We start from the raw sequence: 58,487 nt of genomic DNA, 5'->3' as shown, positions 1-58,487 counted from the left end.
ACTAAAAAACTTCTTTAGCTTTTCACTCTCTTCAATATAAATCTTGAAACAATCTGTAGCCATAGTCTTACAGGAGGGCATTTGAAACCTAGGCTGTGCCACAGTCATCACATGGCGAAACCCTTCACGCTCCACAAAATTAAACGGTAGCTCATCGATAATGATCATTTGGGCAATAGTTTCTCTAATCAAATCTTGATCAAATTTCCATGACAACAATGAAGATTGTGTAGAGGTGGCAGCATCACTTGAGAGGTCACATGATTCTTGTTGAAAGAATAACGTCTTCTGTCTCTTGTCCACCACATTCAGATGATACTTTTTACACCTACTTAAGTGGTTATGTAGACAACTTGTACCACTTTTACTTGAACAAGCAAGAACATTCCCACAATAGTTACATGTTGCCGTCAAATCATCCTTATTCTCACACTCATTTTTGGTGAAATGATCCCACATTTCAGATGTATTCTTCTTACTAATAGTAGAGTTCACACGTTTGGGAGCTAAAGGTATGGGTGGTCTTGGTGTAGGTGCTTGAGTGTCATTTGAAGTGTCAAAAGTGGGTGTGTTGTTTTTACTAGTCAAAGATATCTATAATGGCATAAAAAAGGAATATGCATTAACTAACATTTCAACATGTACACAAAATTACCAATGTAATAAAACTCACTAACCTTCCTTAAATCAGTAGTACTTGGGACTTCCTCACTTGAATTTCTGAAACAATTAATTATACACAAAATTCAATCAAAATAATGAACAAAATAAAATACCATTACACTAAAAAAGAAGTAATTAAATTACCCAGGAGAGGACAACTTCTCGTATGCCTCTTTCAGTCCTTCAATAGGATTGCACTGTTTCATTTTGAAAACTAGAATTCACAACAAAAAAAAAAAAAAAAACACATAAATAATCATCACTAACCAGTAGGCAGCAACCACAAACAATCAAACACCCAAAAGGCCTTTATGTTACACAACCAAAGAAAACAATACAAATCAAAAGAAGTCAGAATTTCTTCAACTTAATACATGTGTTTAACACTAAATTGTTATTAGTGTGGCATTGAAATGAAATATAATGCAGAGGAGCTTCCAAACATGAAATGAAAGAAAGTATGGAGAATTTAATCAAACTAGCTAAATACTAGGCTTAGTGAAAGATACCCATAATTAAAGAAAACACATAACAGAGTATGTTTAAGTATAAAGGCAATCTGCTAATGTAACAGATTACCCTAAACCTTAAGCAGTTAAAGAGAGTGATGTTGATATCAGGAAAAAACTAAGGGCAACATGAATTTGGGTATTTTCATAACTCATTTAGAACTTTACCCTATACTTAAAAGACCTTGAAGGACCTCACCAGTCACCAATGTTTCTGATGTTTACTTAAGGGTTTAAGACTAAAAATTAATGTCACTCGCTCCCAGTCACATCCATATTCCAGTCTACAACCAACCAAGACATTCAACATTCACTTGCCTTTCGAAGGAAAACTCTCAATTGATCAATTTTATCATTGAAGAAAAACAGCCAAAGACATTATCCCCTATGGGAAGCTCACACCTAAATAACATACCAATTAAAAACTTACAATATTAAAAAAACTTACAAAGCAAAGAGATGAGGTCACGCACTAGAAACAGATGGCGATGTGGAGACTGGAGCGACGATGGCAACTATAGCTAAGGTCACGTAGTAGGCACGCGGGAGGGACCTGGGAAACCCAAACGTGGCCGGTGGCCTGAGTCTAACATAAACCAGGGACCCGTCAGCAACCTGAGGCTGGTTGAGGCGTGAGAACTGAGAGAGTGAGAGTGAGAGTTAGTGAGACGGAGACTGCAGCAACTAGGTAAACAAAGGAGATCAGCGACTGATAGCAAAAAGTTTAAGAAATTTGTACCTAAGACTGGCTGTGGCTGAGGCGTGAGAACTGAGAGAGTGAGAGTGAGAGTGAGAGTTACTGAGACGGCGACTGCAGCGAGCCAGCGACTTGGTGAAGAAAGAAGAATGGTGACTGTCGACTGTTGAGCAAAAGATCGGTGACTGGTGACTGGTGAGCAAAAGAAAGAAGAATGGTGACTACAACTGCCTGGTGTTTGGTGGGCAAAGATCGGTGGCGTGACCGCGTGAGAATTGAGAACTGAGAGAGACAGAGAGTGAGAGTGAGAGATTGGGAGTTACTGAGTTAGCTTATTGACTGGTGAGCAAAGATTGGCGGCGACGCGACGTGAGAAATTTGTGTGGCTAAGGCGTGACCACGTGAGAACTTAGAACTGAGAGAGACATAGAGTGAGAGTGAGAGACCGAGTGACTGAGAGTTACTGAGTTAGCCAGTTAGGGATTGCAAATTTGCAATTGCAAAAATCCCAAAAAAGTCAAGAACCAAAAATGCAAAACATATAATTTTTTTAAAAATTCGGTTCAAAAAACCGGTTCTGGTTAATCAGAATTAATTTGACCAAAAACCAAAACCGAACTGGATATTCAGTTTTTTTAAATAATCAAACCGAAACCGAAAAAAATTGGACTTTCGGTCCGGTTCGATTTTCGGGTTTTTTTTTTTTCCATCCCTATCGGGGAAGAGAATGGTGGTGGTGTAAGGTTGCAAAGATGCCGAAATCGGAAACGGAATATAAAATTGAGTAGTAAAGTGGTATTTTAAAAGTCCGTGGGTGAGAAAGTGTCATGAAGACATTATTTGGGTAGAAAAAAGTTGTTTACTCTTTATATGTAGTACCAAAATAGTATGGTAACTTATTTCCATAATTTTTATTCTCATGGCTTATGCTAAGACTATTAACATTATGATAATTTTAAAATTCATTAAAAAAATATAAATTAATCTTTAAAATAAAGAAATAATATTTGTAATTTATCATTCTTAATATTCTTATTAACCAATAGCCATATGGTTGTTCAGTGATTTTAGTCTACGGGACAATCGCTTAATTAACCAAATAACCTTTTGAGGGGTGAATTGGATAAATTATCACATATTTTCCATTTTTTTCTCTTTTTACCCCCTCTTTTTCTTTGCTGTCACTTTAAAGGGAATATATTTCACAAAGGACCCTTAAAGTCTGCTTAGGAGTTTCATGGTAGCGGTTATGAGGATAAACCATCGCAGCGATTTTGAGAGTAAACCACAATAGCGGTTTTGAGCAGGGGTTTTTAAAACACCCAACTTGTGCTTGAGAGTTTATTTTCCAACGGTTCTGACAGTTTTTTAAAATGATAAATTTACATATATGCCCATAAAAATACTCTAATTCAATCGGTATTTGGCAGTTTTGTTTTTTCAATTACAAAGTAAGAGTTTTTAATTTGTTTTCTACTTATTAGTATTTTATAACTTCAAATGTGATAAAGTCTTCTTATCCTTATTCGCTATTCTTTGCAGCATCTGGAATGATTGAAAAATTTTAACTCCACTTCTCCAAGAAAGCATCTAGAAATGAGATTTTAATAATTTTTTTGTATGATTGCTTAAAATTATTTTATATTTAATATGATTGGTAACACGCATAATATGATTAAATTTTTTTTTTTGGATATAATTGGGATAGTTTTATAGTGGATAAGATATTTATAGAATAAAATTTTAAAACCAATCAAAACACCCAGATTTGGGAGGTTTATAAACCTCTCAAAAATACACTATACTAGTTTTTGGGGGTTTTTAAGCAAGTCAAAACCAGTGTATAAAAAACCTGGCAAGTAATAATTTTAAAGCATATCAAAATCGGTCTAATTAAAAAACCCCCAAAACCATGGAAAAAAAACTCTCAAGCAAACCCTTAGCTTTCGTATCTCTTGGATGGTGACTTCCCGCTTTGTAACAAAGTGTACCCTTAAACCTCAAATATAGTATCACAGACCACCCTTACCCTAACTCTGTTATCTTGGCGTTAGTCTGAAAGGGTCAAAAGAGTCAATCCGCTTAGAAAAGAACAACAAAACCTAATCAAGATCCGTAAACCATTTTGGTACTTCAAAAAATATCTTTTTCATCTTCTTCCTGTCTTTTCCTTTGAAGAACACCAAATTTGCGCCTGTCCCACGCTCAAAATCTAATTAAAATCACAATCAAAATCATCATCCTCGCCGCCCACCATCTCCTTCGTCACGGCCATCAAAACTTTAAAGCAAATGATTTTTTATATTATTTAATTAAAAATCATAAAAAACGACCTACTTAATTAATCAAAAATTGATGAAAACGAAATTCATTCAATTTCGCAACCGTCTCTATCATCATCAACTCCACCAAAATTATCTCATTGCAAAACAACATGAAAGCAAAACATTTTCACATAAGTCCAGAATCAAATAAACCTACAATCAAAGAAATAAAATCTCATTCCAAAACCTCATCCCCTCTGTCTACTAAAATCAATCCCAAACCCAAGATAGAAAAAACACACAAAAAAGAAAGAATTTGGAGAAACAGGAGGTGCGGAAAAAACCGCGGATCTGCAAGGTGTGGAGCGTATTCACCGATGCTTTTTGTTGTGGCTGTGAAAGTGAGGGGTTAGTTTGCAGACCTAGTATCTGGACTATGGTCGGCCAATGGCCATGGTTGTCGGCTTCGGGCTATTGGCCATGAGTTATTCCTTTTTAAAAAAAGAAAAAATATTTTATTCTTTTATATTGTTCTTTTTATTTTGGTGAATAGAAAACATTTGTGCGAGAGAAGGCTTGATGCTTTTTCTAAAGATATGTTAGGCAAAAGGACGAAAATACTCTTTCACCGTTAACTTTAACGTTGAAAATAGAAAATTGGGTGAAACGTCGATAGTTTCTCAAACCAGGGGTGGGAAAATTTTTTCACCAAACATAGGGTGGAAAAGATATTTCGGTCCAAGTTTAAAATTTTCTTTCCAATAAAATTTTTGCAAATTAAACTTAGATCTGTATATGGCAAGTTTTTAAAGAATAAAAAATTATTAGGATGGTAAGAATAAAAATAAATATAAAAAAATCAATATCCTGGGTGATCAATCAATGATATGANTCGGCATAAATTCAAGTATCACGGCCTTAAAATCAATACTACTACAATTGCTCAAGATTTTTATGAGATTCCAATGACGAATGTTGCGAAACACTTCACATTCGATGTCAAAGCTTCTAAGTACACACTCTACTTGTAAATTAAAAACATGTATCGCAACATTAGTCCCATCTAAAAGTGTCCCTTTAAATACTGAGCCAAAACTACCTGTACCAAGCAAGTGGCACTCGCTAAAATCATCAGTTGCTTGTTGAATTTCTTGATATGATGTTCTTCTCCATTTTGCTAAAGGTAACAAATCAACTTCATCAATCGGAGAATTTTTTCTTCTGTACCGACACCTTATGAAGACAATGATGACAATCACTATCGATAAAATTGATAGGATCAAAGGTAAAACATATTTCAATACAAGTGTAGCGGTTGTCTTAGATTGTTTGATGGTGCCACCCTCGCACAGAGGTACGCCTAGCTTTGGTAATCCACATTAGGCATGATTTAACAAAAATGATGGAGCTGAAAAGTTTCTAAAAGATCTTTTTGTGGGAATTTCTCCTTCTCACTTATTACCCATTAAAGTTTTTGAGATACGAGAGCAACTCCAATGACTTAGGAATTTCACCCGAGAGACTGTTGTTTGAGAGATCCAGAGATACCAAGCTTATCAAAGTGCCAAATGTGGTAGGGATAGGCCCTTCAAATTTATTGTTAGCTGAAGATAGAGTTTTCTAGAGTTTCAATGTGGCCGAGAGTTATAGGAATACCACCTGATAATTGATTCTTTGATAAATCTAGAACTCTGACATTTAGATTTTGTAGGTCTGAAGAGAGGGAACCACTTAGAGAATTTGATGACAACTTCCAAGATGTCTCTAAGAATCCACAAGGACGACGGTATATCAGAAGTCAATCTGTTGGAGTCCAAGTAAAGATATCTTAGAGAAATTAATCTCACCAAGCATGGTTGTATGCACTCAAAGAGATTATTGGCGCTTAAGTATATCCATAGAAATTCTCTGCGTCACAAAGCTCATATGGAATGGATCCCTGCAAATTGTTATTTCTGAGGCTTAGATCTTGGAGGTTGGGTAATCTTCCCACAGTTGTTAGAATAGATCCATTCAAGTCATTCATCGAAAGGTCTAAAAACAGCAAGCTATGTAAGTTACCAATTTCTACAGGAATGTTGTAACCAAGTATTCAGAAGGGTCCACTGCGCTATCTGTTACAAGGACACCATACAATGGATTAGAATCTAAGTAAAAAAGTTCTAGTTCTCTGCAATTTGTCAAAGAAAAGAGAAATCTCCATTCTGCATTAGGAGATTATGTGGTCAAGTTGTTACAGTCAAGGTTAAGCCATTAGAGGAATCTCAAGTTGCCAAATGTATTTGGGATATGGCTAGAAAATGAATTTGAGGACAAATCTAGCGAAGTGAGTTTGGAAGTATTGGACATGGAGTTGGGGATTGTTCCAACAAGTTTATTTCCACCCATGGAAAGAGTATCAAGGTTCGGGAAGCCAACGGCCAAAGCTTGACGGTAGACAGCCCGAAATGTTGTTCAGGGCTAGATAATTATTGCTATGGTTGAAATATTGAAGATTGATGTGGAATTAACTAGTTAAGCCATTGGAACCTAGGACCAAGAATCGTAGACATTGCAAATTCCCAATCTCTTCTGGACTTTACCTGCCAAAATGCAATATTAATGCATAAGCCTTTAGCTTTTGGGATACCTTAAATGGGGCATTTGACAGAGGTTATATGAGATTACTGGGGTTATATCATCTCATATTACTTGTTACCACGTTGATTGTCAAGTAATATAAGATTCCAGTAATCTTAAATATCATTGTAGTTACTATTGGTAATATGGAGGTAATCTGACAACTTCCATTTTCTTAAGTATTATACCATTACCAAGGTAATTTATTTTTGTTGCAATTTATCCCTTATTAATAAAATTTTAGGACAATAATACCCTTATTTTTAATTTATTTACATGATTCTAGCTTTTACTATTTCACCATAATTAATTAACTTTTTGGACAAATTACCGTTAAATTCTAAACAAATTGCAAACCCACCCAAGCCACCACACCCACATGCCACTGCCTGCCTCCAACCAAACCACAGCCGACCGCCTCTAGAAGGCATCGGAAGTCGCCTGGAATCGCCGTGAGTAGCCAAGAGACATCGAGAGGCTCGAATATGGCCTTTTCTGACCATATTGATGTCGAAAAGGCCATATCTGGATGAGATATGGCCGTTAATGGCCAGATATTCTGGTCTCCATCTCACACGCCACCGTTCTTCACCTTCCTCTGCATCCATCTCCTTTGATCTCATCTTCTCCATCAACGAAGAGCCCAAGGGCACTCGATCTAAACGGTGCATTTTCTAGCTTCTTTGGGCGACTTCCAACGGCAGACGGCGATGGCAGGTAATGGCTTGGGGTGGTGGGGGTGATTTTGTTATAAATAAAGTTTTATATAAGCGAGGTGTTTTAGCTATATCTGAAATGTTGAAGGTTTAAAGAATTATTCAAACTTAATAATAAAAATAATATTATATAACATTTAAAAAGAGGACAATTTAATAATTTAAATAACAAACCTACCAAATTATCCTCCCAACTAAACTATTAATAAACATACCACCATTTATTCCAACTAACAAACACATTTTCCTAAAGATTCCCAGAATCTCAAAGTAATCTAATTTTCTAGTAATCCAAAATTTCCTGAACCAAACGCACCCAAACGAGTTTATGAGATTCAGTTATAAAATAAAATAAATTTTTAGTTAAGAAAAAAAACATAAATGGAAGCCAAGATTGTACCTGTCAGGGTTTTTCGTCAGATCTAAAATTTCTAGAAAAGTACAGTGTTGATAGCAAGTTTTGAAAACCGGACCGGAAGCCGACTCGGCCAAACGGCCGGTTTCTGGTTCGAACGGTCTGACCGGTCAGACGATTGGTCCGACCGGTGACGCCAGCATGATATCATGCTGATATCAGTATACTGAAATAAGCAAAACGCAAAAATGGCAAAAAAAATTCAGATTCTCCACCTAATTAAAGTTTAAAAACCATCAAAAACAGATGAAAAACAGAAAAAGTGATAGACTGGAGAGTGGAGGAGATCGCGAATGTTACTGCAAACCAAGATGAAAAAGTGATAGACTAGAGAGTGGAGGAGATCGCGAATGTTACTGCAAAACGAGATGAAAAACTGATAGACTGGAGAGTGGAGGAGATCGCGAATGGCAGACTGGCAAGTGCAATCAAGATGAAAAACTGAAGAAGGGGCAAGACCGCAAGAGTGCAAGACGACTCTGTATCTGATCTGTAGCTCAAAACTCAAAAGCAAAATAGCAAATTGAAAAATGAAAATTAAATTGTTAAAGTCTGACACTTTGACTTTGTGAGTTTGTGGTGCGGCTGTGAGCAACTGAGCATGAGCAACTGTAGTTTTAATTTTTTAAATTTTTTTTCCTCATTTCATGTGTTAAACCGGATGGGCGGTGAGGACCGGAAATGTGTAAATACCGGTTGGACCATCGGTTTGCTACAGTGAAACGGTCCAACCGCGGTGTTGAAATGGTTTGATCGTAAATCCCAGTTATTTGCTTTATTTAAACCGGAAATGCAAACGGTGGCGGTGGGACTGTCCGGTCCGGTCCGGGTTTCAGAACCTTGGTTGATAGTCTTTGGAATAGTGCCGCTGATCATATTACCAGAAATACCAAGGAACTGAAGTGCTGGAAGATGATTGCAGATACCGGGGAGACTACCGAATAGGCCACTGTTGTGAAGATAAATGAACTCCAAAGAATAAATATTGAAGAGAGCTGACGGAAGAAGCCCAGCTGTAAATTCAAGATCCAAAGTAAAAAAATAAACCTCACACAAACATATTTTAATTAATACTTTTAAAAAATTTCAAGTCTTACCAGCTACTAAATGGTTACCGATTATATGAGTGTTAACTTATTGAACATAATGATTTGCCGGCATTATGCAGACTTAACAATGTAAAGTTAATTCTTTTTTTTTTTTTATCTTACTTAAAATTCATAACGTATAGTAATTTTTTTTTTTTTTACCACAATATTTAAGTTAAGGTTACCACAATTTTTTTTTTTTTAATAACAAATATAACTATAATAAAGTAATGGCTGAAATATTAAATTTGAGAGAAGAATATTACCAGTTAAACTATTGGAACCAAGACCTAGAAACTGTAGACTTTGCAAGTTGTCAATCTCCTGTGGAATTTCACCTGCCAGAGGACAAACGTTGGTGCTTCAAACTGAGGGCTTTTGGCCAAGTGTACAGTTACAAGGCATTAAATATGAAAATTGTCATTGTATAACTTCATTTCTATCAAACCTTTCTAAGGTACCAAACTGATTGGATTTCACAGACCGATTGCTTTTATAATATTATTATCATTGTATTGAAGAAAGTATAAATAAATGCTTGCATGTTTATTTTTTAAGTTTTAAATTTTTTTAAAGTATAACATACTAATTGAAGAAAATTTATAATACTATATAGTGTTAATGGACACTCATGCACACCAGCTATATGCTTCAAAATTACCAAAGTGGGAATAGTATACCTGCTAGGTTGTTGTGATTAAGTTACAAACGGATAAGCTTAGTCAAATTTCCAACAGGTGTTGTATGTGTTCTGTGAATTTATATATGACAATGACAATGTATGAAGCTTGCTGCAATCATCTAAACTCGTCGGAAGCTGGCCAGAAAGTCCATGAAGGATAAAGTAAGCGATTCAAGGTTTGGAAGATGATTGCAAATAACATCGGGTAGACTGCCAAACAAGCTATTGTTGGTTAAACTAAGACTGTGTAATGAGGAATGTTGCCCATGCTACTCCAAGGTATGGTGCCTGAAAGGTGGTTTCTTGCCATGTGAAAAATTTTCAAATTGGTGAGCTTCCCAATCTCTGACGATACGTTTCCTGATATTATTGCCTCATAGACTCAAGAATCTAGTGTTGTTAAATTGGAGTGAGAATGCGAGATGGTACTGGTGAAACTGTTATTATAAAGATACAAAAATTGGATTTTAGATAAGCTACCAATCCATTTTGAAACAACTCCACTTATTTTATGTCGCCGACAGAAAAGCCTCTCATCGAGGTAATTGTCCCAGTTCATTTGGTAGATGGCCATAGAAATTATTGTCACCAAGGTCAAGATTCACTAGGAATGAGAGATTGCTAGGTGTGGAGGAATGATGCCTCCAAGATCCATTGATGAAAGATTCAAGATTGTGAATCCTCCATGGCGAGCATCACAAGAAATTCCAAACATTGGCAGATGGATTAGAAATAGACCAATTATACACAAGACACGGCGAAGATCGGAAGTGATATATGCTTTGAATTGAAGGACAGCAGATTGATCGGTTGTTAAGTTTTTGGCAGGCATAACTAAGCTAGACATGAAATGGTGAACAAACACTGCAACATAATTAGATGCAGTTGATGTTCTCTATTGAAAAGTGAAATGGTGGGTCGTATTAAGTGAGTGAGATATGTGATGGATTGATGAGAATTTATAGTGATGACAAGAAGCTGCATAATTAATTAATAATTGCAAGGAAGACCATAAAGATTCTACTGCATGGTTCGTTTGACTACACTACTCCCATATTTGAATTACAAGAACTGCAGTAACATTAGGCGCTTATCTTTAATCTGGAAAATACTTCAAAATATCTTTTATTTTGTTGTCTCGAAGAATTATCTTAAATTTATCAATTATGATTATTATTGTAATTTTGTATTATAAATCTAGATTCCAAATGAAAAATTATATTGTAATATGAGGGGGAAAAAAAAAAAAATGAGGGAAACCCTATATTGTATCTAATTTAGATTTTTAATAATAAAATGGGAGCCGCACATTGCTGCTTTCCCTCTCTCTTTACGATGTTTGTCAGACTCAAATTTAAAGAATTCACAAACGAACGAGTTTTTAATGGAAAGAAAACAAAAATAAGATCGACTTGGGGCTGGCCGGACATGACACGAGTAAAAAAGAGTTTCTTTTGACATTTCTTTTATTATATAATAAGTTGAAAGTTGAAACTCAGTCAATCTTTTCAAAGTCTTCTCTCTTTATTATTACAGCAACAACAAGACTCGAGTCTTGGCTCTCCTCTTTCACAAACCTATTTATACTTTTATTAACTCAGCCCAATTACAAACGCACACACAAAAAAGAATTGTATCTACTCAATTAATTTAAAACTCTGGTCGATAAAAAGGGGAGATAATGCTAACTTGACTCGTGGATGACCCTTCCACTTTTTAATTACTTCCAAATTAAAGAAAATTATAACAGGATAAAGAGAAAATTGACACCCTTAGTGCACAACTTCTTAATTTAATTAAATGCTTTATCTTGCTGCTTTTTTAAAGCTAAAAACATCTAATGTGAAAAGCTTAAAACAAAAACAAAAAAAAAAACTAGGTTTGTTTACTTGTCAACGAATAACAGATAAAATATATTTCTCTTAATTTTATTTATTCATTGCTTAATTTCCAATACGAGATTCTGTCAAAAATCATTGTTTCAACCACCCCTGCACTCTTATTCAAGCATATAGTTATGTAATAATACAGGAAGATAAACGAAATAAATTAAACAAATGACTTTTTCCATTGCACATATTAGAAATGAAACTAGCGCAAAATCCATTATTCAAGGACAAAATTAATCGAGAAAAACTAGGTCTTAAAAATACACTTAATCCGAACATGTACCCAAAGCTTGAAGCCTTGGAACATATCAATTATTTGATAACGCTGGAGATCTAGTATTCACTTAATTTGTACCCACCCCTTTTTTAAAGTGAGACCAAAATCTTTTTTGGTTTCAGATTAATTTGGGGGTGAGACTCATGAAGATAGTGGCTGTGTTAGGTGAGGGATGGAGACAGGCATTATCAGACATTGAGCAAAGCTAATTGTTAGAACCAGTCAATAAACACAAACTAAACACCAGATCAATTAAACAAACATCCACACAAATCATCAACATAAGAACACAAGATTTACCGTGGTTCGATTATCCTGATTGGATAATCTACATCCACGTTGAGCTCCAGAAATGGAGAGCTCACAGCACTACCAACTATAACAAGATCCACACAGTACAGAATCAAATCAAATACACCCTCTCTGATCTCACTCAAAAATCAACCAGTAACTAAACCTAAGAACACTCAACTGGAATCCTCAAGTCACAAGAGTAAAAAACCACCCTCACATTGACTAATACTTTTTAATCAATCTACCCAAGTTACAATGATTCTCAAAGATGCAAAAAACCTAATCAAGAACAGAGAAATACGAATACAAGAGAAAACCTAACAACTGATCTGCACAAATGACTGTTCATCTGTCTTTTATACCGTTGACCCTCTTTGACAAGCCTCAGCTATTGGATCTGGACAGTTTGGATGGTCAAGATGTTCAACTTATTCTGTCCCAAAACTCTGCGTTTCACTTAAGTAACAAAACGGTGTCGTTTTCAGTCTTCACTTCAACACTAATCAATTTTGGTGGTTCATGAATCATGATTAATTGTTATAGATGTTTCGTTTATTCTGTATATAATATATGCATGGTATATAGAGTAAGCGCGTTCGGTATGTTTTGTTTTCACGTCTTTGCTTGAACACTTTGGTGACATTCTCATTTGCACCCTAATAAATTTCTTGATGTCCGTCTACCTTTTACATTGAGATTGAGTTAAGGTTCGTGTCATCGATGATACAGATAACCATAAAATTTAGCAAGGATTCCACAGCATGTCCATTATAATTTATGGGCTTAGCACTATATCTCAAATATATGCATTTGATTTTTTATTAGACATTTACATAAGAAAGTTCTACAACTATCAAAATATCATATGAATTCATTGGTATTATATATAAATCCGAATAGTAGAAAATAATTTACTTGTAACAATCAAATTATTCACACATTTACCCATAAAAAAACAAACAAACAAACAAACAAACTAGAAGATGAAGACATGAAGTCATGAAGTTTCAAAGTGCAACTCCCAATAAGCAGCTTTCAAAAGTATTATAATGGCCGCCCACCCTCTCTGTCTCTGCATCAAGAGAAAACAGCTAGAGCTTGATCCCACTAACTGTTCACACTGCTAATTATGTAATAATGGTAGATTTTACAATAAGGGATTCTTGTTCTTGTTTCAAAAAATCAAGAGATAAAGTCTTTAACATTTTATCATGTTTCGTATCATATATATTAAAGAGGGGTTGAAGCAGAACCAATAACAAGGATCATTCAAGTACTTTTCTAGTCATGAACTACAATTACTTCTTGGATGTAGCAATTGTTTCAACAATTCCCGCACTCTTATTCGAGCATATAGTTATGTAATATAATAAACGAAATAAAATGAATGAATGATAAAATTTTACCGGACACATATGGCCACTTTTGACACTTTTCCATTCGACATTAGAAAATGAAGCTGGTTCAGAAACGATTATATTCAATGTTTGACTAGAAAATCATTAACTAGAACTATCTTAAGTAAGAAATTAAGAGCATAAATAACATACATAAGGATCAAAATTGATTAGGTACCCTAACATCTTTTAGAAACTGCAACTTGATATTCTTGAATTTTGCTAAGGCATCTTTCATATTTATCCTCTATTCGGGTAACTCCATGCAACAATGCAGAGCCAAATCCATGATGCTTAACATGCAATTCACTTTGGCAACAAAACCATTTTGTTCTCTTAACAAATTGACATCCATAATTTCAGTCACTGCATCAGGCAATGACTCCTCCATCAAATGCTTTAAACTCATTTCTCCAGCAAACATCTCATCTGTTGGCTTCTTCCTTGTGAAAGTTTCCATCAACAAAACACCAAAGCTGTAGACATCACTTCTTGTGGAAACAATCCCCATTGATCCATACTCTGCAAAATTTATATTTGATTTCATTATAAAAATAAATGACAAATAAATACTATTCTAATTTATTATAGGCAGTATATGGCGTCTTAAAACTAATTGTGAGTATATCAAGTATAAATTGGAGATTTAGAGTTGAAACATCACCTGGTGCCATATACCCAATAGTGGCCAGTGTAATGGTTGGTGTCTTCGCATCTCCATCATTCAAGAGTTTTGCAATACGAAAATCACTCACATGTACAACCATATCTTCATCCAGTAGGATATTGTTGGGTTTCAAATCACAGTGGATGATAGGTGTTGAATAATCATGATGGAGATACTCAAGAGCGGATGCAACAACTATCACTATATTCAACCTTCGCAGCATATCTAGAAAATAGTTGTGAGAATACAACCAGTTCTCTAGACTACCATTGGACATGAATTCAAGTATCAAGGCCTTAAAATCAATATTGCAACAACTGCTCAAGATTTTTGTGAGACTTCGATGACAAATGGTGCGCAATATTTCACATTCAAAATCAAAGCTCCTAGATATTCTCTTTACTTGCAAATTGAAAAACTTTATTGTAACGTTAGTCCCATCTAAAAGTGTCCCTTGAAAGACTAAACCAAAACTACCTGTACCAAGCAAGTTACACTAGCTTAATCCATCGGTTGCTTGTTGAATTTCTAGCTATGTTGTTCTCCTCCATGTTGTTAAAGGTAACAAATCAACTTCATCAATTGGAGAATTTTTTCTTCTGTACCAACACCTTATGAAGACAATGATGACAATCACTATCTGTTATAATAACACACTCACAAACCACAGATTTTAACCAAATCAAACACAATCACACAAGATCAAGAACACCACAATTTTACCGTGGTTCACCTTTCCAAGATTGGGAAGGCTACGTCCACGTTGAGCTCCGGAAAGATCGAAGCTCACTGCACTATCAGAAAAGTATTTTACAGATTACAGACGCAAGATCGAAAGATCCAATCAAACCCGAAATCACCCTATCTGGTAACTAATAGCCCTGGAACCTATACACTTGTAATCCCAGCCAACAGAGAGACACAACCCCTCTAACAGAATGACCAATCACTCACTCAATCAGTTACACAGACCCAAGATTTCACAATAAGGATGAACCCTAGCAGAGCACAAAACCTAAAACAGTTTAATCGAATTTTTCAGACGCATAACAAAAGAGAGAAAGTTCACTTATATACCGTTGACCACTATGGACTAATCACACCCGTTGGATCTTCTCAAAACTGATGGTCCAGATTCATGCTTGAAACGACAGCGTGTTGGTTAAGTGATGCGGTACCGTTTTGGTCTTCACATTTACAGTATCAATAAAATTGACAAGATCGGAGGCAAAATATATTTCAATTTAAGTGTAGAGGTTGTCTTAGATCGTTTGATGGTGCCACCCTTGCATAGAGGTAGCTTTGGTGATCCACATAATGCATGATTTAATGAAAATGATTGTGTTGAAAAGTTTTTGAAAGGTCCTTTGGTGGGAATTTCTCCTTCTAACCTATCAAGAGACACATTAAAATTTTTTAAATATAAGAACGATTCCAATGATTTGGGAATTTCACTTGAGAGACTATTGTTTGAGAGATCCAAGGATTTCGAGCTTATCAAAGTGCCAAATGAGCTGGGAATAGAGCCTTCAAATCTGTTACTTGCTAAAGATAGAGTTTCTAGAGTTTCAAGGTCCCCAGGGGTGACTGGAATATTACCGGATAATTGATTTCATGATAAATCTAGAACTCTGACATTTAAATTTTGTATATCTGAAAAGAGAGAACCATTTAGAGAATTTGATGACAAATTTACTTTCAGGATGTCCTTAAGACTCCATAAGGACGATGGTATATTTGAAGCCAATCTGTTGGAGTCTGAGAAAAGATATATGTTAGAGAAATCATACTCACCAAGCACGCTGGTATATGTCCGGATAGATTATTACCGTTCAAGTCTAATTATTCGGCTTCTCTAAGCGACAAAGCTCAGATGAATGGATCCCTGCAAATTATTATTACTGAGGTCCAGACCGTGGAGGCTGGACAATTTTCTCTCAGTAGACGGAATAGATCCGTTCAAGTCATTGCTCGAAAGTTCTAAATCCAGCAAACTATACAAGTTACCAATTTCTACAGGAATGCTGCCCTTGAGCTTGCAATTATTTGCATGAAAATCTTGAAGTGATGCAGATAGATTGTCGATTGAAAGTGGAAGGACTCCGTACAATGGATTAGAATTTAATTCAAGAAATCTTATAAGTTTTCTGCAATTTGTCAAAGAAGAGAGAAAGTTCCACTCAGTGTTGGTGATTCAGTAGTCAAGTTATTACCGCGAAGGTTAAGCCATTCAAGGAGTCTCAAGTTCCCAAATGTATTGGGAATAAGGCCGGAAAATGAGTCGAAGGACAGTTCTATCATAATGAGTTTGGAAGCATTGGAGATGGATTTGGGGATTGTTCCGCTAAGTTTATTTCCTCCCATGATAAGATACTCGAGGTTCGGAAGCCAGCAGCCAAAGCTTGATAGTAGATGGCCCCAAAGGTGATTCAAAGCTAGAAAAACGGTCTCTATGGTTGAAATATTGAAGATTGAGGCTGAAATTACACCAGTGAAGCTATTGTCACTAAATATAATTCATTTAGATTCTGCAAATTGCCGATCTCATCTGGAATTTCACCTGCCGGAGTTCAAAAATTTGATGCATAAAGCTTTGAACGTTAGACTTGCTTAAAGGAGAATTTATGAGATGCAATAACAAATCAAAATCAAGATTGTTTTATCAACAGTACTAATAACCAAATCAGATCATCTGAAGACAAGATCATATTACTACACATGTTTCATTTTTAAAAGTACTAATTCTTCTTTCCTCTTTAGATATATAGTAACTTTTCCAACTCTGTTAACTCTATATGAGCTAAGCTCATCCATTCCGGTTCATCATTCACATTTCAATAATGACAGATACGTCAAACAAAAGTGTGCATCTAGTATGTACTATCATTAAATAAGTTATAATTAATTTGAAGTGTTTAGATGGTATACGTACCTGTCAATTGATTTTCTTGCAGATCTAAAATATTGAGAGCAGTACAGTTGTTGATATTCTTTGGAATAGTGCCGCTGATCACATTACGAGAAAAATCAAGCTGCTGAAGTGCTGGAAGATGATTGCAGATATCCGCAGAAAGACTATCAAATAAGTTATTCTTGAAAAGATAAATGATCTCCAAAGCTGAAATATTTAAGACGCTAGACGGAAGGGGACCTGTAAATGATTCAAGATTATCCCAACCTCTCAATCTTCGTCAAGCTTAAAAGAAAGCTTAGTTCACTAATTTACATCTATTTGATAGCCAATGAGGCGCCTATATGATATGTTTTGAGCATTTCTTATTCAAATTCATCTGTGTAACTTCCTTGGTAGATATTCTTCACTTAGGCCATTCAAATTTGTGATGATGCGGCTTCTTATTGCCACAGTGGAAGTCAACTTTGGTTTTAAGAGTCAAACAAATGGTGCGACAGCGTTTTGGGCAAACTCTTATGCATATCGTGATTTGGCTATCACACTTATGCTCAACTTCTTTCTCCTTTACTCAACAGATTCATGACTCAAAGAATCTTCTAGATTGTTATTCATTTACGGTTATGGAGAAAACGAAGACAGGTGGAGGTTGATCAAGGAAGGGTGCATATGTATTTAACATCAATTGATGAAGAGAAATGCAGATTCATATTGGAGGAAACCTAGGGTTTTCGGATTGGGTGTGTTCTTTCCCTTTGTAAAGTTTTCTTCTCTGCTTTGTTCATATTTTGTACTTTTTGGCTATTAATAGAATACCCTACTATGAGCCTTGGAGAGTGGATGTAGGTGCAAAGTGAACCATTATAATTGTTTGTCTTGTGTTTTGTGATTTCCTTTATTTGCTCAAGTCTATAATGATTCTAAATTGATAGTAAATTGTTCAATTAGAGTTAGTCAGTAAACCCTAGAGTACGAACAAATTGGTATCAGAGCCTGGTTAAAGGGTCTGTTAGGGTTTCCTGGTTTACTCGTGTTTCAATTTAGTTAGGGCTTCTTATCTGTTTACTTTTCTATTGTAGTGTTTTTCGAATCTGGGAGAAAAACAGTCAACTAAGTTTGAGCTTGTAAATTTTACAGGTGAAAACGATTTTGGATTATGGAAAATGAAGATGAAAGTAGTGCTGATTAAGGAGGGTTTGGCTTTAGCTCTAAGGGGGAAGCTGAGTTACCTAACACCTTGACTACTGCAGAAAGCAAGATATGTTAAACAAGGCCAAAAGCTCACTGATCCTCGGCTTGGGTGATAAAGTACTTGAGAAGTGAAGAAAGAAAAGAGTGCTACTGAGATATGGAGCAGGTTAGATCTCTACAGTCAAAAACTATTCCTAATAGATTATTTCAAAACAGAGTCTATTTTGGTTTAATATGGATGAAACAAAATCACTAAAGGATAATAAGGATGACTTCCTTAAGATATACAAGATTTAGAAAGCATCTCAGTTGAAAATGTGATAAGGATCAACCTGTGATCCTGTAAACTCTTTACCCAAAGTTATTTAAATTTTGTAGAAACCTTGAAATATGGTAGACAAGACTCTGAAGTTAGAAGAAGTTGTAAAGGCTATCTTAGCTAAGGATAGTGAAAATAGGAATAAGAAAAACATGTGAGTGATGGTGAGGGTCTTGTAGTCAGAATTAAAAAAAGGTGGGCAAAAAGACATAGGTCAAAATCTAAACTGGAAAAGGAAGTATTTTTCTCGCCAAAGAGCATCACCTTAGGAGAGATTGCCTTAAGAGGAAGAATAAGAAGAAATATGAGATGGAGGGTGATGGAGATAGTGCAGGGGTAGTATCAGAGGATTATAAAGTTCAGAGGTCTTAATATTTCAAAAGCAAGTTAGGGATGAATGGATTTTAGACACTAGTTGCACCTATCATATGACACCTAAAGGGAGTGGTTTAGCTCCTTTCAATCTTAGATGTGGGAAAGTGATGATGGGGAACAATGTTGTTTGTCATATAGGGAAAGGCTATATTGCTGAATCTCCATAATGGATTAACCAAAACCTTACTGATGGTAGATATATCCTGACCTCAAGAAAATCTTATCTCTCTTGGGACATTAGACTCTATAGGTCTAAGTTATAAGGCTACAATGGGAGTCTGTGGTTTTGAAAGGGTCTTTGATAGTTATGAAGGCTAAAAAGAAAAAAGGTCTATATGTTGAAATGTAGAAATGATAGTGGAGTGGCTGCTGTGGGTCAACTGAGGGGCAAGATAAAACCACCTTGTGACACCCAAGACTTGCCATGTCAATGAGGAGGTTAGGAGAACTTAGTAAGCAAAACCTACTATGTGGGGATAAAACAAGAAACCTAACATTTGTGAGCAGCTTTGGGAAAATGGCAAGAGTGAAATTTGGGACTAGACAACACTACAAACTCACCACTTGAATATGTGCATTCTGATGTATGGGGCCATCTAGGCATTATTCCTTGGAGGATGTAGGTACTTTATTAGCTTTGTAGAGACTACTCTAGGTATGTTTGGATCTTCCTCAAAACCAAGGATGAAGCATTTCTAGATTTAAGGAATGGAAAACCATGGTTGAAAATCAAAATGGAAAGAAACTAAAGAAATAAGGACTGACAATGGTTTAGAATTTTCAATGAGGAATTCAATAATATTACAGAGTTCATGGGTAGTTAGACTAAGACAGTTAGACACAATCAACAACAGAAAGTTCTGTGAAAGGATGAATAGACACATTTAGAAAAATTAGAAGCATTCTGCATGTTCTAAGTTGTCAGTAAGTTATAGGCAGAAGCAACCAATACAGTAGTCTATTTGATAAAAGAACACCTTCTTAGCTATAGGTTTTAATGTTCACTTGAAAAAATGGCTAGTCATCCTGTAAACCGGAAAATCTTAGAGTTTTTGGGTGTCTAGCTTTGTTCATGTTAAGGAGGACAATTAAACCTAGAGCCATTAAATGCGTCTTCTTAGGTATCCAGATGGAGTTAAAGGTTATAAGTTTAGATTAGAATTAATAAGTGTATTGTAAGTAGAGATGTTGCCTTTAGAGAAGATATTCTACCTGGTCTGGAAGGTGAATCGATGTATCAAAGGGCTGTTATTCAGATTGGACCATCTAGAACTAGAAGTGAGGACTTAATCTTAGTCCAGGTCTGAACAAGGTGAGTTGATGACTTAAATACTTCTGAGAATGAACCAAGTGTTGGTCATGAAGTAGATCAAGAGGCACCTGTTGGAGAGTATCAAACTTGAAGCTTATCAGTTGTCAAGAGATAGAACGAAAACAATCAAACTCCCAATGACTAAGTTATGAGACTAGGTGTTTATGCACTTCATGGGGAGGGAAGAAATGAATGATGAGCCTAAAACCTTCCAAAAAGCAGTTTCAAGACTTGAAAAATTAGAATGGAAGAAAGCAATGGAGAAGACTCGATTCTCGTATGAGAATAACACCTGGATTTTGGTTGATAAACCAAAAGATAGAGAGTGGTTAAATTTAGAATGGAAAGAGACAATTGAGGAAGAACAGATTCTCTGATGAAGAATAACACCTGGATTTTGGTTGTAAACCAAAAGATAGTAGGTGGTAAATGCAAATGAATTTTCAAAAGAAAACCAGGATAGCCTCTCAAGAAGCGCTAGGTACAAGGTAGGTTAGTGCAAAAGGATTTACACAAGTAGAGGATTGATATAATGAAATCTTTTCTCCAATGGTCAAGCATACATCCATCAGGGTACTGCTCTCACTTGTAGTTCAATTCAACCTGGAATTAGAACAACTGATGTGAAGACAACCTTTTGCATGGGGATTTAGAAGAAAGCATCTTAATGGAACAACCTGAAGGTTAAAACAGTGTACTGGTAAAGTTTGTCTGTTAAAAAAATCATTATATGGTTTAAACAGTAACCACAACAATGGTATAAGAAATTGATTCTTTATGATTGAAATTGGATTTGATAGATGTAATTTGACAGTTGTTTCTATTTTAAAAGAATCTCTGATCTGACTCAAATTTTTTTATTATTGTATGTGGATGAATGCTTGTGGCTTGCCATGATAAAAGTGAGTTGTTTCGATGAAGAAGCTACTGAACACCAATTTGAAATGAAAGAGTTGGGGAAGCTTAGAAAATTCCTGGTATATCAATTATCAGAAATAGAGATCTGGAAGCCTGAAGTAGTTCAACAAGACTATGCTGACAAAATCTTGCATAAGTTCAACATGCAAGATGCAACGACTGTCCCAACTCCTCTGGAGCTCACCTAAAGCTTTCACATGAGCAAAGCCCACAAATGAAGAAAAAAGTTTAAGATGGCAGATGTTCCTTATGCAAGTGCACTGGGGAGTCTAATGTACTTGATGGTGAGTTCAAGACCAAACTTGGCTTTTTCGGTAAGTCTTGTAAGCAGGTTTATGAGCAATCCAGGAAGGTCTCACTGGATGGCTCTAAAGTGGATTATGAGATATTTGAAGGGAACCAGATCAATAGGCATCGTATTTAAGAAAAACCAAAGTTATAACAGTTGTGTTGAAGGTTTTGCAAATGCAGACTATGTAGGAGATATGGATTTGAGGAAGTCAACCTCAGGTTTTGTATTCACTCTGTAGGGAAATGTTGTTAGTTGGAAATCCAAGCTATAACATATGGTTACTCTATCTTCAACAGAATCAGAGTATGTGACACTGACAGAGACAGCAAAGAAAGCTACTTGGTTGAAAGGTCTTGCAAATGAGCTGGGAATTGAACAACAAATAGTGATGATCACTAGTGATAGTCAAAGTGCAATCGATCTCTGCAAAATCCAAGTGTTCCACGAAAGAACCAAACACATAAATGTTCGCCTTCATTTCATTAGGGCAATGATCGAAAAAAGGGAAATCAAGATTGAAAAAGTTAATGGTTCGCATAACCCTGCTGATATGTTCACTAAACTAGTTCCAGTTGAAAAACATAGGCTCTGTATGAGCCTTCTTCAAGTTCAAGAGTGAACATATACATTCCAAGGCCATATAAGGTGTCAAATCAAGAAGCCAAGGTGGAGAATTGTGATGATGTGGCTTCTTATGTACCACGGTGGAAGTCAACTTTGGTTTTAAGAGTCAAAACAAATGGTGCGACAGCGTTTTGGGCAAACTCTTATGCATATCATGATTTGGCTATCACACTTCACATGCTCAACTTCTCTTCTCTTTCTTTACCTCAACAAATTCATGACTCCAAAGAATCTTCCAGATTGTTATTCATCTTACGGCTATGGACAAATCAAAGATAAGTGGAGGCTGATCAAGGAAGGGTGCATGTGTATTTAACATTGATTGATGGAGGAGAAATGCAGATCTCATATTAGAGAAAACCTAGGGTTTTCAGATTGGGTGTGTTCTTTCCCTTCTGTAAAGTTTTCTTCTCTGCTTTATTCATTATTCTGTACTTTTTGGCTTTCAATGAGAATACCTTACTGTGAGCCTTGGCGAGTAGATGTAGGTTGCAAAGTCGAACCACTATAATTGTTGTGTCTTGTGTTCTTTGCTGATTTCCTTTATTTGCTCATAGTTCTATTAATTGATTCCTAAATTGATAGTTAAATTGTTTAATTAGAGTTAGTCAGTAAACCCTAGAGTACGAACAAAATTTATGTTTCCAAATACACACACATTAAGGACATAGCACTTTGTTTAGTAAATGTCACCCAAAAGGGGTCTAGTTACTAGGATTCAAGTCTTATTTATAAACTAAATCTCTAACTCAGTAACTAATTATCAGATATGTGACCATTTAAATCCCAGTTTCTATATTTAATTTTTAACTAGATTGCAGTGACATTGTTTGTTAGACTAAAAAAAATACAATCCTCCCAACAGCACATAATTTAATAAGCTAGTTTCTAGAGATCTATGCATGGTCAAAGATGAAAATAATACACCTGTTAGGTTGTTCTTCTCAATAGCCACATTCATGAGCTTGCTCAAATTTCCAACGCTTTCCGGTATGCTTCCTGTGAATTTATTCCATGCCAATGTCACGGTTTGAAGCTCTTTGCAGTCTCCTAATTAAACATTCGGGGATCTGGCAAACTAAATCATTTGAGGATAAATAAAGGGACCCAAGTTTTGAAACACCTCCATTACACATATCATTACGCAAACTGCCGAATAGGTTATTGAATCTTAAATCAATAATTTGTAGAGAAGAAATGTTAAAGGTGTTTGAAGGTATTGAACCCGAGAGCCAATTGTGCTGAATATTGATTATTTTCATATTCGGAAGGTTTTTGTTATGCTTGAAAAGTTAGAGCTGACATGGAATCTCGTCAGCTTAAGGGCCAATCAGGGCTCAGGAAAGTTTTGTGTCGTCCAGACGCGGCCACGTCGTGCCTGACGCATGGGGTATGGTTCATGTCAGCGCAGTAGGTGAGTGTCAGGCTTGCAAGTGGTTAGAGATCGCCCACGTGTCCAAACCCTAACCAGGTTGAGGATATCTCTCGGGCAAGTAACCAATGGGAAGCAAAGAAGGATTTGCACGACACCTACCCAGTTGCAGATTTGCAATCATTACCTTGAACTCTCACACTATAAATAGAGGTCTTCCCTCTCATTTGCAGGATTGACTAATCTTACTCTAAAATAGCTTACACTCATTCTCTCTCTCTCTCTTTGTATTCTCTCTAAATTATAACTCAGCTCGCTACTCGCAACATGATTTTACCCTTTTATTAATACAATAACAATGGACGTATGATTCGCTTTTGAGCATCCAAACCACTTTAAATATCACTTTTCATGTATTATTTTATTTCATATTCCCATATCACGTATGATTTTCTAAGTCTGCTTAGCACTTTACACGTGCGAGTAGTTGATGTCAAAATCAAACATCAACAGTTTTCAATCTCAAATGGAAGAATATCAGAGAGGCTATTGAATGATGAAGAAATAGTTTGTATTGAGGAAAGATTCCCAATCTCAGAAGGAATACTCTTTTCAATGTTCTTGTAGCTTGACCTCAAAATCTCCAGCTTTGATAAGTTGAAGAGAGACGGGGGGATGGCGCCAGTGAAACTGTTATTGTAAAATGTAAAGACCCAAGAAGTGGAATTGGGATAAGATACCTATCCAGGATGGAAAGTCCCCACTCAAGTTATTTTTTCCGAAATTAAAGACTCTCAGTCGGTGTAATTGCCTCAATTCATTTGGCAGAAGGCCATGGAAATTGTTGTGACTAAGATCAAGATAGCCCAGGGAGGAGACATTGCCAAGATGTGGAGGAATAGTGCCTCCAAGATCCATAGATGAAAGATTCAAGGCTCTGACTCTTCCATGGCGAGCAACACAGGAAATCCCAACCTAGTGGCAGACTGGATTAGAAATGGACCAGCTAAAAGCTAAGAGAGGGCGAGGATCGGAAGTGATATGGGATTTGAATTGGAGAAGAGCAGATTGATCCGTTATTAAGTTTTTCGCAGTCATGGCAAAAGTAGCCATGAAACACTAAACAAACAATAATGAAAGGAAACTAAAGCACTTATTCTCCATTGTTAATTAAATGTAGATGCACAAGAACTTAAAAGAGATAGAACTGGTGAACTGAACCTCTCATGCTCTTGTTATATATACTCATTTCTGACGTTTCCTGCCGGGAGCTTCCCTGGACCACATTTAAATTTTTAATTGGAGGTCTCACCCTGTAGACCGGGGCATTGGGTCGTAATAATATGAAAAGAGGATTGTTTTTTTGTCGGGCGCTTCACGGGACTCCATGTAATTTGAGGTCTCACCCTGTAGACTGGGGCATTGAGTAGGAATAAAAAGAGGAAAACTTAGACAGTCCTTGATAGCCCAGATGCAATCATCTTCAATAATATTATTTTGTATATGTAATTAACAGCGGACCATAATTTCTTTCCTCCCCACCATTTTATCGCTACCTTCCACTAAATTCAAGGCAGGAAAAATAAAAACAATAAAGATGAGTTGTCCTTAAATATTTCTTATTTTGATAAATTATTTATTTATCAATAAACCAAGAACCAAACGTCCCAGTTTTATTAAACTCAAAGCATTTGAAAGTTACTTTCTGAAACGTACGAATATAATGAACAGTTCTTCTATCACCCGAAACGTTTCTTAAGAAGAAGTTGTTGACTTGACTTGGAAATTGGAAATTGGAATTCGTTTCGCATCCACATTTTGACTCGGCTGTCAACTCATTCAAAAAGAGTTCGAAGGCTGGGCTGAGTGAAACAAGAAACCAGATAACTTTAGGCCCAAACAGTGGAGAGTAGGAAGACAATTACCTTTCCTCAAATTGATTATCTTATTATGCATATTAAACTTTGATTATAGAAAACTAAAAAATTAAATTTAAAATCACATAGAAAAGCCTAACGTGGTCATTTAATACGATATTAAAATGTCATAGACTTTATAGATAGATCTATATTTCAAATAAAATGTTAATAATTTTGCACATGATCTTGGGTTAAGGCCAGTTTACTTTTGTTGACATCTCGAGATTCATACATCATATTAAATTATGCATTTTACTTTGTAGCCATAAAATTATATTTATCATTAGTTTGATTCTTTAATTTCAGAGTAAACGCTTTTACTCACCCAAGGTTTGCCTTAATGACACTTTTCCACCCAAATTCCGTCAATACTTAAAATATATTTCACTTTCTCAACCGGCGCTCGGCGAGTTACCAGAAGTCAAGGTAAAAGAGATTTTGTAGAGAGGAGGCCGGTGGATCAAATGGTTTTGACCGATTGAATATTCATCGCCGAAATCAACTAAGAATAGTTAATAGAAAACCCTAGTTTTACGGTAACTAACAATCAGTGAGAAATCAGATGCCAAAGTGAGGGGGTTTTGTAGAGAGAAGACCAGAGATTCAAATAGTGGTGACTGAGATAATTTTTTATGTCAAAGTTGACCAAAATCGGTTTTGGATAGTAACGGAATATTAACTTTGGGTGAAAAAGTGGTCTTTTAAAACTTTTTAGGTGGGAAATGTCATTAAGCCAAACCTTGGGTCGTTTATCCAACCCATAATTCAAGTGAAACTCACACTATCAAAATATCTCCCATCAGTTCATAAAATTGTCAAAACAAGAAAATGAAATTTCAAAGTGATGCTCCAAAAACGCAGCTTTCCAAAATCCTAAGTACTGTAATGGTCGCCCACCCTCTTTGTCTCTTCTCAACTCTCACTCTCTCCCCATTTCAACTCTCAACTCAAATGCATTTCTCTTAACTTCTTCTTCTTCTTCTTCTTCTTTTAATCCACATGGCTTCCATCTCTCTTCTCTCAACTTTCCCATTTTACCCCTCCCTCTCCACCTCTTCCTCCACTTCTAACCTCTCTTTTCTCCATTTAAGGCTCTTAAAACCCACCTACTGTCTCTCCCTCAAACAATCCAACACCCCAGAAACCGACACCCATTTGTCCCAACATGACGCTTTTCGTGTCGCTTTTGCTGCAGGTGGTACCGGTGGCCACATATCCCCTGCTGTTGCCATAGCTGATGAGCTCAAAATCATCAACCCCGCCTCTCAATTCCTCTTCGTTGGATCGCCCAACAGCATGGAAGCAACTGCGATTCCTTCATTTGGCTTCGATTTCGTCTCGGTTCCCACTTTGGTTTGCTTGTTTCGTCCCTTAGTTTCTCTTAGAAACCTCTTTCTTCCTTACTATATAATCAAGTCTATACTTCTATGTAATTCCATACTTGAAGATTTTGATCCTCATATTGTAGTTGGCACTGGCGGTTACGTGTCGTTTCCTATTTGTTTAGCTGCGGTTTTTAAAGGGATTAAAGTTGTAATTCAAGAACAAAACTCAGTGCCTGGTATTGCCAACTGGGTTCTTTCTTTTTTAGCTGATAAAGTGTTTGTGGCATTTAATTCTACGGTTGAGTGTTTTCCAAGAAAGAGTAACTGTGTTGTGTGTGGAAACCCTGTGAGGTTGTCTGTGAGGGCTTTTGTTTCAAAGGAGGTGGCAAAATTGAAGTTTTTTCCGAAGTCGGGGAAGGGGGAGGGGAAAGTTTTGTTGATTTTGGGTGGGTCTTTGGGGGCCAATGCGATAAACATTGCAATGTTGAATTTTTACTATAAAATGTTGGTGGAGGACAAGTTGTTCATCATTTGGCAGACTGGGGTTGAGTCCTTCAATGAGATGGAAAGCCTGGTTAAGAATCATCCTCATTTGCTTTTGACACCGTAAGTTGTTATTGTTATCATTATTAGTTTTTTATTTGACAGATTCTATTCTCTCTTTTAACCCTTATTATGTTATATGGTGCTAGTTCATAATATTTGTGTGATTGATTTGTACATTAGTTCTAGTCGGAGACCTAAATCATGAAGTTGTTTTCCTTATGATGACAATGTGTGTTGTCTTCCGATTAAGGTTATTACTTTGTGGAGATGGCTGCAATGATGAAGTCAAGAGGTTCATTGGGAAAGATGCATTACTTGGTTTGCTTTTATTTGGGAACAGAACAATGCTAAGTATAATTTGGCTAGAAAAATAAAGACTTTTAATAGAAACTAGTGGTTGGGTGGAAAGTATAATTTCTTGACATCGGCGCACAGTTAACTGAAATCTTCCTAAGTATTATGCTGATGAGAGTTATATTTTAGGAAGAAAAGGATAATAATACTTAACCTGAGGAAATTCGACAGTAGAAAGAAGTGGTGTAGGCCTATGTGGAGAGTACAAGAAGAGAAGTGAATGAGATTTTAGTCATTCTAGGTGATGAGTTTGCTAAAGGGTTAAACTTCAAATAGATTACAGGTTTGGAACTCTGCAAGCGTTATTGTTCTTGTAATTAGTTAACTGGACTGAAAAACATCACTTCCAACTAGAAGTATCAATACTTTAACCTGAGCCATTGGTCGCATGGCCTGCTCATTAATCATGTGTAGACATAATTGTTCATGTTGACACATGGAAGCTCAAAGTCGGTCTTCTTAGGCATTAGAGTTTAAAATATCAAGATGCTTGGCAGCCAAAGTTGGGGGTAAAAGGAGGGGAGGAACATTTTAATGATGTACTCTTTGACCAATCCCATACCCTTGTTTCGCCTGTTTGTGACCTGTAAGTTTCTTTAGGTAGCCAGTTTCTCTGCATGAGTTCCCATATGCTATTGGCCACCTGCACAGGGTCTCCTTTCTATGACTTGGATTCAAAAGGTGTTGGATCTTAATGGAGTTGCAATGGACATAATAAATATGATAAAACTTTTCAGTCTGGTAGAGTAATCAGTTAAGGTCCCTCAAGAATTTCAGAAGTACTAAAAACACCTTAAATTAACATCTGGGAGTTTTGGCTAATTTCCTTTAATATTGATTACGCCTAGGCATATTTTGCATTATGTAAAATTTCACCTCATGTTCCAAATTACTGTTAATTCTTGGTCATCATTTTGAAGTTTGACTTTAAAATTTGAAACTATTGTTGCCTAATTTCTTTGTGTTTCGTAGTTGATGAATGAAAGTCATATAGCCATATAGAACACATAGTGGTGGCACAGTATTCTTCATTTATATTCTCTCATAATTTTCATGACTACGAAATGATTATAGGTTCTTGGAATCTATGGATTTGGCATATGCAGCTGCAGACCTTGTTGTTTCAAGAGCTGGTGCGATGACATGTTCTGAGATCTTGGCTACAGGGAAACCTGCTATTCTGGTATTGAGCAACAAACCTTTGTTCTCTTTCTAGTAATGTACACATGAAGGAGAAGTTGTTGGTCTTGATGTAATAATTTAAATTACAATTACGTTTTGCAACTCTAGCTTGATAACACTTCAAACTAGAGGTTTGTTTATTTTTTAATTATTTCCTAAAAACATCAGTACCTTGTCTTGAAAGACCAAATTACGAAAAAAAATTATGCTTTTTAACTATTCAAAGTAGAATGAACTTGTTGTGAAGGGTACTGGCAGGATACCTGATATGAAGTTCTATCTATGTGAAGTGGGTAAAGACGAGAAATAGTCAAATCTATGCACTCATTGAGTATGATTCTATCATTCACTCAAGTAACGATCTTTTTTCCCTTTATGGGACCATAATTTCAATCTGTGGGAAGTAATAATAAGTTTATGTTTTTTATGCCAGTGTGCTCCTTCTGATGAGGCGTTAATGTTATGAAATATCCTTCCTCTTTTCTTTCATTCTTTCTCTTCTTGTTCTAATAGCACTGAGATTGCTACTTATTCTCCTTAGTTCAGAAACTTTGTATTGTTTTCTGTTGTGAAAATATTACTTGATGTTCGTGACAATGTCTGGTTAGACTATGTTTATTAAAATTACTGCTTTTAAGATCACAGTCATGCTTGTCTCTTTTCTATTTTGTAGATACCATCACCAAACGTTGCTGAAGGACATCAATTGAAAAATGCATCATTAATGGCTGATGTAGCTGGTTCAAGAGTTATTACTGAAGATGAACTTGATTCAATCACCCTAGGAACCGCTATCGAAGATATACTAGGTATGTTTTATATGTTGCTTATAACGGTGATTATTGTGTATTAAGACTTTGTACTGTGCTTCAGTCCCCCATAGAAGTATGTGAAATCATTTTGATATTGTATAAGCTCCTAGAACTATTGGATGATAGAGTCGCATTAGGATTTCAGTGAAAGGCATGGGCTCTCGTTATATGATATTATCTTTTGACTGCTGGTAGTGATGTCCCTTTACTTAGATAACTGATACACACTATGCTTTATTTCATTTGTTTGTTTGTTCCTCTGTGTTTTTCCTTCAGATCTAGAATCTCATTCAAGGAATTATATATGAAACTGACAAATAAAAACTGTGCTTATCAAAATTTTATTTAAAATTCTTGAATATTAATTAATTTTTAGTCTCTAATCCGTTGTATCATTATGGTGACAGGGAATGAAGGTCTAATGGCAGATATGAGTGAGAGGGCTCGGAAAGCTGCAAAGCCTAGTGCCTCTGCTGAGATTGCACATCAAATTCTTTCTCTGATCGAGTCATCAGCTGCAAAGTAGCAGCAAAAAAATCAAGCAACGGATAAAAGTTTCTCCGGTCAACAGCAGTTCAATCGACGCTTACTGCAAAAATTCCCGTTGCCACAATTTTCATTCTTCCCCTGCCTGTACCATTATCTTGACAACAGCTCAAATGTTCCATAGAAGTCGGGTCCACACATACTGTTGTATAAATGCCAGTTCAGGAGGCCAGAAATCACAGGTTCTCTCTCTTTTCTTCTAGCTTCAGAGTAGATGCTTTTTACAAGCACTTCTAGCAATACCTGAGAAGTGCTTCCGAAGTCATGAAATTTGTTGTTTAGTTTTAGACATTTAAGTGAAATTCATTTAGATTTTTGGCAGTTGATATGAAACTTACTCTTGTGCTCAGCAAGATCATCAAAGTCTGTAAGAAGCAAACTGTATGATCAGTCTTCAAATAAATCAAACACTGATTGAGACACCTTCATAACATTAGTTTCATTTTCAATTTAGATTTTGAAACTTATCCAAATTGATTTGTGGGATTCAATCATTCCATTAAAATCAGATTGATTTTCTTGTCTTTTAAAACATGTGGTATATATATAATTGCTTGTAATGTAAGTCAATGAAATCAGGATAAAATTTATTTTGAGAAGCAAAAGCAATGAAGATATTTCCATTTATTGAAAACCCACCTTATAATTATCAAAAGCTCTCCTAAAATTATCAAAATATTTAATATTTTATGAATGAAACGAATAAATCAATATTCCGAAACTGGCCTGAATTTTAAACTGGATAAGGGTCGGTTTTCGATTTAAACGGTTCAACCGGCTTGACCAACGGGTCAGCAATATATATCATTTGTCGCCTCATTCTCTCTATCTTCTTTTCACCTATCATCTCTTTGTCCCCTCATTTTCTCTTTTTTCTTCTCACCTGTCACCTCATCTTTTTTTTTTTTCTCTCTTTCTCCCGGCCTCTTCTCTTTCTTCCTTACTTCTTCCATATTCTCTCCTCTTTTCTTACTTCTTCTCTTTCTTCTTCAGATCTTCTCCTTCGTCTTTTTTTTTTTTCCTCTCTCTTTCTCCCCCATCCTCTTCTCTTTCTTCTTTACTTCTTCCATATTCTCTTCTCTATTCTCACCTCTTTTTCTCTTTCTTCTTTTGCTTCTTCAGATCTTCCCCTTCATTTTTTTTTCTTTCACCTTCTAAGCTCGAATTGAACCAAAGATGAATCAAGTTGGATCTTTGAAGCCGAAAGAAAAAGAAAAACATATAGTTGGACCGGTTTTATCATTTATTTCCAGCCCGATTGGACCGTCGGTCTGCTACTGTTTAAACGGTTCATTTACGGTTTAAAACGGTCTGATCGCTGAGAACAATTTTTATTAGTTTATGAACCGTTTTTCTTTCCAAATCCGGTCCAACCGGTCTGATCCGATTTTCAGAACACTTAGAATAAATTTTAAGTCATTTCATAGGGGAAAATAAATAAATCGTTTTATACTAAATCATCTCCCATGGAAAATAAAATAAACGTTTTTCATTATTTTCTGAATTACACGAATGAGTTTTAAATCATCCAAAAATTTATAAAAATACGTATATATCAATGGTATGAAAATTGATTTAATATAAAAATAATTAAATATAATTTAAATATTAATGTGTATATATATATATATATATATAGAATAAAAATGTTGCGTCTGATATTTTTCAAAAGGATAATAATATCTCAACCCAATTGGGCCCCTACATCTAAAATAAAATTAATAAATACAAAAGCGATGGACCCCCTCCCTATTCTCAGTAGTTAACCTTTCTCAACGATAAAACAGAATAAACCCAACCGTTTTACTCCAACTCGGAAAATAAAATTCAATTAAAATGGTGGTTCTTCAATCAGATCTCCGTTCGGGTACCATCTTTCGCCTCATTCCGTTACGTTCCAACCCGGATCAGCCTCGGACATCGGTTCGACTCAGTACGTGGAGAGCATCATACGGTGGTGGCCGTGGCATGCAAGCCGCGAAGAGAAACGACAATGCGGTGAAGCTGGAAAAGATGAAGCCTAAGATCTGTACGGCCGATGAGCTCCATTACGTTCCCGTTTCGAACTCTGATTGGCGTCTCGCTCTCTGGCGCTACCTGCCTTCTTCCAAGGTATGTATTAATTATGAGTGTGAAGTTGAAAAGTTATGAGGACGTGGATGATATTTTCCATAGTTGATTAAGTGTGTGTGATTGTAATTTGAGCAGAGTCTACGAAGGAATCACCCGCTGTTGCTATTGTCAGGAGTTGGAACTAATGCCATTGGCTATGATCTTTCTCCTCAGGTCAGTTTCTTTTTCTTATTCATTCAACTTTTATCTGTATTTTTTTTATTATTATTATTCAATACATTTCTTATTTAGATTCCGAATATCTGAAAACGAACAAGAGTTTATGATTGTTCGTGGTTTTTTGAGTTTTTAAAAACAATTCCAAATATGATGCATGAATAATCAAGTATGTTTTCAGATAGTAAAATTTAGGGAATTTAATTGCACATAGTTTGTGGGATACTTTTAAGGATAGCTTAGAATATTAGATATTATAATTTCAATGTTCATTTGGGTAAAAACTTGTTGCTGTTAGACCAGCCGAAAATGGAAATTTCTGCTGGAATTATTGTCAATGTGAATTTTGTTTCTGTGGGTCTTCTGATTGTGTTCTTATTTGGAGTGTTAAGTAATTTTAAGCATCCCTTATTTCATATATGAGCCAATTGATTATTCATTTAATTGTTTTTCAGTCGTCATTCGCACGCTTTATGTCTGGCCAAGGATTTGATACATGGATTCTTGAAGTTCGAGGTGCTGGGCTGAGCACACATGGAGAAGACTTTAGAGAAGTTACAGAGACTCTTGATGGTACGTCCCAGCGAGTTTATTTTGCTGGTTAAGTGAGGAACAATTGGACTTTTTTTGCAGGATCTCTTTCAACCGTTGACCATGGTTTCAGTGCAGATTCTGATGTCAGATCGGTTAATGTGAAAACGACAGAGATGTTCTCTGAAAATGAACAATCGAAATCAGCATCTAAATTATCAGAAATTGTTATGCAATTATCTGAAAGACTTTTAGGCTTTCTGAGTGAAGGTCAGTCTGTTAACTTGTCAGATTCTATAAATTTTCATTTATATTACACTTAAATGATGATACACAGAAATTCTCAGGTTTATCAGAAGCAGGGAAAAACTCCCACATAACTAACCAAATCAATGATTTGACCCGATAGTTGTAAAAATTACTGAAGCAGGTCCCCAGTCAGTTACACCTCAGTTATTTGAGTTGCACGAGAGGCTTTCAACGTCAATAGGAGGCTTCCGGAGACAACTTGACTTGATCATGAAGAATGATTGGGACTTCGATCACTACCTGGAAGAGGATGTTCCTGCTGTGGTGAGGTGACATTTCTTTTGTGTAAATAGCTTAGAATATGAGAAATCATATCATCTTATTTTATCTCTACATTTTGTCTTCAATTTATCATAGTACTGGCAGTTATATGAACTTACAAGACACTCTGATTGAATGTCACCTTAGATGGAGTACATAAGAACCTTAAGCAAGCCAGAGGATGGCAAATTACTTGCAGTTGGTCACTCCATGGGAGGAATCCTGCTATATGCTATGCTATCACGATATGGTAAGTCATTATGTCAAACCAAACTGAATATCCTGATAGCATTTACTTTGTGATATTGTTATATAATGAACTTCTATCTTTGATTTTAATATTTTACCTTTGTTTAGTTTAAGTATGGAATTATGGACAATAGTTATAACAGAGGGAGCAAGATTCTTAGAACCTTAAGCAAAGTTGAATTAAGTCTTCAAATATAAGCTTTAATAATAGGTCTGCAAATGAACCATGCTGGTTTCTTAAGAAAGTCTATGAATAGCTCACCAAAGTAGGCACAACTTTAATTTTCAAGCTTGATTTCTTAATAAGTGAAATATCTGGGTTGGTTTTTGGCCATTGTAGTGATGTGATGTTGAAGATATTCACTTATTGCATGCTCTAAAATCGGATGTTGTCCAATAATAGTGTTTTATGCCTATCTTTTAGGTGACAATTAAGAAATCTTGATCTATATTATTATTTAATTTTTTTAGTTTATTAAAATGACAATTAAAACAACTCAATATAGGCAGGGTTGTTTTACAGCCGAACATGACACAAGTAGTTAGTTGGATGCATTCCGGTGAAGCAAATCAATTTGACCTTATCCTGTGTATTTATTTTGTTAAGCAAGTCAACTCAATTTTGATTGAGACATAATTAAGGCAATATTAAATCCATAAACTTCAAGATGGGATTGAATTTGTTAATATTTATTTATGGTTTTAATTTAGATTAGTAATACTACATGATAATGTGGTTCATGGCGATATAGTTGTCCGTAAACAATGATTATTTCTGTGTTCTTAACCTTTTCTATTTTATAAGGTTTTGAAGGAAAGGATTCTGGGTTGGCATCAGTCACTACTTTAGCATCGTCACTCGACTACAGGCCTTCAAAATCATCACTCAGATTGCTCTTACCTCTGGCAAGTGCTCTGGAAAACTAATTGTTTTAAACAGCCTTTTTTTGTTTTACTATGGCTTTCACATGCAGCAAATAAAAAACAAGAAGCTGATGTTATTTCATTGTGCTGCACAGGCAGATCCTTTACAAACCCTAAATGTTCCAGCCGTCCCACTTGGAGTGATTCTTGCTGCAGCTCATCCTTTTGCATCCTATCCTCCCTATATCTTGTCTTGGGTAAAGGCACACATTTCTGCAGTGGACATGATGCATCCTGACTTATTTGAAAAGCTTATTTTCAACAACTTCTGTAAGTGCAAACATTTTTAATTTCCACAAACTATTACAGCATAAAGGATTTTAGAGCATTAATGCTTCTGGCTAGATCCCAGAACAAAATAGGAAGAGATTTCCCTTTGAAGTCTCTCTCTTTTTTTTTTTTTTTTTGGTTCTTCTCAAACAGTAGCAATATTTTTGGTATTTTTCAGTTGCTTATTATTTTTAAAGAATTATGTGGATGATATTAGGATATAATTTGCAGGCAACATACCCTCCAAGCTTCTCTTGCAGCTATCAACCGTCTTCCAAGAAGGTGGATTAAGTGACAGAACCGGGACTTTTTTTTACAAGGATCACCTAGGCAAAAGCAATGTCCCAGTGTTGGCACTTGCCGGAGACCAAGATCTAATTTGTCCATCTGAAGCTGTGTATGGTATGGTATTTAAACATCATATGGTCTCTCCATACCCTTAAAAGGCTTTTTTTATTATCAACTGTCTCACAGCGTTTTATTTTACTTATTCTTCCCAATTATGTTGATATTAATGGAGCAGAAACTGTGAAGCTCTTTCCTAAGCATTTGGCTACTTACAAAGTTTTTGGAGAACCCAGTGGTCCACATTATGCTCACTATGATTTGGTGGGAGGGCGTTTGGTATGAACTAATCATATGCTCATTTTCTCACACTGAAAACATATATACATCGTGAAAACAGCAGTAATGTAGCACAATACACCAGATCGGATTCAGAATAATTTCCCTTTTCTTCGTGTTTTTCTTTATGCAGGCGGTTGAACAAGTTTATCCATGTATTATTGAATTTCTCTCTTGTCATGATATGACTTAATACCTACGATTCTCCACTCGACGAAGTTAGAATCTCCGAGAGGAGAAGAGTTCCGATCAAGATCTGAATCAGTATGAAATGAGAGGTAAAGAACCAGTTTCTGCATGGATGACCTGCTATGAACATTGGTTGTATATAACATAGAAATGTAAAGATATAGTATATATACAAGAGCAATTAATAGTCATCGTACCCAAAAAATAAAAATGTCAATTGTACAAGATCAGGATTGAACTTCCATAGCAATATAAAACTATATCAAACGTATGTTTGTTTTCAATTAGAATTTTAATGAAGGGATATATCCCCTAAAGGTAAAAGAAACATGGGAATTCAGTCATTGATCCAATATTGAAGGTTTAGAGCAACACAAATATAGAAATATAATTTAAGTGGGCAAGCATGGTAACAATGTCCATCGAATTTCATGATCATAAATGTCAAGGAGATGATATTTTCAGGTTGCCAAAACTGCCCGTCATTTTGAAACAACCAGAGATTGAGGCTTCTTCACACCAAAGAATGAATTGTTGCTTATGTATTGGAAATAAAAATCTATACACCAAATAGAGAGATGTGAACTAAATCCAGTCATTTGAGAACAAACACCTGCACTCAAATGTGTGATGCAAAGAATCCAATTGTTCTAGCATCTCGACACCACCGTGATCTTACAGACCGGGCAAGCATTTTTCTGTGCAAGCCATTGCTTTATACATTGGATGTGAAAGCTGTGTCCACAATCTAGCTTGCCCATCTCGTCGTCTTCTTCATATTCCTCCTGCGTAACAAGATGTGTACAGGCATTTTAAACGAGATTCGAACAGCAAAATGGAGAGTAACGAGGAAAATGAGTTGTAGATTAAAAGAAAAAAAGTCACCTGACAAATGGTGCATTTCTTATCAACGTGGATTGACAAATAAGATGATAAATCATTTGCAACAGAGTTCTTAAGTTTCCGAAGACATCGTCCCATCTCATCTTCTTTCAGTCCAGTATTCACATACCCAATTCTTTCACCCAGCTCGAGCAATTCCTGTTTCAACACCATAATAAGAATATTGCCATTTTGACATAAACACATTGTGATAATGGATCAAACAAACTAAGCAAAGAGTAATCGACATACCTCATATGACATGTTGTCAACATCAAGTCTCCAGTCTCTGAAATGGTCGTGAGAATCTAATCTTCCCCCCATCAGCAAACTATTTTGAAGCATCATTATCTGCAACCAGAAAGCACCTATTTTCAGTGAATCTTAAATACAATGAACCAAACACATACAACATACTTCACAGGATAACAGCAGAAGCTATCAAATTGTTAGGTTTCGCCATTCCCACTTTGCTTACAATATCCTAATTCAAAAAGGATCAAGAATAGACAATTTCATCACATAAACTACAATTTCCAAAGCAAACTGTAGTATAAAAATGAAAAGCAATTCCTTAAATTGATTAAGGATTCTGAGGGCGATCATTAAAATAATATACTCACTGCCCATAAGACATCATGTAGCATATCTTTGAGCAACATCTCTAATATGTATCTTTGAGCCCAGCAACAGGAATTTGTCATTGACAAAGTTTCAAGAGTATTCAGCACCATCTCTTACACCACCAAACCAATTTCACGCATAATTGGGGTAAACATCTTAGCACCGATAGACAACAACAATCTAAGGACACGAACGATTTAAATGAAAAAAAAAAAAGCACCTAGATTGAGAACAAGAAGCAAACTATGCTTAACAAAAGAAACTAAGCCATTCAGTTTCTATTTCCAGTTCAAAATACATCATATTCTGCAACAGAATCCAACAAAGTTCCCTGGAACCCCCTTAAAACTATAAACTAACAGGCAATATATGGGGTGACAGAGACATCAAATGCCCAACAGTGGCTATGTCATATCAAACTTCATCAAGGAAAATAATAAATACAAACCGGTAACGCCAACATAACTACACACCTCAGCAAGGCCATCAGGGGAAGGATGTCGAAGATGACGATAGTACCGGGGTCCAAACACATCAAGTTCCGGGCGTCCGAATCCGAAAGCAGGGTCAGAATCCGGGAAAGGTAAACTGTCAGGAGTGACCGTCCGCCTCGGTATACAAGAAGAACGCTGCCAGGATTTATGGAGGAAATAAAGCAATATATCAAACAAACTGAAACAAAATAGTTTTCAAGAGAAGACGAAAACAAATACATTAAAAAAAAAAAAAAGATAAGAGGGGAAGAGAGTGTCACACTCTTACTCAAATACTAAATTACTTATCAAAAGGTCCATAATGGAATTCCAAGTTTATAGGGGCTCCACAATTGGACCCAATCATCCAAGCATTTTAGATTACGTTAGTAACTAAGCAAAACCATACGTACACGCACTTTGGAATTAATAAATTAATCAATTTTAACTTTGGTTTCACAAAAACACTGAATATTTCACCTTATAATAAAGTAAAATTAATGAAGAACCAATAAAGAATTAGGAAAAACATAACAATAACTGCAGAGAAAAAAATACAAGTATGGGCTCAATGACAGGGACTAACTGAGAAACTAGAGAAGAATGAAAGAAGAGAAGAAACATAATAGGGCACAAGTCATTCAATATTTTTTTTTTTTTTTTTTTTAAATGGCAACCATACTGAAAAGGAAATAAAGTTCATCTTTTGATTGCATATTCTTTTGCTTATGGGAATTGTTTCAAGGATAAACAAGGCAGGCAAATATCAACTTATATGAACAGTCAGAGTTTGATTGACTTGGAAAATGCCCAAACTTATACCATAACTGTGTGTTTCAGGAGATATAATTAAAGAGAAAAGGAAATTCAAGTAATTCTACTTCTAGTTTTAATATAATGCTTCTTGTTCCCTAGCAAAAGAAACATATGAAAATCAATTAACAGTAGAAATTTAAAAAAGGTGAAAAAAAAATCCTTAAAGAAATATGTCAAAGTTCAGAGAGTGGCTTCATTAGAAGATGAACAACAACTCTAGTTTGAACATCTTTAAAGATGAAAATCAGATCAAGCTCCAAACTTGCCAGACCAATTATCAAAAAGAAAAGAACTTGATTACATGAAAATCCGACAAAGGAAAAAAAGAAATTAATTTCTTGATGAAATCCCAAAAAGAAAAATCATCAGATGAAAAAATAAGAATCATCAAAAAATCTAAAACCCAGTTCCAATATCATCACATAAATTCACCATGCAAACTCAAAAACTCAGCAGATTGCAGATTATAGAATAAAATTTTAAAAATTTACCTCCCTTTCTCTTTCCCTTTCCCTTTCCCTCTCCCTCTGATTAAACTTCTCAGCATCAATCTTTCCTCTTCCGGAAGAAACATTTCTTCTGGCCACCACACAATCCACGGACCCAACAACTGCATCAGCTCCAGAGAACCCAATTCCAGGCCCACACCACACATCCTGAATAACCATACAATTACCACCATTACTATTATTAACAATATTACTATTAACATTACTCCCACCACCACCACCACCACCACCACCACCATCATCACCATCACCACCACCACCACTTGAAGAGCCCTTGTTGCTGTAACTTCCAATCGTGAAAGCATTATTACTACTAGTAGTAGTAGAATTTTTGTTTACATTCTTTTGTTTCTTTTTCTTCACTTTCTTCCCGTCCCAATCCGCAGAAGTTCTAATCACAGCAGGCAAAGAAACCTGCTGAGATGCAGCCGCAGTGCATCCAAACCCTCTGAATGTAGACTGAGTGAAGTTGTTCAGCTTCTTCTTGGAGGTATTTGTATTGTTTGCGGAGTGAAAAAGAGAAGAGATTGTAGATTTAGAACGAGTGGATTGGGTTTGGATTTGTGGTGGATCTGCTTCAAAAACAATACTTTGACTCATACCGTTTCTGGGTCTGCTTCTCAACCTTATGTGGTCAGCCATATCTCAAAATTTTCAGAGAAGAAGAAGGAAGAAACAAGAAAGAAAGGGATTTTGATTTCTTGTGATTGACTTTAAACTTTAAAGTTTTAATTTTTAACACTTGTAATTAATTGATTTGTAATTACTGTATTGATTGATTATTATGATTCCAAACTTAGAAATTGTTAGGTGGGTATTTGAAAATTTTAATGAAAAATGAAAAAGAATATTTGGTCTAAATCAAACAGCAGTTGAGACTTTAGGTTCATTGGAATATGTACATGACTTTTACTTTTGATTTGTTTTACTGCTTTTGTAAGATAAGTTTGATGCTTAATGCTTAACAATCCAATTCCAAACAAAAGCTAAAGGTTAAATCATTTTATATCTTTCTCTTTTTCTGTCTTTACTGTTTCATTTATTATTAACTTATTCACAACCTTCTTGATAAGGCTTTTGCTTCGTACTGGTGGGGTCACCGTTTTCTTTAAATAATATTTAATTTGTTAGAGAAATATTTTCAAGTTCATTTTTTAACATTTTTTATAAATCATTTAGCTTGTTTTATAGTAATGTTATATATCTAAACAATTTTTTTTTTTTTTTTTTTTACAACTAAGGTATTTGAATCAGTTTACGAATATCCTCACTAAAATTCAAAGAGAGTAATCTCATAGCAATCTATCTTTATGACCTCCCAGATAAATCATGGATAAAAATATTCTTTTTACGTCCAACATATCTCAACTAATATTATAGATTCTTTATTGAAATTTTCATTCAAAGTATTGTGGAAGTCTATGTAGTAATATTTTATCCTTAATATAACCTCTCATTTCCATGTAGAAAATCTTGATCTAGTATTTGAGATGTATAATATATATTTTTTTTTTAGATTATATCAAACATAATTTATATTCTAAGTTTTTGAAAATTATTTTCAGATTACAAATAATAAAAGTAAAAGGACTTGAGATGGGTCATGTTTAGATGAGGATTGAAGGGTTTTTTTTTTTTTTTTTAATTTAAGAAATTAAGGTAAAAAAAAAAGGGGTTAGATTTGTGGGTTAGAATGTAAAAGAGTTAGTGTGGATGAAATTGAAAGGTGCGTACAAAAAAAATTTCAAGGTCAAAAATCAAAGTTGTATTGGAATTGTAACCAAACTTGTGGCAAAAATAGTTGCAGTCATGTGGGGCAAGGCAACCCAAATAGTGAGCTTTAAATTTAAGTCTTCAATCAAAAGCATCAAAATCAAATGGTGGGCTCATTCATACCTCTTAGGCTCTCAATTTATTCGTTTTTTGCACATTAAGCATCATTTGTTCTTCATAATATTTGCTTAATTCTTTCATCCATTAAGATTCATGATTAATTTTTCCTATTTTTACAAAATTATATCCATTTATTTCCCTAACTTGATGGCCCAACAAAGACTAAAAAGGATAGTCACATTGAACTGTAATGCAAAAATAATGATTTAAATTTACAAAGTTACGATTCTATAAATAGTTATAGCTTTTAACCTAATAATAAATGTACGACAAACTTACTAGTAATTACTATCAAAACTCATTTCAGAAAAGTATGATCTCAAAAATATAAAGTTACGATTTTATAAATAGTTATAGATTTTTTTCTTTGGTAACCGGGGGTGTCTGATCCAACTTGCACGAGACTCAACTAATTACTCGAGACCCTGAAATTAACAATCGGATAAAAACCCTTTGAGTAATACACTTAAAAATCTATATTCGACCACTCAGTCACCCAAGGGTTGGTTGAATATTTTGATAATCATTTTCAGTAAAATTAATAACTCTTTCAAAAAAGGAAATATTGGAATTATTTCAATTTGTCGAAACTTATGAAATTTATTAGCTGTGTAGTCTCCAGGGGGACCATGCATAACATAAGGGTTCAACAAAACAAGAAAAAATGAGAAAGGGAAAGTTACAAAATATATAATAATGGAGCTTCATAAACAACAAGAAATAAAGACAAATTGAGAGCTTATTTTATTTTATATTATATTCTAAATTAATTCTTTAAGAATCTTTTTTTTTTTTTATTAATTAAAACTAATGCAACATGTTTAATTTGATTAAAACTCACACATCGAATAGAAGATTTATCACATGTGAATAGTGTCACTCAACTAATTTTTATTTTGTCAAAGGTCAGCAAACTATAGATAAATAATCTATTAATTAAATGCTTTAATGGGTTATAAACCCACACCTGGCTTTGATTAATTTTGTACTAAAACTATTTTAAAGTAAGTTATTTATTTAATTAACCAAATTAATCTTCATATATTAAGACCCCACTTGCTCTATTTTTTTTAATATATGATATGATTATAGATTAAATATTATTTGCATGAATTGACTAACATTAGATTAATTAAATTTTAAATTTTGTTTTAGGAACCCAAAGCGATAGTTAAAGAGACATGACATTGAATTGTTGTATATTACTATATCTATATGAACCAATTTCGTAGAAGATTAATTCGATTTTATTTTTTTTGTTTCAATAGGGATGATAAGATTGTGATGTCATTAGAGTGGTAAACTTGAATTAAATAATGCTAATTAAGTTTGGTATAATCAAGTTGCTTAGGATTTGTTAAGCATAATCTTTTTTATATATATTTGTTTAAGTGTATTGACTTTGGTAATTAGAATATAGAGAAAAGGTAGAGGATAAGGACTTGGAATTTGAAGAAGTTTTAGAATAATAAGATTAATGATGAAGGTGGGTGAGCAAGAAAATTACCTAATTAACTATAGATTAGTACTATTAATGTGCCAAGGCTTGCCTTGGTATTTATCAAATTAAAAGGATTTTAAGATTTATTTATGTTTAATAAATCATAATTTGTTTATTAAAGTGGTAAATTCAAGTGTATTTAAGCCCTAACAAATTGGAAATTGGGCAGTGTAGCAATAAAATGAAATTAAAAAAAAAAAATTGGTTTGTCTAAATTAATTTTTTTTTTTTTTTAATCACCGAAGGTGTCCACTCCCTCAGGGTTTTGAAACTGCTAGTTGGGTAAGAGTCCCAATCAATTAATCTCTCGAGCCTTTGGAACAGTCGGTCAGGTAGAAGCCCGAGTGGTCACCCCTACTAGTGTTTGGGGAGACTCGAACTCAAAAGTTTATGAAACTTCATTTTACTCTTTTACCATTAAACCACCCAGTGATGGTTATCTTATATTAATATTTCAATTAATTAGCTGCCCCTTTATTATTGAACTGTTTTTACATAAATTATTGGGGACCCAACTTATTAATTATATTTCCTTGTTTTAAAGGATTATAGGGATTTAATTATCTTTTTACAATCTACAAGAAAAAAAAGAGTGAAAAGTTGAAACAAGATAAAAAGAGTGAAAAGGCATGTTAATGACTTCTTAATTCACATAATTAATGTTAATTATCATTAAATGATTGTAAAGTTAAGCATAGAGAAAAGGGGTTTGATTTATTTGGCCAAGATTTTTTATATTTCTAAAATATATACATAAGGAGTTTTTTTCATTTATTTTTAAAGTACTACTATAATCATGTAAATCATACTAGTGATATTAATAAATAATAACATGAAAAAGCATGGAATGTCACACTAGTAATATTATATGAATCAACTGCTTAAAATGTGAGATTAAAAATGATTAATTTATGATCAACATTGAGGGAAGCCCTCCCAATTTGGATAATCCATCAAAAGAAGTTTGCTGCTATTTTAATTTATTGACTAAATTTTAATATATAAAATGAGAAAGAAACCAATAGCCGAAGCAATTACTCTAACAATCATGGAATAATTCAAACTTTTATTCCATGTCATAAGTTTTACGTCTAATATCCCATTTCTTACAACAACATTAATAGCCATGTAGTTCATTATTATAAATCATATATTGTCATAAATACAACATAAATTCAATAAATTAATGCTACAATTAAAATGAAATAAAATAAAAACTTCATTGAATATTTGACAGAGTTAAAAGGAGGATTTCAACTGGCATTTCAGAGAAGGGGAGGTTGCTGGGGTGGAGTGTTACAGAAATATGACAGCGAAAATGCTTTAAAAAAATACTTTGAGAAAGCAAAAGCAAATGAGAAATGTGGAAATGAAGAGAGTTATTTTATAGACATGCGTGTAGAAAACAAAAAAGAAGGGAACATGATTTGTAGTTTTGTTTGTTGGACAAAGCGGTACCTCTTCCTCTTCCTCTTCTCTTTCCTCTTTGACTTTTTCTTTACTTCTACTCATTCCCCATTACCTTTTTTTTTTTTATTCATTGACATTTGTGTATTTCTATTTGATTTATTAATTTGTTTCATGTTATGCAAAGTGAAGAGGAGAATGGTTTATTGACTGTATATTTTAATAGTAGATGATTATACTGTTTTAGAAAAATGATAAAAGAAGTTGTTCTTCACAAGGGTTTTTTTCTTTCTTACCAAAAATCAAGTTATGATGATTATTACCTAATACAATATAATAGGAAAAGGAAAAGAATTTAATTACATATTATTAATGAATAATGATAAGATGAATTAAATTGAAGAGAAAATCCTAAGAATAAATAAATTATAGACCCTACAAGCCATATTTATTGCGAAACTTTAGGTGCATAATTAATTGCATTGATTAATTGAATGGATTTGGACAGAAGAAGAAGAAGAAGAAGAAGAAGAAGAAGAAGAGGATTGCAAATTTCTAGTTGGCTACAATAAAATCTACACTTAATTAAAAGCTTAAATTTGGTCTCAAAATGCAAGGCAAAATAATGAATGTGAAAGCTTGAATCCCATATTTCAAAATAGTTGGTTTTGTTTGGGCCCCAAGAAAAGAAAAGAAAAAAAAAAACATTTGCTTGGATTCCACTAAACAAGGTAATTGTCTTTTCAGAAAAAAAATCAGCTGTCCACTAATAAAACAAAAGATATTTAAGACTTTTGCAATAAGGCCAACAAGAATTTTGGAACTCCCAATAACTATACCTCCTTTGGAAATTCCAAATTTTTTCTATTTCATAATTCATATCACTACTTCGTATACCCCTTTCATAAATTCACACTATCTTATTTCAAGAGGTTATCTTTATATATATATATATATATATATATAATATATATATATATATTTTTTTTAATAACGGAATTTTCGGACTAGTTTATACACACTTAATTAATCTCGAGACCTATTGAACACCCTATAAATTTAATGTTTTAGATAAGTCATAAATATAGTAGATGGTCTCGAAGTGATTTAAACCTAGAAAGTCAATTAATTGAGTAAATCTTCTTTATCACAAGGCCATTGATTTATTGAAGCTATTGTATTTATAGTTATTTTATTTTCACTATCATCTATCATTTCATGTCTTGACTTTAAGAATTCGATTAACATTTTTTATAGTCAAAACTCTTTAAAAAGACTATCTTTTAAAGATTTTTTTCATGAAAAATTGACTGAAGTTTTAAAAAAATTCAATTACTAGAATAACATCTTTTTATTAATTTACAATATGGTATTAGTAGTACATAGAATGGAATTTAAAAGTTGATGGTGCGCATTAATGGGCAAAATTTTAAAAATTATAATAAACAATTCATCATTTAAAAAAAATATAAAGTTCAAATTTGTTATTTTTTTAATTTTTAATTCATTTAAAAAAAACAAAAGACAGAAAACGCTAAAAGAAAGCCACCTATATTTCTCCATAATCAAAACTTAGAGCATGATTATTTGTAACTTTATAGAAGTTAATGCAATAATGTTTGGTATATAAGAACAATAGGGCAAACGTGTTAAGGGGTTGAGAATTAGTTGGAAATTAAAACAAGCCTGTAATTTCATTGAAAATAATAAGAATTATAAAGTGGGAAGAACATGCAATACATTAAACACTAAAAATGCGGTGATAATACAAATGGACCCAGAAATTAATAATGGAGAATGGCTTAAAAATCAAGATTAATACTAATAATTAAAGTGATTTAAAAAATCTAATTGTCATTATAAGGTATTATTGTGAGAGATTTTGCACTTCAATTATTAAATAAAAACTCTGCATAACAACTAAGGATTGCTGGAAATTTGGTGTTTGAAACTTAATTGACTACTGGAGAGTGGAGACCATTACATACATTTTACAGCGCATGATAAATACAAATTCAACAAGGTGCAATGATTAATGTGCTGCCAAGGGATAACTCAACCCAAGAGACCGCATTCCATGCATTGGATAGGTGCCCATTTTCGTAACCCAACTTTCAACGAAAGCATCATCAATGTTAAAACTTAAGCCAAGGGAGAATCCAACCCAAAAGACTGACTTGTTAGGCGGGAAGATCCTTAAACTTAAGTATCATAGTTGGTAGGTGTGAGATCTCGATGTGGGATCTTAACAAATTCACATTAAATTAAAACAGTTTTTTTTTACAGTATATCAGCTTGCTGGATCGTTCGTCTAGTATCCATATTCATCATTTGCTTTGATTAATATGTTCATTTTCATGACCATTCTTGAAGCTAACCTCATGAAATAGGAGATGCACATGCCACATCCCATTGCTACAAGTTTCAAAATTCCATCTAAACTTTGATGAATATGTGCTTTCTCAATCCCCATATGCAACATGTAATCAAATAATGAGTCATACTTTAGGCTTAAAAAATATCCCAAAAATATCGTCTCAATTGATATGCTATTTGATATTACAATATTCATTTGAGTTTTAAGATTGTTTCTTGACAATTTTTTTACCTCGATTGTTAATTATTGAATAACATTATATATATTAATTTTTTATATAAATTGATGTATTATAATATGATTGGATGACTTTAATTTAAAGATAAATTAAGAAAAAAAAGAAATAATATGTCAAACATGTATAATTGCCACGTCACTTTATACATAATAGTTTATATAATTAGTTTATACACGTTTTTTACTAGGTTTCAATTAAGAAAAGATTCTAATTTATTATAAATATTTGATAGCTAAAAGAGGAGCATTAAGGCCTATCATATAGTGCCAGGCCCACAAAAGTTATTTTCAAGACATATCTAGCTCAGAAGGAGTATCCATTGGGCCGTAACTCAGCCCAGAGTGGGAATCTGTGTTGACATTTTTTTAGAAAGCCGGCCCGGCCCGGCCTATTTGCCGTTGCTTTATTGCATTCTCTTTTATGTCGATCTCAAATATAAAATATAAGAGAAAATTTGGAATTAATTAAAGGTTGGTAAAGCCTAAAACCCTAGCAAGGATTAAGGAGCTATGAAGCGAACTCTGTTCTACGCTCGCAATTTTCTTTTCTTTCCTCCCAAATTCAACGCAAGCCATAAAATTTCACCCATTCAACTTGCTTTTTCAGCTCGGCCGACAGTCAGGTTCTATACATCCGAGTCTGATTCATCCAATTTTGCCCAAACTCAGAGCAATAATGGCGGCACAGATGTTCAGGATGTCAGCAACGAAGGTAACACTGGTATTTCTCTTCTGTTTGGTTGCCGAGAAAGTTGATAGACAGAAGAAATGAAAAGCTTTTTTCTTTTATTATAAAACTCTCTGATTGGACTTGTAAGATATTTAATTTTTTTTTTTTTTTTAATTCTGGGTTACTTAGATCGATTTTTGGCTTCTGTATTCTACTTGTTTATCAAGCTCTGTTTTATTTATGTTGATTTAGTGTTAAATTGTTTTGTAAATACTAGAGCTTAAAAGGAGAATAGAGAGGTACTTTGAGGGCGACGAAGAGGCCATACCATCAATATTTGAAGCCATTTTAAGTAGGAAGTTGGCAGGGAAGCATGAAGAGAGTGATGATGAATTGATGGAAGAGATTAGACGCAAAAATTCAGAGGAAGATCATGTCAAAGAAGAAGAAGAGTTTGATTCCGAGCAAGATAAGTAGTTGGAACACCACCTTAATGATTTGGTCATTTATATTTTTGTTAGATTTTGGTTCACGCTCATCCTTTGTTTGTTTGGATGTATAAATGTAAAATCATTAGGACTAGTTTTACATATTTATAAACTTGCAATTGATTATTTTGGTATTTTTGTCTATGGATTTGGGATACCTTATGATATAATTAGAGAAGTTGAAAGGGGGGCAAAGTGAACTTTTAAATAGAACAATAAAATTGCAATTTCATTAATTAAATTTGCACAATTCTGGAACAATTAACAAGATTAATTAAATTTATGGAATAATTTAAAATAAAAAATAAAAAAATTTAGTGAGTGCTGAGTTGGAGGCATAACCAAGGTAAAATGGAATGGGAATCATAAATAAAGGAAGCGAAAAAAAATGGATTTTTCTCATCAAATAGTTTTGAGAATACATTTGAAACATAAATATCAATAAACATAATTGTAAAATAATTTTCTGATGATTTTCATTCATCATCTGTAATACAGTATATAGACTATATGTAAGAACATTTACAAGGAAAGAATAAATAAATTAATTGCAGAATGTTTCAGAAAATGTTTTATAATTATGAAAGAAATAATATCTACAATCTAAACAGAAATACAAAGAATACAATGTTGTTAGTCTATAAATCAAGAATCAAGGATTACCTTCAGCCATTTAAACAAATTCACGAAGCTGTATTTTGACTCTTCTAAGCTCTCAAGACACTCTAATATTGATGGTATATTTTTTTAGTTTAGTACTTAAGACCAAAACATTATATGCAGCCAAGCTTCCATCAAGCTCTTAATGGCATTGCTTAATGGTTGTCATAAATCCCAATCAATGGTTAAACAAAAACGTTTGAAAAACTGAAGCAACAAATGTGGACGATTAATTTTTAAAACTGATTTTATATTTAATAAAAATAAATTATCAACGTTATATGAGTAATGTAAGTTTTACAACCTTATGATATAATAAGAGAAGTTGAGAAGGGAGCAAAGTGAAGAACAATAAAATTCCAATTTCATTAATTAAATTTGTACAACTTTAGAACAATTAACATAATTAATTAAATTTATAGAACTTTGGAATAATTTAAAATAAAAAATAAAAAAATTTAGTGAGTTCAGAGTTGGAGGCATAACCAAGGTAACATGTAATGAGAATCACAATAACTCTGCTTAATAAATAAAAAAAGGGGAAAAAATGGAATTTTCTCATCAAATAATTTTGAGAATATATTTGAAACATAAATGCAGGAATAATTTTCTGAAGATTTTCATTCATTGTTAATCTATAACATATAGGAAGAACATTGCCAAGGAAAGAATAAAATAATTAATTACAGAATATTTCAAAAAATATCTTATAATTATGAAAGAATTAATATACTGTAATTTAAAAAATAATATCTTATAACTTTAATAAATAAATAATGTCTACTTTTTTTTCCTTTCAACTAGTATATAATTAATACAGAGGCAAGTCTCAGAATCAGTTATTAGTAACCAGCCAAACAGGCCCTTAAGCTTGTGATAAAATTCACAAACCCCTGATCCGAAACCCTAACAAGTAAAAACGAGACGAACTCTGCTAAAAAATGTTTCTCTCCTTATGCGAAACCTTCTGCAGAATCCAAACCCTAATGCATCACTCATTCTACTCGCTGCTTCGACTCGGTCTCCGCTAAGACTCTACTCGTCCGACTCAAACGACTCCTCTATTGACCAAGACCTCCCTGCCTCCGCTTCTGAATCCACCCAGGAGAAGGACGCGTCTCTCGATGTTCAGGATGTGGGTAATAAAGGTAAAAAAGTTTATATTTGTGTTTTGAATGTGTTTGGTTGGTGGGAAAATGGAGGAAAGTGAAAGCAAGTTTTCTGTTTCTGATTTTTTTTTTTTATTCTTTTTTATTGAAATTGAAATTTATTCTGGTAGAATTCTCAGCTAGGATTTATGAAAGGTTTGTGGGTTTGATTTATTTTGTATTGCTGAAATTTATTTTGGAAAAATTCAAACTTAGATTGAAAAAAATGTTGTACTGGATTTCTGTGATTTAAATTATGTGTGATTTAACCGCTTGTTGTTTCATATCAGACCTGAGAAACAAGTTAGCGTGGATCCTAGAGGACGCGATTATTAAATATGGGTTGGCCAGAGATGGTGAATCAGATGGAGAATCAGATGGTGAATCAGATGGTGAATCAGATTATCAAGCAAATTATCAATCAGATGGTGAACGATGGGTTTACCGGAGCCAAAAACAGATGCTTTGCGATTTGGTTCGGCGGGGGCATATTCGAAACCCAGCAGAAAATGGCTTAGAGATGCGGTTCGTCGGGGGCATCTTGATATTCATGAAATCCCAGAACCAGGTGACTATGAATTAGTTGATGAATCAGATGATGAAGATAAGGATTATCAATCTACTGGAAAATGAGATGCTTGGCGATTTGATATTCTTGAAAGAGTAATGTCATGCTTACTCACCATCTTACTATCCTGTGTAATTATAACGCAAATGTACGGGTACTATACGTATAGTAACCGTACTATACCGTTATATTTACCAGGATAGTAAGATCGTTAGTAAGATTGTGAGTAAGCGTAGTTTTATTGTTTACGAGTAGCCTGCCAGTTGTGATTCTTTAGTTGACACTGCCAATTTCTTCCAAATAGCGGCTGAAGCATTCTAAGTTTTCCCATGATGCAAGCGGATACTTACCCTTTTGTTTGGGTCATACGGTAGTCTCCCGTATCGGATAAAGGATGAAATGAGATTCCCACTTCGTCAGCCGTTATTCGAACGAAATGCCATCCATGCTTTCAGTGCCCAATAAAATGGGTATGTGCTATATCCGAAACGTACCCCTTTTTTTTTACCTAAAGAAATCCAAACTTGTAGAGATTTTTAGGAGAAAAAAATTCAAGACAATTGAAAGCAATCAGGCCTCGTACTCCGTTTCGTTGTTGGAGCACCCTTTCCTCAATGCCAGGGAGTGAGGGATTATAGCATTGTCCGGTGGATGAAGACGATGCCAGAGGAATGAAAGAGTTGGCTGCGCCAGGAATAAGATAAGAGGAAAACGGCTTGGATATCAATGACTTTGCTAGGGAAGGTATCACATAGTACTTGTACTATGCGTTATATTTATAAAGGATAGTAAGATGGTTAGTAAGATGGTGAGTAAGCATAACATTACTCATAAAGAAATGACTAATAGTAGGTATTAGTTGAAGTGGTGAAATCTTTGAAGACTTAAGAAGTTAGAAGTTTTGGCTTGTATCTCCTTAAAATCAGGGTTAATTACGACGAGTTTAACTTAAATTTTAAAGTCTGAAAAGATAGGAAAAAAAATTAGGGTTAATTAATTAGGATGAGTTTCAATTAATCAAAAGTTAACAGCTTAAAAAGATAGAAAAATTTAGGGTTAGTTAGAAATAAGTAGGTATGAAATTAGGATGTTTTCTTACAAAAATATTTTATTAAGGTTATTAGTATAAAAGATGCAATTAAAATCTATTTTATTATATTAAAAGTCAAATTAATAATTTAATTTTTACAACTAAATATAATCTTTAATTACAACTAGATTAGGAGAGGGACATGACATATTTAAAACCATTTAAAATAAAAAAAAAAACTTATCAAAACGATTTTACCTTCCATATTCTTGTTTAACTTTGCGTAACCCCACAGAAAATTATTGAAATAAAAATATGCAAAAAGATTGTATTTGGTTTCATGTGTTGCACCTTGCACGTCTCCAAACTTGTATCTCTCCAACGCTTCCCGAATATCTTGCCGGCCACAAATATACGTGTAGAAACCCTGTTGGCAACCAAGATTTGGTAAAGTTTTGTACGTTTACACATCTTAATGTTTGCCAATAAGGTTGTGACAAATAATGGGTTTTTTTTTTTTCTCCACAATTTACAATTATCTCGTAAACTCCACAAAAACTTATGTTCAATATTATGATTTACCTGGCCGGGGCCGCTACCACACTCCAATGAGCCCAATAATCAAGCTCAAGCAATGGCGAAAGGGCTCCCAATGGTTCGAAATGGACCGGGCCCTCGCCGTTGAGATAGTCCCTGATACAACATACTTCCCCCTCTTCAGAAAATTTTGCAAGCCCATTTGCTATGTTGATGAACATTATTTGCCGACAATTGTGAGCATGAAGTTTTGGAAGAAGAACTCCAATAGGACTGTGACATGGGTCGATTGGTCGAAGGGTGGACCTCATCCAGCTAAGTTTCAAAGACAAGATGTGACAATTGAGCTTTTGAATAGGCTGAGGGATTCAAGGAAATTATGCGAGTATAATGGCAAGAAGACTAAGATTTGCTTCTTGTTTGCAAGGAAGTTCATGCCAAATACTTTGGGTAGATTGTTGATGTTTGCTCCTAAGGTTATGAAATTAAATTGATTTGTATTGATATGTGTATATAATTATTTTTTCCTTTGAGGATTGAGGGTTTGCTTTGTGTGCAAAAAATAATTTTTCGAAGATATTTTAAACGATGAATAACTTTTTCGTTCAATTATTATTGTTTAAAATTAGAGATATTAAATAAGTTATGTCAATACAATTAAATATACGACTTGGTTGTGTTTGTGAACATAATTATTGTAACAAAACGACATGAATATAAATACAGTCTAATGTTATGTCGAGTTTAAGATTTAAGTTCTTCTGTTCTGGTCCATTTACAATACCATAAAGTTGAATGATTTTGTTTTCAATATAATAACCAATTTGACGCATATCTTAAAAAAGCCTCATTTTTTTTTAATCAACAAACATGATAATGTTTATCAAATATTTGTTCCATGATTTATAATTTTATGCTTTGAGATCCAAAACTTTTGTTGACAACTACCCTTTCAATTGTTTAAAGGTCTCAATTGAAACAAAAAGTCCCCGATGGGCGGGTAGATTCATTGTGGATGAGTCAAGCAGTGATTGAAAATAACGTGTAGCATGAAACAACAGAGTGAGCAAGGTGTAACCTTCCCAAACTTTCCCGTAAAGTGTTATTTGGTAATCACCCAGAAAAGCATGATGGCTTTCTATTATCAGCACTTGCTACTTTTTGTTTGTTTAAATCAAGCCCAGACAAAGGGGATTATTTATCAAAAGCAGGGCCGGCCCAAGAGATAGGCAGGTGAGGCACCTGCCTAGGGCCCCCCAAAAAAAGCCCCCAAAAGGGGCCCAAAATTATTGTAATGGGCAGTTTCATGTACAGAAAGATGGTTATAATGAGAGATGGTCAGATGGGTTCTAATTTTTTATTCTTACAAAGGTGCTCCAACGTGGCAGGGGATTTAGGTAAATATTTAAATACCCCTGAATTCTTAAAATAATTCATTAAGGTAAAGTACTTTTGTAAAATTATCGCAAATATTCTCACACTCTAACCTATTTTCACAAAGTAACAAGGTCTCTCTTCAATTTCACACTATTAATAGTGGAACCAAATTAAAAAACTATAAATAATGTAACCCCGAGGGATTGACTTAGCGGTTAAGGAGGTTGACTCAATTCTTTAAGTTTTTGGGTTCAAATATTAGGACTACCTACCACAACAACATTTTAACTAATCTCATCATCTAGGTTTGTAGAGTGTTCAATAGACTCTGAAAATTAGTTGAGGTATGCGTAGGTTGGTCCGGACGCTCTGACTACCAAAATAAATAAATAAATAAATAAAAAACCCTCAAAACTTGTTTTATAAATACATAAAATTTATATTTTACTTCTTATAAGTCATATTTTCATAATTCAAAATTCAAACATTAATAATATAACTGTAAAAATCCATATAATGTTCGTAAAGGGATTAAAATGATGACATTTCTCTTTATTTTCACGCAATTATGGTGTCTGCTAAGTTTTTTTCTTTTTTTTTTTTGTCCTGAAGTGTCACTCAATAATGATTTGTCTACTCTCATTAATTCCTCCACAGGCTGCGTTCTTGGAAGGAATCACAAATATAGTTCCAGGTTTAACATATTGAGCAAAGTTATTCATGATCTGTATCGGCTTTGGATGAGTTCCTGAGATAATAATCGAAAATATTTTTATGTTATGTTACACAGCATTGGGGGGTGTAAACCTCAAAGAACTTTTGGACGATGCAGCTGATGAAGTTGGAGGAAGCCAGCTGTTAGATTTTAATGATACAATGGGTGACAGTAGGGATGTTCAAAAGAACTGATTGGAACCAGAATGAGCGGGTACCAAGGGTTTGGTTCCGGCTCTTACCTAGAACCGGCCGTCAACAGGTTTTGGAACAGGAATCGGGAACCCAAACTACTATAAAATAAAATTAAAAAGCATGGGGGTTAATAAAAACTTTTGTAAAAATAGTAATGTGAATACCTTTATATTTATATTTCATAACATTCAAAGTAAGTTGGTTTGACTTTTGAGAATCTACGTTTACAAAATAATGGAGTTTGTAATTTGTAATTTATGATTTTATTTTTGTTAACAAGTGCCAGGTGGGGGGTACTTGTAAGTTTTTAAAGGTTTTTTTTGCCATTTTAAAAACTTTTGGGGGGTAATGAATTTTATAGGATACCCGAAACCGGAACCTTTGTTATAGGTTCCGGTTCTAAATTTCAAGAAACTGTCTGTTCTGGTTACGGTTTCGGTTTTCGTTCCTTAAAAAATGTAGGGTACCCGGAACCAAACACCCTTAGGTGGCAGGATTTAGGTATTTCTTGAATGAATTCAACACCACTTGGCTTTGAAGAGTCAACGGTAAGGTTTCTTTTCTAAATTTAAAGCAAAAATCTATCTCAATTTACGTGATTAAGCCCAAAGATATATCACTACTGCTACGCAAAATATTTTGGGAATCACTACCTTAAACTCTGCTTCTCCATTTTTTAGCTGCATAGATTGAACTATATTCACATGTTTGAGAGTTCAACTATAAAGGAAAAACTTGCAAGTTGATTTACATGCTTTGATCTTCTTTCCTGTTTCAAGCTGCTGGTTGAAAATAAAAGATATTAAATAAATTATGTCAACACAATTAAATATACGACTTGATTGTGTTCGTGAACATAATTATTGTAACAAAACGACATGAATACAAACACAGTCTAATGTTATGTCGAGTTTAAAATTTAGATTTTGTCGGTCCATTTGTAAAAGTTGAATGATTTTATTTTTAATATAATAACCGATTTGACGCATAACTTAAAAGAGCCTCGTTTTTTTTTCTAATCAACAAGCATGAAAATTTGTTTGGCATTTGATGTTTGAATGAGTTTATTTTATATCGTGACTTTTAAAAGCGCTTTGGACTGCGTTTGTAGAAAGTTATTTTCCTTTAAAAAACCTTTCTGTTGTGAATTTGTTTAGTAATGTAATATGTTTTGAAAGCACTTTGGGAGTGCTGAAACTGCATTTATTAAGTAAAAGCACTTCTTATGAATGGTTTTTAGTAATTTTTTTTTTTTTTTTTGGGTAAAAAACGAACATATATAGCATAAACTTGACAGGATGCATTTACTATAAGATGAATAAAACGTAAGATTAATTTATATCTTAGGGTCTGCTTAGGAGTTTTTTCTTCACTGGTTTTGGGGGGTTTTTAATTAGACTGGTTTGAGGTGTTTAAAAACCCCCACTTGCTAGATTTTTAATAGGCTGGTTTTGACTGGTTTAAAAGCCCCCCAAAACCAGTGTAGTGTATTTTTAAGGGGTTTATAAAACATCCAAAATCGGAGTGTTTTCACTGGTTTAAGACTTTTATCCCAAAAAAACCCCTTTCTACTCCTTTGCAAATATGTCGCTGCTGTTTACTTCTCTCTAGCACACAAATCTCTCAAATCTGTCGTTGATATTCACTTCTTTCTAGCACACAATTCTCTTGCTGCTGCACACAAATGATTTTAATTTGCTGCACACAAATCCCTTTGCCACACACAACTCGTTTGGGTTTGTATTAGATTCTCCTCACTTTCAGCAAATTAGGCGTCAACCAAGAGAATAATTACATGAGATAAGGTGATTTCCCATCTTGGTTCTTGTTTCTTTTATGGATTTGTCAATGTATTTGCATGATTGATCATTCGTCACTTTTGCTCTGTTGAATGTGATTGTCATGATTGGATTTTGATGCCTGTTTATGAGTTGATTCCTTATTTCAATGGCTTTTCTTTGATAATAAGAGGAGATTAGGATTCAAAAGAGGTGCCACATGGATTAAACAACATCCTTTATTTGAAAGTGTTAATTGGGCATTGATTCGCAGCACTCATCCACCAAAAATCCCAAAACCTGTTGATCTCTCATTCTTAAATCGAACAACCCGAAAGCGTGAAAATAACGTAATAACAACTTTTCTTTTTCCTGTAAGAAACAAAATCATAATTTGCCCATCTATCAAATTGGCTGGCTCTTGTTTGAATAATCAGCCACATGCCCGAAATAGCAAATGAAGATAAAAGACCATATGACAAATATAGGCATACCACAAAGCTCTCTCTTCAGATGTTCACCCAAAGTATTATATATATACCAGACATCCTAGTGTAATAATGGATCGAATGTAGATTGTTGATGAAGGTCATCGTCTGAAAAATAAGGATTCAAAATTGTTTTCTGCACTGAAGCAATATTCAAGTAGACATCGCACCCTCTTAATTGGAACTCCTCTTCAGGTGGGTTGTTAATTATTATGGTATGTTTTTACCAAAGGTTATTGCTGATATGTTTTGCTATTTTTCTCCAATGAAAGTCTAATAATTGCGTATATGTTCTAAGTTATCATAAGAATGAATTTAAAATGAGATATAAAATTGCATAAATTTGTAAATGGAAAATATATTTCACAATTGTACATCATGTCATCTTCATTTGTCTTAGTTTTGAAAGCTCTGGAGATGGAGGTGACTGTAATGATTTGGTTATATGTTGAGATGAATGGAGGTTAACGATAAGAGTTTCATATTAATGGTCTCAATTACCGATTTAATCATTAACTTGTTTCTCATATTACATGATGTTAATATCAGGCTAACATGTGTTTAGGATTGTCATGATCAAATGTGCTTTCTAATTTTTCAGACGATGACCTTCATCTTGTTAGTAACCTCCTTTAATGCAGATTTAGGACATTGTTGCTGTTTATTCATTTACTCTGATGAAATCTTTTCTCCTTTACAAGATTATATTCTTTTTGGGATCAACATTATGTTGTGATTATGGTGGTTCTTATTTTCACTTGAAACATACTTTTATTATAAATAAACAGACCAAAAATTGAAGCTACTTTTCTTGTGATTTTGTCTTTCCCCACAGTGGTCCTTAAATGGTGAGACTACTCTTAAGCCTTTTTCATATGTTTCTTTTTGTGTAATCACTCTTTGTCTAAAATCTGATTGACCCAGTTTTTATTCTCTCACACTTTATATGCAAATTAGCTTTTGAAAAAGAATTGACACAAGTCAAGTCATAGTAAAGTTTTTGCAATGGTGTAAAAACTATGTGATGCCTCTGGCCATTGAGATTTAGCCAACTTCAGTAGGAAAACTGTTTCATATGTGACATTATATTGCTATACTTTTTGTTCTTTTAATCGTTTAATTTGATAATAACTCTTTTGTTGCGTGCTCATTCTTATTTATTAGATGATTTGATCATGTACGCTATCATTTGTATACATCATATTCATATGATGTTTCTACTACTAGTTGGATGTGTTTTAGCACAACAACCCATAGCACGAACTACTTCACGTTTGAGTAGAATTAATCGTGCAATACACTTGCAAAGTGAGCGAATTCGGGATGAAATAATGCAACGTATTGCTGGACCAAGTGGTAGACATTTGATTCGAATGGGTCCCGTAACATTTGTAGAATTTTGACGAATTTTAGCAACGGAAGGGGGGCTTCGTTCAACTCAACGAGCTACAGTTGAAGAACAAGTTGCTAAATTCCTTTGGATTATAGGTCAAGACACTAGGCATAGTGCATGTTCATTGCTTTTCCATCGCTCCGGTGTTTATATAGTCAAATCCTAGTGCTGTTGAATGGAGGAGCAAGCCTATATATAACTATGACAAGTTTTGTGATCTCTTTGCAAAAGATAGGGCGAATGGGGAAGATGGTGACACCCCTAGGGAGATGAAGAGAAAAAGAGCTCATTTATCTCAAAACAATGTAGAGTGCCCTACTTTAGTTGAGGACATTGATAACATGGTAGCATAAAATCAAGCTTCATTGAATGTTGTCAATGTTGAAGGAAGTGAGAATGACTTGACTTCTCCAGGTTGCCAATCCGAAGTTTCATCACGTAAGTTGAAGAATAGATGTAGAGTTAAAGAGGACAACAATTCTATAAAGGAGGCTATCAGTGCAATGGATACGGCAACACATTACCTAGGTGATGTGTTATTGTTGTGTGCTAATAAGTCTTCTTCAAAGGACAATGAATTGTTGGAGCATTTAGTTGAGATTGGGATAGAAGATGATGATGAGTTGCTACATGCTCAGACTTTCCTTCTTGAAAATCCCACGAAGCTGCATGTATTTTACTCATTTCTAGCACATCGCCGCAAGAGTATCTTAATGAAAATGCTTGAAAATGCAGCAACTTAATTCCTTTACCAAAGTAAATCCCACAATAGTAGCTAGTTTTTTTGACTGTTTGGCTTGAAGAAACTTAAAAGTGGTTTTTTGATTTAGTTGATGCACATCCTTATTAATTTTGTTTTTATCTAGTGCAAAATGCTCATTTGGTAATGGATTTATGAGTA

General features: G+C 34.3%; 5 protein-coding genes across 7 annotated transcripts; 4 read left to right on the top strand and 1 right to left on the bottom strand.

Moving 5' to 3' along the window:
• Positions 1-26,245: 26,245 nt before the first annotated feature.
• Positions 26,246-30,600, top strand: LOC116112117 (UDP-N-acetylglucosamine--N-acetylmuramyl-(pentapeptide) pyrophosphoryl-undecaprenol N-acetylglucosamine transferase). Its single transcript, XM_031398308.1, has 4 exons — positions 26,246-27,341; positions 28,710-28,818; positions 29,491-29,626; positions 30,037-30,600. Exons 1-4 carry the CDS (start codon positions 26,410-26,412, stop codon positions 30,153-30,155), a joined length of 1,296 nt encoding a protein of 431 aa, XP_031254168.1. The 5' UTR covers positions 26,246-26,409; the 3' UTR covers positions 30,156-30,600.
• Positions 30,601-31,948: 1,348 nt separating this feature from the next.
• On the top strand, positions 31,949-36,092 carry LOC116112090. 2 transcript variants are annotated; one of them, XM_031398294.1, is made up of 11 exons: positions 31,949-32,287; positions 32,384-32,461; positions 32,920-33,037; positions 33,134-33,265; positions 33,426-33,568; positions 33,713-33,815; positions 34,629-34,720; positions 34,834-35,008; positions 35,240-35,410; positions 35,532-35,632; positions 35,766-36,092. In XM_031398294.1, the coding sequence occupies exons 1-11, from the start codon at positions 32,012-32,014 to the stop codon at positions 35,823-35,825; spliced, it is 1,449 nt and encodes a 482-aa protein (XP_031254154.1). In that variant the 5' UTR covers positions 31,949-32,011; the 3' UTR covers positions 35,826-36,092. The 2 variants fall into 2 exon arrangements, with proteins under 2 accessions (XP_031254154.1, XP_031254150.1); XM_031398290.1 differs by having other exon boundaries at positions 34,620-34,720.
• Positions 36,093-36,157: 65 nt separating this feature from the next.
• LOC116112107 (E3 ubiquitin-protein ligase MBR1) lies at positions 36,158-39,903 on the bottom strand. The gene is made up of 5 exons (XM_031398301.1): positions 39,122-39,903; positions 37,801-37,958; positions 36,956-37,054; positions 36,707-36,862; positions 36,158-36,606 (listed from the first exon to the last, which is right to left on the bottom strand). Exons 1-5 carry the CDS (start codon positions 39,765-39,767, stop codon positions 36,472-36,474), a joined length of 1,194 nt encoding a protein of 397 aa, XP_031254161.1. The 5' UTR covers positions 39,768-39,903; the 3' UTR covers positions 36,158-36,471.
• A 7,096-nt stretch (positions 39,904-46,999) lies between these two features.
• Positions 47,000-47,904, top strand: LOC116112163. Of its 2 annotated transcripts, none has more exons than XM_031398342.1 (2): positions 47,000-47,261; positions 47,488-47,904. In XM_031398342.1, the coding sequence occupies exons 1-2, from the start codon at positions 47,051-47,053 to the stop codon at positions 47,685-47,687; spliced, it is 411 nt and encodes a 136-aa protein (XP_031254202.1). In that variant the 5' UTR covers positions 47,000-47,050; the 3' UTR covers positions 47,688-47,904. The 2 variants fall into 2 exon arrangements, with proteins under 2 accessions (XP_031254202.1, XP_031254209.1); XM_031398349.1 differs by having other exon boundaries at positions 47,000-47,252; positions 47,488-47,903.
• Positions 47,905-49,189: 1,285 nt separating this feature from the next.
• On the top strand, positions 49,190-50,322 carry LOC116112154. The gene is made up of 2 exons (XM_031398333.1): positions 49,190-49,506; positions 49,797-50,322. Exons 1-2 carry the CDS (start codon positions 49,314-49,316, stop codon positions 50,087-50,089), a joined length of 486 nt encoding a protein of 161 aa, XP_031254193.1. The 5' UTR covers positions 49,190-49,313; the 3' UTR covers positions 50,090-50,322.
• The last annotated feature ends 8,165 nt before the right edge of the window (positions 50,323-58,487 follow it).

This window comes from Pistacia vera, unplaced genomic scaffold (assembly GCF_008641045.1).
Source record: "Pistacia vera cultivar Batoury unplaced genomic scaffold, PisVer_v2 Contig1196, whole genome shotgun sequence".
Lineage (NCBI taxonomy): Eukaryota > Viridiplantae > Streptophyta > Magnoliopsida > Sapindales > Anacardiaceae > Pistacia > Pistacia vera.
This window is presented reverse-complemented; position numbering and strand designations above follow the sequence as displayed.

Coding starts and splice junctions, on each gene's coding strand:
- LOC116112107 (XM_031398301.1), bottom strand. CDS start 39,767: ATGGCTGACCACATAAGGTTGAGAAGCAGACCCAGAAACGGTATGAGT. Junction 37,959..39,121: donor GGAGAGGGAAAGGGAAAGGG/AAAGAGAAAGGG, acceptor ATAAATCCTGGC/AGCGTTCTTCTTGTATACCG. Junction 37,055..37,800: donor CCCCTGATGGCCTTGCTGAG/GTGTGTAGTTAT, acceptor TTCTGGTTGCAG/ATAATGATGCTTCAAAATAG.
- LOC116112090 (XM_031398290.1), top strand. CDS start 32,012: ATGGTGGTTCTTCAATCAGATCTCCGTTCGGGTACCATCTTTCGCCTC. Junction 32,288..32,383: donor GCTACCTGCCTTCTTCCAAG/GTATGTATTAAT, acceptor TAATTTGAGCAG/AGTCTACGAAGGAATCACCC. Junction 32,462..32,919: donor GCTATGATCTTTCTCCTCAG/GTCAGTTTCTTT, acceptor ATTGTTTTTCAG/TCGTCATTCGCACGCTTTAT.
- LOC116112117 (XM_031398308.1), top strand. CDS start 26,410: ATGGCTTCCATCTCTCTTCTCTCAACTTTCCCATTTTACCCCTCCCTC. Junction 27,342..28,709: donor CCTCATTTGCTTTTGACACC/GTAAGTTGTTAT, acceptor AAATGATTATAG/GTTCTTGGAATCTATGGATT. Junction 29,627..30,036: donor CGCTATCGAAGATATACTAG/GTATGTTTTATA, acceptor TTATGGTGACAG/GGAATGAAGGTCTAATGGCA.
- LOC116112154 (XM_031398333.1), top strand. CDS start 49,314: ATGCGAAACCTTCTGCAGAATCCAAACCCTAATGCATCACTCATTCTA. Junction 49,507..49,796: donor TCAGGATGTGGGTAATAAAG/GTAAAAAAGTTT, acceptor GTTTCATATCAG/ACCTGAGAAACAAGTTAGCG.
- LOC116112163 (XM_031398342.1), top strand. CDS start 47,051: ATGAAGCGAACTCTGTTCTACGCTCGCAATTTTCTTTTCTTTCCTCCC. Junction 47,262..47,487: donor CAGCAACGAAGGTAACACTG/GTATTTCTCTTC, acceptor TGTAAATACTAG/AGCTTAAAAGGAGAATAGAG.